This window comes from Rhipicephalus sanguineus, chromosome 4, assembly GCF_013339695.2.
Source record: "Rhipicephalus sanguineus isolate Rsan-2018 chromosome 4, BIME_Rsan_1.4, whole genome shotgun sequence".
In the NCBI taxonomy this organism is placed as follows: domain Eukaryota; kingdom Metazoa; phylum Arthropoda; class Arachnida; order Ixodida; family Ixodidae; genus Rhipicephalus; species Rhipicephalus sanguineus.
The window spans coordinates 72,613,101-72,685,189 of NC_051179.1; the positions used below are offsets into that span (position 1 = coordinate 72,613,101).

The window sequence follows — 72,089 nt, forward strand, 5'->3', positions numbered from 1 at the left end:
AATGCAGGACATATTATTACCGAAGGCCGAGGGCCAAATTCAAGTAATGCTCAGCAATAAAAAAACCTTTGCAAGTTCGAACCAGTACGTGAGCTCTGAAACCGAGTCGATAGATGTGCAGAACGCACGTTCGATTACTCCAAACGTGATCGGATTAATACGTGCACGGCAGATAGCCGAAATGATTCAGTATTAATAGGGACACGGCAGATTGCTCCCAGCAGAGTTTGCTATACGTGAAGTTAATGTATTTGTATCTTGTGCATTTTCTTCTCTTCTTTGCTCGAATCTCTTCGATAAGTTTGGACCCATTTATGATTTAATACCGAAAGAGTAGCATGTGCCGCCTACCCGCACCAATATCTTTGGCTCAAGCGAAGAAATAAGAACGAAGTACTCAATGAAGATTGTCTGACTATAGACGTGAATAGAGCTACACGCCTGCGAATCGGATGAAAAAATAATCGCAAAGACGGTTTTCGAGAGAGATCAAAGGCTGGATGATGTGAAAACCACGAAGCTTCACCTCACCGAAGCACCCATTTATGGTGTACCAAAATGTATACACACCACACACGGAAAACGAGAAAAAAAATTTAAATAGAAAAAAAAACTCGAGAAAAAGAAAGCTCGAGCTGCGTAAGAGAAAAGTTTCTTTGCAACGTGTATAGCGGAGAGCGAACGACGTGACACCACGAAGGGATCCAGTCGAGATAATTGGAGGCAAGACGAGGGCCAACGTGGTTTCCTTCCGGCATTTCCTTCCCCGCGATCTTTGTATATATGTACGCTCCGTCACACTGTAAAAGCATGCAATGACTCGCTGTTTCAGAAACACAAGTTTCAAAAAGCTATACGCTGGCTAGTGTGCAACAGTTATGTGCTCTTCGCGACTGGCGACTGTCGCGACTCTTAATGCCGCCTGTCAGCGCTCTGTACATCCGTGAAAAAAAAAGTCATGTTATCGAGTTGCCAGGCAAGAACTTCGAGGATTCGATGATATGCCTGTCTGGCCTGACGTTATGCGTGTAGCTGTAGAGTCAAACACTGCACCGTTTTTCGTCGAGATCGAGCGCACAGAGCCACTCGGCGATCACGTCGTCTTCCGGCGTAGAAAGAAGCGTGCTCAGCCAGATTAGGGTGCGTTATATATATATATATATATATATATATATATATATATATATATATATATATATATATAACAACCACACACACAGCGTCCCGTTACATCTCCCTCACTTTCGTGGGACATGTCCCGGTCCAAGAAATAAGGGGTGGTTCTTCGATGTCCACTGTACCACGATCGTAGTAGGTTGGTCCAGCCGGGGCAGGGTTACAACCCCGCGCTCAACGGAAGCGACGCCCCGTCGTGCGAGTGGATGTTTGGGCGTATAAGGTTCCCTGTATCGGGCAGAGTGCGCCGCGCAGTTGCCCGATAAGTCGAGTGCCCCCACGTACTCCGTACGAACAGATGTCCACCCTTTCGTGTTCCGCGTGTAAGGAGGAAGGCCGCTATTAAGTGTTCGATTACGGCCTGTCGAGCGTCCGGAGTTGTCGTGTCTCTGAAAATTCTTGGTTGTTTCTCCCTCACTCTATCGCACGGACGGATCGGTGTTGCGGCAATGGCTTGATGGCGAAGTATAGAGGGCGTCGTTATAGCCGTGTAGCTGCAATGCCCTGTATGTATGCAGACTCGATAACTGTTAAACGGGAGTTTTCACTGATAACTATTTTTGCGTGAAGGAAGCGCGAGAATCGCATTGTTTTTGCACACGCTTATCAACAATCTTATAGGGACCTGCAAGACCTCCCCGCGTTAACTGAAGAACGCTTTGATGTTAATAGTTGTTAACATTGTGCGAAGGCAGGGGCTCGGTTGTCAACTATCGTATTATTAACCCCACTCCCGATCTTCTCATTCGGCTCCGCTGTTGCAGAAATTATTTTTAATTAATTCTGTTGCCTTACTATAAACTTTTGTTGCCTTCGCTTGAGATGCGGTATAATGTAATGTATAATTTTTTTTTTAGCGTTTGCACCTCATTCGAGTGCATTTAGAGGAACGTAGTGAAAAAGCCTTAAAGATACTTCTAAAGATATTCGCTCCTCGATCACAATGGTTTATTTTTTTATTGTGTTTCTCGATGTGATGGCTTATTTATACACGTACATGCCAAATTTACAGAATTTGCGTACCGGCCTACTGCCGAATTTGCTGAGCAAATAAAAAACACTAACTAACTAACTAACTAACTAACTAACTAACTAACTAACTAACTAACTAACTAACTAACTAACTAACTAACTGACTGACTGACTGACTGACTGACTGACTGACTGACTGACTGACTGACTGACTGACTGACTGACTGACTGACTGACTGACTGACTGACTGACTGACTGACTGACTGACTGACTGACTGACTGACTGACTGACTGACTGACTGACTGACTGACTGACTGACTGACTGACTGACTGAACTAACTAACTAACTAACTAACTACTAACTAACTAACTAACTAACTACTAACTAACTAACTAACTAACTAACTAACTAACTAACTAACTAACTAACTAACTAACTAACTAACTAACTAACTAACTAACTAACTAACTAACTAACTAACTAACTAACTAACTAACTAACTAACTAACTAACTAACTAACTAACTAACTAACTAACTAAACTCAACCAACCAACTAACTCAACCAGCTCAACCAACCAACTAACTCAACCAGCTCAACCAACCAACTAACTCAACCAGCTCAACCAACCAACTAACTCAACCAGCTCAACCAACCAACTCAACCAGCTCAACCAACCAACTAACTCAACCAGCTCAACCAACCAACTAACTCAACCAGCTCAACCAACCAACTAACTCAACCAGCTCAACCAACCAACTAACTCAACCAGCTCAACCAACCAACCAACCAACCAACCGACTACCGACCGACCCTGCATCTGTAAAAATCGGCACTCGCCGGCGCTCAAGCCGTGTTTCGTGCAATGCACAAAATAGCGGTGAAACATTTGCACGCAGAAAGCGAAATGACTGGGTGTCTACTAGGCGCGACAAATGTGGCAGATCAGGTTGTACCTGATGTAATCGAAGGCTGCTTTCTATGATGCTTAGGAATAAATAGTAGCGAGCAAGCACATCATTGGCAACGACCGAAATAAGCAGTGAAATGCTATGTCATGTAGGCAGCCAGTGAAGCCTCAGTGGCGAAACGGCTTGTCGCACCACTTGTCCTTAGATGCGACTAGCTCGCGTCCCCTGCGCGGGACTGTATTAACGCGATAGAGTTAAACAGCTCGTTTCGCAGAAATTCCGGCGTCGGTGTCGGCGTCGTTGGTTGCGAGCGCAACATCAGCATTGTACGAGCGAAAATTCTAAATAGATGCACATAAATAAATAATAAAAATCTTCCGTTCGAGGGGGAATCAAACCCCTGACTTCTCTGGTAACAATATAAAACAGCGCTTTTTTAAACACAAGACGAAGGAAAGAAGAGAGACACATGGCGCTGAACGAAGTTCAGCGCCGTGTGTCTCTCATTAATATTCTAATTAATATTGTGTCTAACAAAGAAAACGAGCCCTTGGGAGTCATCTTCTTTCCTTCATTCATAGCAAGGGTCTCGTTCTGGCAGACTTGATGCCTTCAGGTAGTATGCGAGGGATTATTGGACAGCTGCCAGCTCGTAAAAAGATCACGTGCTACGTGACGCCAGAAAGGCAGAAAAAAGAGTGTTCCACACTCGCCGCCATGGCTGCGATTGGCGCTGAGTAACACTCCAAGGTTTAAACGCACATATATACCCCATAAAGTGGACGGGAGGATGACCGCCGCCGTAGCTCAGTGGTAGAGCATCGGACGCGTTATTTGAAGGTCGCAGGTTCGGTCCCTGCCGGCGGCAAGTTATCTTTTCGTCCACTTTACTTTCTTCACATTTATGTTCTAAATAATACAGATAACAACCCCTATACTTTCTTTGGCGTTATTGTCTGTTAGTTCTCCTTAATATTGTGTCTAACAAAGAAAACGAGCCCTTGGGAGTCATCTTCTTCTCTAACTGGGTGACACATATGCTTTCGCCTATCTCTCGCTCGGATGTAGCGTTCAGTTAGCCTTCCCAAATGAACCCCCGTATTCAGAAATGTGCCTTAACTTTAGGCCACGAGTAGACTTGGGCCTGCTCAAGTAACGCCCGAGGTGAATATGCCAATGTCCTTCAGTGAGTTTTCTTAGGAGCGTTCACATCAGGCGTTGCGATGACTTTAGGAGATTCTTTCATTTTATCCGCGAATTCACCGCGGGGCCATCACCTGACGCCGCTGATGCATGACGTTGGTCTCTCACAGCGCAAATGGATCAGTCGACGCTCTATCAATTGGCCTTCACGTCCCTCCAGGTTATATAAAAACATTGCGTACGCCACTTAAGCACGTCAGCCCGATTTTCGCGTGTGCAGTTTCAACGTACGCTGGGCTTTGTTAGACCACAGGGAGGCGTAGCACTTTCTTCTACTTTTTTTTAGTTTACAAATCTGATTATGCGTTCTTTTACATGTCTTTCCGACAACCTCAGTGCAAAAATTTCATAGCTTAACGAAAGATTCGTGGCGTAAACAAAGAAAAAACAAGAGAAGACAGGATTGGGTGCCCTATCCCGTCTTCTTTCCTTTTTTTCCTTGTTCTCTACATGCCACAAGTCTTTCGTTAAGCTATGCACAAACTCGCTCATCCTTATACCCAGCCACAGCAAACATATGAGCTATATTCCCTAAAGCCACCCGCGTTCGTTCTCGCTAGAAACATGGCATCCCCTATGGACTCCAAAGAAAAGAAGCATACCACTTCCGGATGGTTTTGCTGGACGGTAAGCTTTCTAGCTCGAACACAAAGAAAAATCGCAGGTCGGATTCCCAAAGCTTGTTATTTCGCAAGTATTTTATACTTGAAGACAGACGCCTTCGCTAGTGTTATGTCCAGTACAAGGACTGGGTCAATTCTTTTTACAGCGAATTCTATTGCAAACGCTTTGGGTGAGTACGGTCCGAAATAATATTACCGTCAGATACGTCCTATGTTTTCCTCTGTTTTCAGAATAGACAGCGTTTCCGTATGTTCTCCACTTGCTTTTTTTGTTCAGTCAACATCATTACGGCTTCTGAAATTCCCTACAGAATATTTGTTTTTTTCCCCTATAGTTTTGGTACAACTTTGATGATGCCGAATAGCGTTTGTTTAGTTGGTACGCAAACACAATTTGCTACTCCCAGCCTACCCACGTCACTGTTCCTGCCGATCATGTATCTTTTATACAGAGGGCCATACTGAGATGAGGATGTCCTAGAGATCAGAAACTCTTGTTTTGAAAAGCGCGCGCGTGCGTGTTTGCGCATCGTTGGAGACTGCCCGAGGAGGAGAAAGGGTGAACGGTGCTCATTTAGGTTGGCTGTTTACTGATGAATTTGCCTTATGCCCTTGTTACCCTTACCGCTGCCGTTTCACTGTGGAAAACAAATCTTGGCAGTCGAGAAGCTATGGCAGTTTGGCGTTCAGCCAAGCTTTTAGGTTTGTCTCCCGTAATCATGGGTGACACGGCTTTTTGAAGACGCACTAGAGTCCTATTGTTCACTTGCTGGCAGTGGCGATTCGGAATACACTGGGAAGCTATATTTATGAGATTAACCTGAAGAGTCCAAAAATATAATCAAATATCTTAGAGACCCCTGTTTGTTGGGAGAAAAAAAAAACGCAGCTCGTTGTATGTTGATACATTTACTTAGCAAAAGGCAGTGAGATTGTGTCCCAGACATGGTGTCTGTGACGTGCTTGTAGCTTCAAAATCGACTCCGGTGTATGATGCTAGAGAAAGCATAGCCTTCGAGATCGGTCTTTTGCTATATACAGAAAGCTTCTCTATATAGGCATCTACACACGTTTGCGTTATGTCATCAAGAGTGACCACTAGCGCCTTCTATACAAAAGATATGACGAGAGAGCGAGCTGGTGTCGAAGTTGTAGTTAAATTTTGTTTTGACGGAATCGCAAATTTAATACGTACTTTTGGGGGTAAGTGGAGTCTTTTTAATACACCTTCGCTGGACCTGGCTCTGCCTAGTGATCTTGCTTGCTTACGTCTTACGTGATCTTGCTTACCTCACCGTCTTCATTCGCTACCGATCACGAATTTTTACGTAAGAACTTGAAGAAGAATTTAAGTAGTGCCATTAGGACACACATTTTTAAAGTAATGCTGACGTTTATTTGTTATCATGGGTTATGTGTACTTTCCTAGAGTGTACCTCTCCATTGATGCCCCTTAGTGAGAACCCTTGACGTACATCAAAAAAGAAGAAACAAATGCAGCCGCGAGGTTTTCACAATAAGTGCATTTGGTTAATGCATGATACTTGTAAAATTTTCACGTATGCCTTCATATGGTTACGAGTAAAGCTCACGGCATGAAAGAAATGGCCTCAATGAACGTGATATACCAAGGAAAGTGTAGCTTCCTAATTTTAAAATATTACTTCCTAACTAGATTCATTGCCGGATTCTGGCAGCGCACGGGTCAGGCAGTGTCTGTTACGCAGATATTGCTGCGTGTCTGTGACTGCTGTCTTGTTTAGATGGACATGTTACTCTACAGAAGAGAAAATTACGACCGAGAAGCAAATGTCTGCGGAATTCTGTTACATGCCACTGGTATGCATGCAGAAAATGGCGAATGAAGAATTGCCTCTATTTTCACTTGTATTTACTGTGATCCTTTATTGTGTTGTAGAGCTTGGTATTTAAATAAGGAGGCGCCTGGTTGGCTTTACATAGATTAATTTTGAAACCGCTTGAAAGAATAAAAATTTAAATTAAAGCATTGTAAAAAAATCTGAAAGAGAAAAAGCAAAAGAAAGAAAAGTATTTCCGTTTCGTAAAAGAAAGATTCGAGTTCTTCAAGACGTGACCTGTGTGCAATCAAACATGAACATCACTGCAATCTGCGTAAAATCCTGGCAGGTGTTTCAAGCGAATTGTAAAAGCACCGTTTATGCTCTCACAAATGTGAGCGTGTTTAGCATTCTGTTCAGAGTCATTGCCGAACGATATAGTTGACTGTATAGAATTAAAGCTTGCAGTTGTCATCTCATTTTTGGCGACGAGGCGTTCTTTTTCTAATTCTGAACACGCTGAATTTCATATCTCAGTCCAGAGTGAGCACTTGCAACAGCGAAACAAAATAAAATAGTTAAAGAAAGATGTCAGGTTGTTCCTGCATTTTAATGTCACTTGATTAGAAGTTTCCAAATTTTAATGTCACTTCATTAGCGACGTCATCACCAGCTCTTCGTGTAGAATGTCCCAGTAGTTCTTAATATAATGCAGCAATCATTTTCATGTCTTTATTTGACGACATACGAGCCAGAGTAATTTTTTAGAATATAAATTTATGTCAAGAAAAAAATAGAGAGTGATCAGCATCGTACAAAATTACTTGAATTTTATAAGAACTGAAGGAATGAGTGCAAACGAGATTTGTGTTAAAGCAGCTACATATTAATGCTGGATGTCTTGCCATAATATAGCGACTACGTTACAGTATGTTGATGTTGTGGTGTGTGCGCGTGAATGATGACATTTATTGTACTAAAGGGACATACTGGAATGAATGAAGATGTCTTTGTTTGGTGGTAGTAGTGGTAGTAGTAATAGTAGTAGTGATGGTAATAGAAGTGGTGGTGGTTAGTAGTAGTGATGGTAATAGAAGTGGTGGTGGTGGTGGTGGTGGTAGTAGTAGTAGTAGTAGTAGTAGTAGTAGTAGTAGTAGTAGTAGTAGTAGTAGTAGTAGTAGTAGTAGTAGTAGAAGTAGTAGTGATAGTAGTAGTAGTAGTAGTAGTAGGAAGAGGAGGAGGAGGAGTAGTGGTGGTGGTGGTTGTAATAGTAATAGTAGAAGTGATGGTAATTGTAGTGGTGGCGGTGGTAGTAGTAGTAGTAAAATGAGAAACAGGTAACACAACCTTTATCTTTTAAAAGGTTCTACACCTCTCGCAAATACAAGATCAACTGCAGCTGCAAATCACGGAGGCCTTGGCAAATGTCGTGTTAACCTCCAGGATCGGTCATCGTTCCAACCAACGGTAAATCTTTTTCGAGGACTTTTACTGAACAGAGGCGTCAGGATAGGCCCGGCAAGTCACCGTGCACCTGTGATTAGCAGGCCTTCGTGGTCGACAATGTTTTCATCACATCGACCCGAATTATTAATAATCTAGTTCGCGTCTCACCGACTAATCCTGCCGCCTTTGACCGACTAATCCGAATTTAATCAGTGAGGGGCCACATGCAAACACAGCAGAAGATCAAAGAAAGATTTGCTTTTTATCCAAGAAAGATTTGCTTTAGAACTTGCTACTTGTGGCAGCGCGGCTGAAAGACCCCTGACGAGTGGAGCCACAGAAAGTCGTACAGTGTTGCTTTGCTTTCTGCGACAGCGACAGAATGAAACGTACGGTGCAATTTACGAGGATCTACGAGCAAATAAGGGCTGCCCGAGAGCCACGACCGTCGCTTACCGCGTGCACCGCACTCGCGTCCCAATGCGGCACACGTAAAGGACAGTCCATTAAATTCGTTCCCTTACGGCTTCCGGGACATTTTTCACGCCGTCCCGCCCAGGCCGTGTCGGTGCGGCGCCATCCAAACGAGAATGAATGGGCCATTGGCGGGCGTTAGCGGCTGACCGCGAGCGCATACAAAATCGAGAACGCTCGAGTGTTGCGCCATCGGTTCGTTTCGCCGGCCCTTTTTCGGCCAGTGTAATGCTTCGTGGACGCTGTGCGGGCGTCCATCGAATTGCACGAAGCGTGCGGTGGCGCGTCGCGCAGTGACTTCGACGGGGTTCCCGAACGGAAGCTTTGCTCAGTGCTGCTAACCGCAGGGGCGTGTTCCAAAGCATACAGTTTCGTACACGAAAGGCGGACAAGGAGGCGTCCGCCTGGGTATATAGTACAGTGGTGACGGTGCTCGGCTGCTGACCCGAAAGTTGCCGTTTCGGTCGCATTTCTGTGGAGCCGCGGTGGTTGCATTTCTGTGGAGGCGAAATGCTAGAGGCCCGTGTATTGTGCGGTGTCAGTGCCCGCTAAAGAATACAAGATCGTCCAAACTTCAGGAGCACTCCACCGCGGAATGCCTCATAATCGTATCATGGTCTTGGCGCGTGAAAGCCCAGATATTATTAACACTAAAATAAAAAGAAATGCACCGACGATTACGATACTCCCTAATGCGAATTCTGAGTGCAGCTTCGTGTTGGCAACGCCAACTGTGTTTGAAGTTTTAGGGGCGAAGCTCCTTAAGGCGGCACCCGTTCGTCCCTCGTAATCGTAGTCGTAGTCCGTAACCAGTCTTACGCTTTGACCTCCAAGGTGGTGCCGGTGGGAGATTTTTCCTGTGCGTTGTTGAACAATAAAAAATTCGCAGCGGTAGCTAAAAGCCGACTTCTTCTGTCTCTCATTCCCATTAGCAGCCATTCTTTACCTCCAAGGTAGTGCCTGGTGAGATTTCTCCTGTGCGTGATTAAACAATAAAAATTTTGTTCAAAACGCCGTTGACTGATGAAATAAACCAACAAAAGACGCCAGATGTTTTGTAAAAGCAAAACGGAAAAACGCCAGATGTTTCTAAAGCAAAAGGAAAAGACGCCAGCTGCTTAACGAAAGACGCCAGATGTTTTCTAAAGCAATGGTTTTCTAAACAATGAAAATTCACAGCGCACATGTAAAATTAAAGTGAGCTGCAAGTCGTCATAACTCATCGAACCTTAAGTATAAACGCGCCCGATATCACGTCGGTGATGATGTACTGGGCAGAATTCACGGAAGATTCACGGTTTACCGATGAACCTCCGCAGCTTCGCCCACTCATCATCATTCACTCTGTGGATATGCTGTGATTTTTTGGCAATTCGTTGTAGTAGAAGTATAACGGTCGTTACATATTGCCACAGAAACTGCGAGCGCTCGAGTGCTACACACACCACTCTGTGCATTGCAGGCGTCGCGAATCAAGCGGAACGCCGACAGCGCTCGAGTGCTACGCACACCACTCTGCGCATTGCAGGCGTCGCGAACCAAGCGAAACGCCGACAGCGCTCGAGTGCTAGGCACACCGCTCTGCGCATCGCAGGCGTCGCGAGCCAAGCGAAACGCCGACAGCGCTCGAGTGCTACGCACACCGCTCTGTGCATTGCAGGCGTCGCGAACCAAGCGAAACGCCGACAGCGCTCGAGTGCTACGCACACCACTCGGTGTATTGCAGGCGTCGCGAACCAAGTGAAACGCCGACAACGCTCGAGTGCTACGCACACCACTCTGTGCATTGCAGGCGTCGCGAGCCAAGCGAAACGCCGACAGCGCTCGAGTGCTAGGCACACCACTCTGTGCATTGCAGGTGTCGCGAGCCAAGCGAAACGCCGACAGCGCTCGAGTGCTACGCACACCGCTCTGTGCATTGCAGGCGTCGCGAACCAAGCGAAACGCCGACAGCGCTCGAGTGCTACGCACACCGCTCTGTGCATTGCAGGCGTCGCGAACCAAGCGAAACGCCGACAGCGCTCGAGTGCTACGCACACCGCTCTGTGCATTGCAGGCGTCGCGAACCAAGCGAAACGCCGACAACGCTCGAGTGCTACGCACACCACTCTGTGCATTGCAGGTGTCGCGAGCCAAGCGAAACGCCGACAACGCTCGAGTGCTAGGCACACCACTCTGTGCATTGCAGGCGTCGCGAACCAAGCGAAACGCCGACAGCGCTCGAGTGCTACGCACACCGCTCTGTGCATTGCAGGCGTCGCGAACCAAGCGAAACGCCGACAGCGCTCGAGTGCTACGCATACCACTCTGTGCATTGCAGGCGTCGCGAACCAAGCGAAACGCCGACAATGCTCGAGTGCTACGCACACCACTCTGTGCATTGCAGGTGTCGCGAGCCAAGCGAAACGCCGACAGCGCTCGAGTGCTACGCACACCGCTCTGTGCATTGCAGGCGTCACGAACCAAGCGAAACGCCGACAACGCTCGAGTGCTACGCACACCACTCTGTGCATTGCAGGCGTCGCGAACCAAGCGAAACGCCGACAGCGCTCGAGTGCTACGCACACCGCTCTGTGCATTGCAGGCGTCGCGAACCAGGCGAAACGCCGACAGCGCTCGAGTGCTACGCACACCGCTCTGTGCATTGCAGGCGTCGCGAACCAAGCGAAACGCCGACAACGCTTGAGTGCTACGCACACCACTCTGTGCATTGCAGGTGTCGCGAGCCAAGCGAAACGCCGACAGCGCTCAAGTGCTACGCACACCGCTCTGTGCATTGCAGGCGTCGCGAACCAAGCGAAACGCCGACAGCGCTCGAGTGCTACGCACACCACTCGGTGTATTGCAGGCGTCGCGAACCAAGTGAAACGCCGAGAACGCTCGAGTGCTACGCACACCGCTGTGCGCATTGCAGGCGTCGCGAGCCAAGCGAAACGCCGACAGCGCTCGAGTGCTACGCACACCGCTCTGTGCATTGCAGGCGTCACGAACCAAGCGAAACGCCGACAGCGCTCGAGTGCTACGCACACCACTCTGTGCATTGCAGGCGTCGCGAACCAAGCGAAACGCCGACAGCGCTCGAGTGCTACGCACACCACTCGGTGTATTGCAGGCGTCGCGAACCAAGTGAAACGCCGACAACGCTCGAGTGCTACGCACACCGCTCTGCGCATTGCAGGCGTCGCGAGCCAAGCGAAACGCCGACAGCGCTCGAGTGCTACGCACACCGCTCTGTGCATTGCAGGCGTCGCGAACCAAGCGAAACGCCGACAGCGCTCGAGTGCTACGCACACCGCTCTGTGCATTGCAGGCGTCGCGAACCAAGCGAAACGCCGACAGCGCTCGAGTGCTACGCACACCGCTCTGTGCATTGCAGGCGTCGCGAACCAAGTGAAACGCCGACAACGCTCGAGTGCTACGCACACCACTCTGTGCATTGCAGGCGTCGCGAGCCAAGCGAAACGCCGACAGCGCTCGAGTGCTACGCACACCGCTCTGTGCATTGCAGGCGTCGCGAACCAAGCGAAACGCCGACAGCGCTCGAGTGCTACGCACACCACTCGGTGTATTGCAGGCGTCGCGAACCAAGCGAAACGCCGACAGCGCTCGAGTGCTACGCACACCGCTCTGTGCATTGCAGGCGTCGCGAACCAAGTGAAACGCCGACAACGCTCGAGTGCTACGCACACCACTCTGTGCATTGCAGGCGTCGCGAGCCAAGCGAAACGCCGACAGCGCTCGAGTGCTACGCACACCGCTCTGTGCATTGCAGGCGTCGCGAACCAAGCGAAACGCCGACAGCGCTCGAGTGCTACGCACACCACTCGGTGTATTGCAGGCGTCGCGAACCAAGTGAAACGCCGACAACGTTTGAGTGCTACGCACACCACTCTGTGCATTGCAGGCGTCGCGAGCCAAGCGAAACGCCGACAGCGCTCGAGTGCTACGCACACCGCTCTGTGCATTGCAGGCGTCGCGAACCAAGCGAAACGCCGACAGCGCTCGAGTGCTACGCACACCACTCGGTGTATTGCAGGCGTCGCGAGCCAAGTGAAACGCCGACAACGCTCGAGTGCTACGCACACCGCTCTGCGCATTGAAGGCGTCGCGAGCCAAGCGAAACGCCGACAGCGCTCGAGTGCTACGCACACCGCTCTGTGCATTGCAGGCGTCGCGAACCAAGCGAAACGCCGACAGCGCTCGAGTGCTACGCACACCACTCGGTGTATTGCAGGCGTCGCGAACCAAGTGAAACGCCGACAACGCTCGAGTGCTACGCACACCACTCTGCATTGTGGGCATCTCGAACCAAGCGAAAAGCCGGAAGCCTCGTAACGACAAGCGAAGCCAGCCGCAGTGCACGTGCCAGCCCTGTATGGCACGTGCACGAGCTCCGACCAAGGGGCCAGTGCGAGTGACGGAGGAAGAAAGCGAGGTTTGAGCTCAACGGCTCGTGATATCGCCAGACTCCGCGTTCGCTCTCTTTCGTCCTCGTTAGCCCTTTTTCGCTCTCGTTCGCTCTCTGTCGTACTCGTTCGCTCTATCGGTTACGCCGACAATGCCAACGCCAACGGCGACGCCGCTCAACGCAAGAACGGGCGCCTAAGAGCTGCGCTCGAAAAAGAAAGAGTCCGCTCATACGGCGTACTCCACGGGCACGGTGTAAGATATATACTCTTTAGGTGAGGACACTCGCGAGACGCGATCGACCAGATAAAGTAACAACGCCGAGAGCCCGTCGGACCGCTGACGGCAGCGGATACCTACCGGCGGGTTGATGCAACTTCAACACAAAAACGCGTTCCCGTAGCAACTGGCCCTTCGCGGGAAATCTGAATTTCCTAGTCAGCAAACGCGGCTACGGCACGCCAGCAACTCAAGTTAGAAACGCATACCGCGTTTTTCACGAGCGAAAAACAAGACATGCAGCGGACGCCGGCGTTGCCGCCGACTGCGTCGGTTGCTATAGCAACGGTGCAGAAAGCATTTTCTCTCTTTAGGTTGCGTCTTCCCGCCGCTAGATACCCGCTGCGGTCACCGGACCAACAGACGCGCAACGTTGTTACTTTATCTGGTCGAACGCGCTCTGCATGCGAGCCGTGAAGTGTCCACACCTAAACAGTATATATCTTACACCGTGTCCACGGGTGCGGGTGCTCTCTCCACGCGTAATTCGCCACAAGAATGACGCACTTTCTAAGATTTGTATCAGTCGACAGATTAGCTGTCCTTTTGCTCCCCTTCGCGAAGCAAATCTAGCCGTCACGCTCACACGCACACGTTGACATCACATTTAAAGCCGTTTGGTGTACACCAACGGCTCGTCAAAAGACCATTTCATTTGGTCACTCACCAAAAATCCCAGATTAATGCTGCCCCAGCGGCTTAACCCCCCCCCCCGCCCCCTCCGCAGACAGACAACCCCTTCATGCTCCTTCGCCCAGAGGAGCCGGCCGACGCGTTTCATCTCTGCTTGAGCCACCGAATACACGACGCGCGGGTGAAATTATCGATTTGGACTTTATACCAAACAAGACGGTGACGGCAATGTGCTAGAGAGACTTTCAAAGCTAGCCAGACTTTCATTCAGCTGTTTATTGATTGGGAACACATTCACCCAGCTTAAATTAATTAACTAGGATGTATTCTATAAACTGTGCTTTGCAATGCGTGCACAGTTTAGCGTTCGAGAGAGAGATGACGAGTTTAAGCGGTGTGGTGACACTTGCCCATACCAGGCGGATGAGAACCTTCCGAATAATTTTATTCATTCTGAATAATTGATGTTTCTTTGTTGGCGGAGTTTGTAATTACAATTTTTTTCATGCGTATTTGACCATAAAGTCCTTGTGGAAGGCTTCGAGGCGATCGAACAGTTCCATCAATCTGTCATCTGGCGCCAGTATTGTGATCCTGTTGAAGAGAGAGAGTGCCATTGTAGCTCTTAGAAATGAAAGGACATTTATTTATTTATTTATTTATTTATTTATTTATTTATTTATTTATTTATACGGTGATCTTTCACATAAAAGATCATCGCAGGATGGGAACAGTATGCTAGAAAGGGTACATGCGCAAAAAATCAAGGTACGATCATTCAACGAATGCAAATAAATGCACTGCACATGAGGAACATTTATGTGTAAACCAATATATGTCTCAATTTGTTGAGTGCTGCAGTCAAGCGCGTATGAGCAATTAATCGAATAGACTGTATGAATTACTGGCACGTTGTCGTTGCCACAGAAGCGCCGGTATAGAAAGAAGACTTTTTTTTTGCTTTTTTTATTGCACGTTCATAAGGCAAATAGATGCATAGAAAGGAAGGGAGGGAGATGGCGAGCGCGCAACGCATTATTATATTTTATTTATTTAGTTATCTTATTTGTGAAAAAAATTCAAGATTGTCGTCGTGCTTGCGGCAAAAGGTGACGTTAAAAAACGATACCTGACTAGGCCTCTAGCACCTTTTACGCATGCAACACGACAATCATATACGTCATATATGCATCTAACTAGAACAATCTCCATGTAAGCTTCTTTCTTTGTTTAGAAACTAGTAATAGTTGGGATGCATTCGATATGATCAATTGGTTGCCTTTCCTACTTGTAATACAGACGGGTACACTCTTAAAGGGAACACTTGCGTGAAGGGCATATCCGGATTTCGCTCTCTTGCAAAAAAATAGTGGCTTACATTTGCGCACGACTACTGCTGGTTGCCAGTTCTGACTCCTCTTCACAGACTAGTACTGTGCACGGACAATGTTTCCTCATTGACCTGAAGTTACGGGGCCACCAACATGAAATATGCTCATTAGGGTGTTCCCTTTAACAGTGGACCGCACTGTACATTCGATTCTATAGTATTTGTATTTCATCAAGCCTGGCATTTCCCTTAATTCGTATATTGTGATGCATCCAACTAACCGCTTCAAGCATGCAATTTATTATACCTATCTGCTGAATAAAAATAGAGATGTGGGCGAATTGATTTACGTCCATGCACGGTGAAGATGAGCAGCGCGAAGCACTGAAGTGCAGAATTACGGGCAAAGAAGGACTGAGGAAGGACTGCTAATGCCGTCGTATACAGACTGCTACGGAACTTCATTACGCCGCATTAGGTACTTGCTTAGTTATTGAACTGGCCGTGCCTGTTGACATCGCAATGTGCGTATTCACAGAAACAATCAATGTTATGGCAGGTAAATAACATATAATGTGAAGACGACGAAACGCAAACCTGAAGCGGTTGGGGTTCGTAGACCATGGAAACAACACAGAAGAAGCGTGACTGCAGATTGTACAGCGCAGCTAATCGACGGGACACAAGAAAGATGCACACACAACGGATCACTAACTTTCAACAATGAAGCATGGCGCCAGTTGACCTCAGTAAAAAAGAAATAGATTTCGTCGCGTCATAATTAGAAAACATGTGCATCGTTGTTCGTCCTTTTTCTTCACCAAGTGATTGCGTCTAGGCGGCTTGGCATTGGTGGAAGATCACTTTGTATAATCTTGTTTATTATTTCCTGTTTATCTACTGTCGCTCGCTCTCCCCCCGTTCATTTTTTAGTATTTATTCCGTCGGAAAGGAACAGCTATTCATTGTTGAAAGTTGTCGCTCTGCTGTGTGTGTATATCTTTTTTTTTTGTCCCGTCGATTAGTTTCGCTACACAATCTACAGTCATTCTGTACCAACACACCCAGTCTTCAACCTTAGTGCAGAAGCGTATATAGAAAATTTTCATTTTGAGATCACATTTTCATTATGAATTGCTGTAAGGCCCTGAAAGAAGACTGAAAAATTTATGTTGAATATTTTAGCACGTCGTACCTACACGAGCATCAACACCGCAACGAAGCCACCTTAAAACTGGGAAGACTGACAGCCGTCATTATATACCCAGTATATAAGCGTCAGAACGTTTACTTGTACCACCTGTGATAAGTATGAAACTTCTTACCTTATATGATACCTTCCCGGAAGTCTTCCAAATGCGGAACTTGGTGTCACGCTTATGCCTTTTGCTTTCAGCAGTTCCTCGGCGTAAAATACGTCAGCTTGTTTGTTCCGGCGCTGCAAGAAATTACCAGCAGACGCAGGATGTCGTTAATCCATTTAGGAGGGCAGTGCCAGAACTCTGTCGCTAAGTGCCTCATTATCGCCATGCTGTAGACAGATAGACACATTTTCAATGGTACCTCGGGAGATGTCATCCTGCTTTTTCGCATGGCTTGCTACTGCAGTTATCGCGTGATGACTATGGTATATACAATGATCACATATACACACCAATAATACGTACACACACGCACAGGCACATACATACATACATACATACATACATACATACATACATACATACATACATACATACATACATACATACATACATACATACATACATACATACATATACAAAAGATGCATTTATAATGTTTGGTTAAGGTGTGTGCTCCTTAAAAAACACCAACAGCTCTTTCGTGTTGCGTGTCGCACAGGCACTGCTTTGCACTGAGGAGCCACCGCAGCTCCAAGCTCAAGTCGCATTGAAAATGTAGTGCTTACCTTCAGAATCTCTCACTCTGCGTCGTAAAAGATTTAACAGTCGGGCTGTCTTATGTGCACCACGTGTAACACCCAAGGTAATTTAGAACACGTCCCCTGCTGTGATAGCCTATGGAAGTCTCCGTATTATGAATTCCACACAAGATGGCATTATATATACTTTCCCTAAGCTTCGACTGTAATATTTGTATCGTTATGCTCGTGGAATACGTAAAGTGTCAAGCACCTCCTAAACTCCATATTGATCAACGTGTTGCTTATGCTAAGGCAATTTTTAATCTAACAAATAGCAATGAGGCACGATAAATTTAACACTCGGCTTACAATCGTTTTTTCATACTCTCTAATGAGTATATCGCTGTGGGTTGTTTTAAAATCTAATGAATATGTAATGTACGCGCTAATTATGTTTTGACTGAAATAAGATTAATTCTACTTGGAAATTTATTCTCCATTGCAAAAAAAAAGCCTAAATGTTGCTATTTTTTGTATACTTATCTTTGGTTCAGACTACTCCGGAGTGCCGCACTAAGTCCTGCCTAATAATCGTACACGGCATCGTCGCGTGAAGGACAAGAATTTATTGCAACTTAACTTTTCCCGTTGAGACGAGTATTTCAGCAGGCATGACCGACATTAAGAAAACAAGACACCCGTAAGTTGCACGCATACTTTTTGTGGTATTCGCAAAGTGCTGGAGAACAAAGCGGAAACTCATTGAGCTATAGGCCTTTTTTTTAGTTGAAGTATAAATGGGGGTGCTTGGTGCCTTTATGGCGGCACCGGTTACTGCTTCTGGCTTCGCAACCGAAATATGTGACATCAAAAAAATTAAAAAAAAGCACAGATATGTCATACAGTATAACACAAGATGTGTCAGCACAGCGCAAGCCAACAGAACATGAATCATGTCATGTGCTGTTGGATTAAATTGTTTTATAGGGAACGTCATATTCCCAATAAAGAGCTCTAATTATTCTGGCTTCTTTTAACAGATACAGGAAAAAAAGGCAGTCATAAGCGTCAACGCTGTGAGCCAATAAGGAAAAGTCAAGAAAGACCACTGCGCAACTTGACAGGCACGGTAAGAAAAAAAAGTAACATGTATTTACACACACACTGTAATAAACGCCCTTAGAAGTCTATGAAAGTAAACTAGAAAGAGAAATCCAGCCCTAATGTCGTTCTTCTGTAGCGATTGCTGTAGTTCTAAATCCTGCTTTAAATGCAGCGGTTCGCGATCGTCGAGTTCGTACTGCCCCGTTTACCAAACCGTGGATGACGTCAATGTTTGAGGTAAGCATGTAATGTTTCCCCGGCACGAGTAGAATCTTGTTAGGGAGATTCGCAAACTCGGTGTTCGACATGCGCGCTACTTTTACAGCGAAAGCTGTTATGAGATCACAACAAGGGCCATTCTTGGCGCCGTAGTCCACCACCACCGCCGCCGCCGGTGTCCGTAACCACTATCGCTCGAAATAAGAAAAAAATTCCAGGATGGAACGAAGTTCGAACCTGAGCCCTCTGCGTGGGAGCCCAATATTCTACCTCAGAGCCATGCCGGTGCTTGAAACTCCTTTGCAAAAAGACCATATACAGGCTTCATGTCGGGAAAGAACCACGTTTACATATGTAATGTAGCGTGGTAGAAGAGTAAAATAACAACCAAGCGTCACACAACACGAATTCTGTAACCAGGCGTCACACAAGGCGAATTGCCCATTTAAGTGGTTTGTTGAATGCTTCCAACACATTACAGAGGGCTCTGCCATAATTCTTCATCGTCATCAGCCACAACATCAACAAAGTGCACATAATGCCTTACAGGTGTTTAGCAGATACCACGGTTCTCCGCAGAATGACGAAATATTGCAGAGTGGCTGCTTCCTTGCTTCAGCAAAAATTGTGATGATTTATAGCGTAGTGGGTTCCTCGCAAGTGCACTTCTATTGGTTGCCAAGGAAGCCCATAAGGCTCCCATGATCTATTTCCTCAGGGTCTCGAAGTTAATTCCCTCTCTCTATCTCTTTCTCACGTTGGCGTATGTTATAAAGCGTGGTGGGAGAGTGAAATAACGACCTGGCGTCACACAATGCGAATTACGTAACTAGTAGGTTGTTTAAAGCTTCCAACCCATTACAAAGGGCTCAGCCATAACTCTTCATCGTCATCAGCCGTCGCATCAAGCAACTGCACATATTGCATATTGCTTTTTTAGCGCAAGAAACGACACCACAAGAAAGAAGACGGTACACAGCGTGGTGTCGTTTCTTGCGCTAAAAAGCAATATGGATTCTCACCAACTAGCCCGCCAACGCATTCTGTTGCACATATTGCCTTAAAGATGGTACCTAGCTTCTCCGCAGAATGACGAGTAATGTCGTGGTGGGTGCTTTCCAACTTCACAAAAAATATGATTCGTGGCGTAGTGGGTACGTTGCTAGTGTACTTGTATTAGTAGCCACAAGAGAGTTTATAATGGGCTCTAGAAATGCCGCTCTTCAAGCTTTCACTGTGACTGTACTGCGCTTTCCGCACAGGCCTGGCGTTTTTTACTGTGGTTTATCGACTTCCTGCTAGTTACGGCAGTTGAGATACGTGTCGTATGCACTGAGTGCCGTCAGGTTGTTTTCCCCTACAGATGTAGCCGACGAATTAAGGCGCTGAAGAAACGCCGGTGCGAGGAGCAATCGCGCGCTTGACGAAGCGGTGGCGCCCTTTCTCTTGCGGTGCGAGTGTTAGCCGCACGTTTTCGAATTGTTTTCATCAAATTTAAGTTAATTATTGCGTTTAGTTTTTGGTTATTTCTGCTAATTATATTATTGTAGACCCTGTTCGTTTATTTTAACGCGGTTTTGAGCATTGCTAGCCTTGTTTTAGGCCTGTATTGACCACTTGATTGTGAGCGTGGTCACGACGCGTGAGATTTACGGATGGACTCAAGCTGGTCCCCTAAAGTACTACGCGCTTGAAATGCTTCCATTCTCTAACCTTTGCTTCCTCGATGGCTTTGGCCGGAATAGTGATGCGAGCGTAAGCCGCCATTGATCCTTGGACGGGTCCGCAGTGAAATCCCGGGATGGCATTCAGCCTCTTTTCCGCCATCTTGGCTCGTCTTGCTAGAGAGTCCAAAGTGGAGGTCTTCTCCTGCAATGAAATTGTTGCCGCGATGACATCAGGTATGTTCTCACTAGTTCTCACGGGCAAAAAGGCGTAAGCACCTTGCTTTGCTATGTTACTAGCTAGTTCCGCCTTTTCTACAACGCCACCATAGCATGTGACGTTTTAATGAGTCCTTGATCACAGCGTTTCCTGCCTCCTATGTGCTTGTCAGTGGGCTATAAAAAAATCCTTCCGCCATACCAAGTGAAGAAAGAATGATGCCTACGGCCCCTATTCCTATATAAACAGACAAAAAGAAAGCCTGTAAACTAAGTCGGTATTGTGGATTGATGTTCCTAAGAAAACTTTAAAATAGTATAAAGAAGTTGCGGCTACATGCCGGAATGGCCGGAGAGTTTTTCAGGGCGAACACTATCGCGTGCTTATGGCGTCTTTCTTTCGCGATCGCCATGACACCTTAAAGCGGACGAAGAGAAAACGTGCTTGTGATAACCGCATTAGTTAGCTGATAATTCGATTTACCACTGACCTAAAAATTCATTTACGTAAGTTTAGGTCAGTGATATCTTTGCTAAATAAATTAATCCGTGTTTTCGGAAGGTCACAGTGTCAAGACACTGAGGTCACATGACGGTACTTTTTCAGCAAGACTTGTGCTGCATGTCAGCTGATTATATTGATCTGTTTTGGCAGCGTTATTAACAGAAACAGTGAATTTTAAAATATGAATGCAAAACTGCTGCGGTGACCGTCAAGCAAAATAATACGACATGCTGATCAAACAAACACGAAATTTGTGTAATTGGTGTACAGTAACAATTTTTTTGCCTGATTTGATTGCTTTCTTATGACCGACTATTTATGGGTGAGTGATTCTGATTATAGAACTTGCAGGACGCCTTAAGCCACAGATGAAGAGCGAAGATTGATTACATTAGAATAGAATTGTTACATTACACGAATGCCTTATATGTCACATTATGGTACATCTTCGCTGAATTTCAACAAGAAAGTCATAAACTTACCTTAGTGTACAATTCGTAGGAAGGATCTCCTAATCCCGGAGGCCTCACGATGCAATCCAGTGCTGCCTGTGACATAAATTGTTGATCGCCTGATTGATTGATTGAATGATACATTCAACGAGTTTAACATACCACTACACTAGAGAAGAGAGAAGGAGGAGCACTAAAAGAAAAAAAAGAAAACCTAAGGACAGGGAGGTTAACCCGTTCTCAGACCGGCTGGCTACCCTGAGCTGGGGAAGAACATAGCAAAGGCAGTTAGGTTAACTAGCCTACGTCCAGTTTGCTACCCTACACTTAGGGAGGGGAGTAAGGGAATAAGAGAGAGAGAGAGAGATACACATTTCACAACTACACTAAATAGCTATACAGGAAAAGACATCGTAGAAGAATGCTTCATATTAAATTTGATCGCATGGGGTTCATTTACCTGCCATCTATGTTTATGTGCGCAAACGTTTCCGCACTTCACCGCCATCGAAGTAAGTACGCCACGAGAAGGAGTCAACCTGGTGCGCAACCGCAGCAGGCCGTGATTAACGAAGAATACCAACGCAAGATGCTGACGACACAACGTCCTCACGTACTTGTGCGTATACACGTTGGACGTTGCAACTTTTTCCATTGTTTCGTGTATGCGCGCACGCGCACAAACACACGCACACAATATTTTGTCGAGCTATCTGTGAAGACCAAATATCAAGTGCTCTCGACTTCTACGGCAAACGTACTTTAAGCCGCACCTGAGAGAGCATCGACGGTCGGTCTGCCTCCATAGCCTCTTCCAGATATGCCTGGTCAACAGAGTCGAGGTTGATGGCTTCGAAATAGCCGGACCGTAAGCCGGCCCTGCTCAAAAAATGGAGAGAGTGAAAAAAGGAAGTTCATGCTAGACTCTGCGTTGATGAAGCCGCAAAGGGGACGTGTTACTCAAAAACATATGTTTAACAATGCACCATGCTTCTGTATTATTTTCATATTCGGTAAGGAGGGGATAATGGCAAGCTTCTGGACATTTGGTAAAGCTGCAAAAGCTGAAATAAAATAGGCTAATGAATTAGATGCTTTGCATGTCTGCAGCTGACAGGTTAGTGCCGCAGCTTGTGGAAAGGGAAAAAATTAATCCTGTTGCACGGTTTTACCTAGCACACAGTCTCAGGTAGCTGTCAACAAATCTACAAAGTTGGCCTTTGATTTTCAACATCGCTGCAGACGTAGCGAATAAAAGGTATTGTTAGCTACCAACATAGATGGTATCGAGCAAGTGATAGCTTATGTACACCTGTATAGTTATTGATTAAAATTTGCTTGATTGTTCAGTAACGTGTGGTCCGTGGTATATATAAAATAAAATTAAAGGAAAAGTGCAGTGTTGAGTCATATGTGGGTGAACAGGGTGCTCTTCTAGGGTGTGTGCTTGAAAAGAGAGAGGGAAAGGTTGGAGGTACACCCAGGCCACCATTTATTGATGCGCAAGTTCGACGACCGTTTTTTTTTTTTGAAATATACACTTGCCAGTTTTTTATGCTATAGCATTATCTCTTAATGTGATTTCTCGTAGTCATGCACCTTCTGTAAGTTAATTACTAGTTTGAGGTAAATTAATGTAAAATGACTTGCTGCTTTAGGTGTTTAGGTCACTTTGTCACTGTGTGTGTGTGTTTGTGTGCCACTTGAGGTGACACAAGCACGCACGCACGCACGCACGCACGCACTCACTCACTCACTCACTCACTCACTCACTCACTCACTCACTCACTCACTCACTCACTCACTCACTCACTCACTCACTCACTCACTCACTCACTCACTCACTCACTCACTCACTCACTCACTCACTCACTCACTCACTCACTCACTCACTCACTCACTCACTCACTCACTCACTCACTCACTCACTCACTCACTCACTCACTCACTCACTCACTCACTCACTCACTCACTCACTCACTCACTCACTCACTCACTCACTCACTCACTCACTCACTCACTCACTCACTCACTCACTCACTGCTGCTGGTTGCAAGTTCCGTTCTCTGAAACAAAAACCAAGGCGGCCGTGCTCTTCTTACTCAACAGTGAATCCCTTTGCTAGCGAATTGAAAGAAATCAGCGCCGTCCGTGAATATGGGGCGCTCATGGTGTTCATAACTTTCCTGACGCTGTGGAAAGGATGATTTATGTCGTAGATATTGTATTCGAAGACCTGAAATGAAAGCAAGAAGGATAAATTACCAGTCGAAATAACTACAAAAGTTACAAACTAACTTATGTTATTAGTAAATAAAAAGTCGTCTTTGTTGAACTTTCTCCGTACATAGGTCAGGAAAAAATAAAAATAGTTAAGTTGACTAACTCAAAAATACATTTATGATCAAAGATGACTCGAACTCTGACTTTCCGGAGTTATAAAAAGCCGTGTTCCATTCAGATTCACCTCAATTCTACTAATCTGGGTCACTCGGACTCAGACTCATGGGTTGCTTGGTTGGTATGAGCACGAATAAGTTCACGCATGAGCAAGTTTACCGACTAATGTCCCTAATTTTTGGGATATTGTTTGTAAATTTTGACGCCGAGGCAACAAGTGTAATTTTTAAAGTAAATTTTCGTTTTCCTAATAAAAACGGTAATAAGTGGGCTAGATAAGCACACGAAAGCAAAATCCCGTAGCTTAGTGGATGCAAGTGTAACATTAAGTCAACAGCTTACATTGTACTCGTATGATATCACCCATATGCCTTGCCGTAATCGTCAACAGATGGGTCGGTGCTGCTAAACAAATGGCCACAGGCCAACTTCGTGTAAAAATGTTTCATAAATTGTTTAACCATTTTACATTAAGTTAGCCTGTGGTGGTCTTTTTAGCAGTTATCGCATTTATTTAGTCTTTATAGGCAACTAATTGAGGCATTGTATAAGGGTTTACAAGGATAATAACACATGTGTTGGCACATAAAGTAGGATACATATATACACAGAAATACATTGTAAAACAGTAGGGATATGACATCGTAATACGTTGATAATACAAAGTCAACAAGTATAGAAACAATGCTGCCAATTATAAAAAAATAGTTGATTATATGCACAACAGCGGTAAAGGCGGAATAATATTTAAAGAAAAAAGGCAAAGAGAAATTGTACATGAAGATAACTAGCACAAAAAAGCAAGAAAAAAGGCAGTACGAATAAGTGAGTTAGGTGAGCGATAATACTGCAGTTACTAAGTTATCTACATAGGCGTGAAGTGCGATTACAGACGGTCGCGAAATGCCTCGCGATTAGCACGTAAAAAAAAAAAAGATTCTTAGCGAACCTTTTGCTGGCATTATCTCCATTATTCATCATCATCATCATCATCATCATCATCATCATCATCATCATCATCAGCCTATTCTGTGTCCATAGCACGACAAATGCCTCTCCGAATGATTTCCAATTTAACTTGCCCTGCGCAAGACCATTACATTTATTTTTTGCTTTTGCCTACAGATTCCTATTTCATCATAATAATTTCATAACCCCCACCTAAACTTATGTGGTCCTTGGTTGAGTTTCCCATGTCTTGATATCCATTCCGTCGCACTTACAGATAATCAGTTATCTCTCCTGCGAATTACGCTACTCGCCTAGGAGGTCAATCTTTCTTCCTAATCTCAACTAGGATATGCGCTGCTTCAGTTCGTTCTCTGATGCGTAGCCAGTGTAAGCTTACCTCGTCGGCTAGTATTATCAGGTGATTCTTATGCGCGAACATGATGATATCCTGCAGCTGCTTCATGGAGAGCACCGTACCTGCGAACGCCGATAGTCTATTGTGGAATCCATGGAAATGACCAAGGGAATGCATGCAGCAACCTGATCTGTCAACGATGTCACCAAGTGCGTTGCCACCTCGCATTCTAAATATTGCAGCATTAGATTAATCTACGATTCATCACCCTACTTTCATCTCTATGTTGTGACCCTACGGTGTCTGTTGCATGCGAAAATGGCTGCGCATAAGCACGCTGCCTTATCTGCGCAGTAAACGACTCTTTGAAGGTTTGAATGTTAGCTCAAAAAAGAGATCCGCCTTTTTTTAACATTTGCGTATGTGTGAACAAAAAGTAAAAGCCTTCGACGTATCAAGTATGTTCCGAGAATTGCGCAGTCATTTTTGTACTCACCATGTCTGACGTTTTAATTGCTGCTATGAGCTTAAGGTAATCGAATACCAGAGGTTTCCTGCTGAATGTGGGGATGTCGCTTCAAGTGTAAGAGAGCAGATTTTTACCTAACAAAAAAGACGGGTGGCTGCTACAACACACGTTGCGTCGGACTCACTGGGCGGATTAGCAGGGTTAACCAGGAGCAAGCACCTTGGGACGCATACGCTCTTGGATGCGTCCAACGCTTTCTGCATCTCATCAGTGTTGTGAGCCCAACCATGATCCTCATCCAAGTAATAGCACACCTGCGTAAGAGCGAGCGCAATAGCAAGGTGAAGAATTACCGCAGGCACTTAATACGTTCTCAAAAAACGTAGACAAAAAACCGATATGACCACGAAAAAGCACACATTGTCGAAACCTAATGGTTTGATTCGAATTCGGACACCCCCATCCCTTTAATAAGATGCCCACTTTTTGATGCTTTTTGAGGACGACGGGCTTGTGCGAACGCCTCTGACTTGTGGTGCAGTCCCGCACGCAGCAGTGTATTCACTGCCTCTCCCTTTTTTAAAATGCAAAGCATTTCTTAGCGAACCAAAGGCTCTTTGAGCATTTCTATCTATCTATCTATCTATCTATCTATCTATCTATCTATCTATCTATCTATCTATCTATCTATCTATCTATCTATCTATCTATCTATCTATCTATCTATCTATCTATCTATCTATCTATCTATCTATCTATCTATCTATCTATCTATCTATCTATCTATCTATCTATCTATCTATCTATCTATCTATCTATCTATCTATCTATCTATCTATCTATCTATCTATCTATCTATCTATCTATCTATCTATCTATCTATCTATCTATCTATCTATCTATCTATCTATCTATCTATCTATCTATCTATCTATCTATCTATCTATCTATCTATCTATCTATCTATCTATCTATCTATCTATCTATCTATCTATCTATCTATCTATCTATCTATCTATCTATCTATCTATCTATCTATCTATCCGCCTACGTCTGGGTGGTCTCGTGATGGCCTCCTTAACTAGGTGTAGACCGAAACTGGTGTGGGAGGGTAACAGGGTTTGACAAATATGACTGTGTGGTTATGACATGAATAACGTAAAAACCCTGTCGTGTACGTCGTCAAACCCATTCCTCCAGACACGTGTGGCACATACCCATATGCCAAGGGCCGCGGTATGCGGGTATGCGCCACAGGTGATTGACAGTTTATATCCACCCAGCAACGGCGGTAACAGAAATTGGCAATTTAAATGCGCGAGCGTAGTGAAAAACCGACATCGGCAGCATTGATCCCACGAATGCAAAGAATAAAAATCCGGATCCCAACAAGAATCGAGCCCAAGCATTCTGCGTGGCAGTCAGGGCAACGCCAAGTGTTGAAACAGCTTTGGAAAGAGACCCTATGTAGGCGTAATGTCGGTGCAACGACAACTGTGGTTGCATTGCTTGCTATCTAAATTTATATTGAAGGTATTAAACATCGCATATGTATTCCTATGACACAGGCGTCATGTCGGGTAAAGTCAATTGGGGTCTCAGTGTTGGTTGCGCTTTTATAGCAGTCTAGTAAACATTACATTTGTAGTCCTATATTTCAGCATGCTTTATTGAAGCGTTGCTCGACCTTGGAGGAATACGCTAACGAAATTTGCGTATGATATTCTCACCATCTCACCGTAAATTGCACTTCGTTTCGATAATACTGACGTACGTGCTCTAACGTGAGTGCTGACGTTACGTCAGACCAAAAGTTATCCTTTAAACGCCAGTGCAGTCGACGTTCCTGGTAAGCCGGCGATGTTCACCCAACCACAACACGTACAAAAACACGTCGATCCACCTCGCAACGCTTGGCTTCCCAAAAGGCGTGGGATCTGCCGAATTTTAGGGGCGAAGCTCCTTAAGGCGGCACCCGTTCGTCCCTCGTAGTCGTAGTCGTAGTCCGTAACCAGTCTTACGCTTTGACCTCCAAGGTGGTGCCGGTGGGAGATTTTTCCTGTGCGTTGTTGAACAATAAAAAAATTCGCAGCGGTAGCTAAAAGCCGACTTCTTCTGTCTCTCATTCCCATTAGCAGCCATTCTTTACCTCCAAGGTAGTGCCTGATGAGATTTCTCCTGTGCGTGATTAAACAATAAAAATTTTGTTCAAAACGCCGTTTATTGATGAAATAAACCAACGAAAGACGCCAGATGTTTTGTAAAAGCAAAACGGAAGAACGCCAGATGTTTCTAAAGCAAAAGGAAAAGACGCCAGCTGCTTAACGAAAGACGCCAGATGTTTTCTAAAGCAATGGTTTTCTAAACAATGAAAATTCGCAGCGTACATGTAAAATTAAAGTGAGCTGCAAGTCGTCATAACTCATCGAACCTTTAGTATAAACGCGCCCTATCTCACGTCGGTGATGATGTACTGGGCAGAATTCACGGAAGATTCACGGTTTACCGATGAACCTCCGCAGCTTCGCCCACTCATCATCATTCACTCTGTGGATATGCTGTGATTTTTTTTCTTCTTCTCTTCCTCCCCCCTCTCTCTCTTCCTCATATTTCTACTCCCCTTCCCCAATCCCCCAATGTAGGGTTGCAACCTGAAGTTTTTCTGTTTAGTTTTTTGTGTAGCGTTTATAGGTCTGATCCGGGCTATGCTGTACATCGCCAGTTTCAAAGGGCAAGGACACAGACATCATTATTATCAACCTTCCTGCCTTCTCCCTTTACTTTTTCCTTCCTCCTCCAGTGCAGGGTAGTGAACCGGTCGTGCGTCAGGTTAACCTCCCTGCCTTCCTTGCTTTCTATCTACCTGGACATAGGACTTCGTGATTGGATAATGTAAGAAATGGAGTGTTCAGAGGTATTCCCAGTTTTTCGAAGCTTCAAAATAGCTTTGTATACAATAAGTGAACTTGCCTCATGATAGCCATATTGTCGCAGCAATGTGAAATAGCCCATGTATGTCGGCACGCAGGTAAGAAAACCAGGCGTTGTCCCGTTGTGTCGGCGCTTGAGTACTTCAAGTATGGTCTGGAATACATCGAAGGCACTGTACAATATGTAATACGACGAAGAAACTTCTGGTGACGCTGAAACGGGGCTTATGTCAAACTATACTCGCTGGCGCATCACAAGAAACATTTAGTAGACGTTAGGGCCTAACGGGAGAGAGATGCGTTACCATTACCATTATTTACTCTTAATCACCTTTAATTACCTTCCTAACCAAAATTAGGCGACACGAGCCAACGCTAGTCAACATTGTTGGTATTAAGAGAGAAAATATGGTGAGCGAATCACAGGCAAATGGTCGGCTTTACATAAGCTCAAACAACTTCTTTTTTTACATTGCCCTTCGTATAGTGCAAACGCATTAGAATAGTGACCACAGCGACGGAAGACTTCTGTGCCTACGTATGACTGCATTGTTAGCCTTGAGAAATACTTAATTGCCGGCGTTTCCTGTGTCAGAGCCCCGTATTGCGTTTTCATTGTTCGCCATTGATAAAGGCATCAGAAGGTTTATCCCTATAATCCCACACTATACAATGCGTGAAGATGTTGCATCATTTGATAAGGAAAGACGATTACTTTTAAGGCCTCGTTTCTTAGTTAGACACAATATTAATGAGAACTGTATTGTCTTTTAGTTCTCATTAATAATCATTTGATAAGGTATTTCTCTTTGCAAGTGCACGCATGGTATTGTCTTTTTCTGGTAGAACAGCACGTCGTCCCTATCTTTAAATTTCTGAAATAGATGCCATTATCCGAATGCACTTGAAACCCTGCGGAGACCCCCCAAAGCTGAAATCATTTGAGGACGGTTAGAAATGGCATAATAAAGTGCACGCAAAAGGCTGTATACTGGAGTAAAGTTGCAAGGCGGACTTGTTGGTACGGCATTTTCGAATAACTATGGTACCACAATACTGTTCACTGGATGAGCGTGCCAGGACGAGCACTGCAGCAAGCTTCGAAGAATGGCAGCACTAAGATACTCACGGTGACCCCGTGAGTTACTCCATCTGTAGCCCAAATATCCTCAGGCCTGGCTTCGACAGAATCTCTCTGGCTGATGTGTTCAGCAATGTGTCGCTGGATTAAGGGATGGTCTTGGTTTTGGATGGCACCTGAAACGAAGCATCTTGAATTGTACAGACGTGACAGGCGACAACAAAAGGGCCATATCAAAAGAGCTTTTCCGTTAGCAACCGTTCTGCATCATTGGTCAACAGGCTTCGCTCTTGATATGTCTAGCGTCGGGATAGGCTTGAGTACCGTCTTACGGATAATACTGGAGTTATACAGGGTGTTTTTTTTATACAATACAGATTTTTGATAAAAAATGTTATGACCTCCGGGCCCTTGTCGTCTTCGCAAACAAACTCTACTGCGAAGCAGAAAAACTTTGCCGCTTCTAAAGTTACATTCAAATGAGTATTGAACCACTGTTTATATGGAAGAGTTGTAGGACGTGACAATTTCGGACATGCCAATTTTTTAAAAATCGCGAAAAACGCACATAATTTGAGATAATGATCACCGATATTCAAGGCACCGATCTAGGCGAAACCGAAACTGAGCGCACGGGGCGCGGGCAATCCGTCATCCCTGTCACACCTGACCGACCGGAAGCTCACGTGACAATTTTTGAAAAATGGCGCGTCGCAGCAGAATAAGGTCAGGAAACACGGCAAGTCGTCCCAAACATAGAGTTTCCTACAATATTTACTAGAGGGAACTCTGGCACTAGTGTCTACGGGAGCTGCAACGCAGGGCGCTTCAGCCAGCATCGGAATGATGGGTAGTGCACGGATTTGTCTCAACATCTTTCTTTCGGCTCCGTTTGGCTCCGCGTAGCCTACATCCGCTTTTGTCGCAAAACAAAGTTCAGCAAAAGTCAGCAGTTCCACTTCACCACTTTAACCTCTTTAGGCTCATCAATTCAAATCTGGTCACGAAGTTCACAACGGTCTATTCTTTCATCGGAAACGAACGGCAAAACACAGCAATAAAGAAAGCCACAAGTGCGTTCGAAGCCACAAGCACGAAGATTATACAAATCCGTGTACTATCCATCATTCCTATGGTGGCTGAGCGATCGCAGCGCCAGAGTTCCCTCTAGATAACTGTAGGATACTCTATGGTCCCAAATACCCAAATGGAGCTGCTGTTCTTTGCGTTTGATGTGTAGTGCTTATGTGTTTCTTTCGTGCTGTACCCAGGAAAACCAAGTTCTTTGCGCTTATTTCGAGTTTAACGAAGAAACAGATAAGCACTACACACCAAGCGCAAAGAATAAGCGGTCCAATTATGTATTTGAAACGGCCTGCCGTTTTTCCGGACCATGTTCTGCTGTGACGCGCCTTTTTTCAAAAATTTTCACGTGAGCTTCCGGTCACATGACAATGAATGAATGTTTGTTAATTACTCATTTGAATGTTAATTTAGGTGCGGCAAAGTTCTTCCGACGTGGAGATCGTTTGTGAAGACGGCAGAGGTCCGGCTGTCATAGCATTTTTATAAAAAAAAATGTATTGTCTAAAAAAAAAACCGTGTAGGTTTCTCTTCAATATTGGCGCTACGTCAGCCCACCCTATTAAATAAAAAATAAAGAAAGAGCGATGTAAATACCTCTGGACTGCGTTCAGTCATGACCCTGTTGTCTTGAAGTAGTCTTATCCGTCTATCCTAGCCTTCCGTTTTACCACAGCTAATAAAAAAAAGTTGACTTGCATCTATCCCAAGCTGTTTAGTGTGGAAGTGTCGGTGTGTTGGTAATTGATTCTAAAATAAACAGAGCGCAATATAATGGGGGTAAATAAAGACTGATTTACAACAGTTTATTGGTGGTGATAAAAAGAAGCAAATTGATACAATACCGACATGCGCAACACGCGAATGGTCATAAAAAACAAGAAGAAGAAACATCATGTGGAGCAATATGTATAGCTTCGTAAGGGTTAATATCCACATGTTGACACTGCCCAAGAAATATTTGCCATTCATACGTGATTTAGACTAGAGCTGTGCACGGGCCGTATATCCGAGCCCGAGCCCGGCCCGGGCCCGCTGACTTTGTCGAAGGCCCGCCCGAGCCCGACGGCAAAGGGCTGCGAGCCCGCCCGGCCCGGCCCGACGTACGAAAACATAATCCCGAGCCCGGCCCGGCCCGGCCCGGCCCGGCCCGGCTTTTTTGAAGGTTGGCTGCGAAAACAAAACATCGTTTTCCGGTAATATGCAATTTTATTGAGCATATCAAGTATGATCAAACGACACACGACGAACAGTCTCTATTAGACAGATTACAAATTACAAGCAGACGGCCTCATGACAGCGACAATGGAGTTCGCTCGCCAAAGCCGTCACGTGTATGGGGTATGCCCATGCAAGCGTCAGCTTGCACGAAGGCGATTTACGTCGGGTCGCTGTCGCGTGCATTTTCACTCATATGGGATTTGGCTTTAAATCTAACGCGAATAGTCGCGTGGCGCCGTCACTAGCTCAGGTAATGTTACTTCTCTGTTTGTCGGAGTGCAACAGAGGCACTGCTTTACCTGCTCTCTTTTTGTTTAAAGTAGCGAATGGAAAGGAAAAGCGGTAAAGGGCGGTCGCGGAAAAGGCGCTGTATGCGTGCTGGAAAACAATTCCCGCTCATTCTCTATATTTCGGGCTTGAGTCGGGCTTTGCGCCGGGTTCGAGCCCGGCCCGATAAAACTCCAAGTAGCCCGAGCCCGGCCCGGGCCCGAGGTGAAAATACATCGGGCCGCCCGAGCCCGGCCCGCGGGCCGGGTCGGGCTCGGGCTTTCGGGCTACCCGGAGCCCGTGCATACCTCTAATTTAGACATGCTATTGCTCGAGCCGAAATTGAACTCCATGAAGAACTGACGCATGAGGTATTAAAATTCCGTTTGAAATCTACCTCCATGATCTCACTCTCTAGATGTCAACTGTGCTTAGCTAGTACTCCAGCGCGCCTGATTGTAACGCGCAGGTAATTTTACATTAGGAAAATCGAAAAAAAAAATTAACTTGATGCCTGTTTCGCTTTTCAGCCCGATTGCAACGCGCACATAAATTTGAGGTCTATATATTAACGGAAAAAAGAAAGGATGCACGTTATAATCGTGCAAATACGGTACCTCGCTTTTGTGAAAGTAGGGCACGCAGCCGCACTGACGGCAATGAATACTTTGAATCGTTTTATACAGATGTTTACGGTGCTCCCTTAAGCGGTCGTGCACGCATCTGCCGGTTTGTCCCAGATATTTCTGCCCAAAAGGAAAAGGAATCAAATACACCATGGCAGTGGTGCGCAGCACAAAGCGCCTTCTGTGCGTTACAGCTCAACGGCCAGGGTTAGCATGTGAAGCAAACTTGCAAAGCCTCGGTTATTTTACCGAAGCGGAAAAAAAAACACCGTGACGCTAGCACAATGCCGTATGTTTTTTCAGCCAATACCGGGACGCCAGCACGTTGCCGTATTTTATTTAGCTTGAAGGACACACTGTGTAGGTGTGGAAGCACTGAATGCATTTTTTCATTTTGAACGGGCGGACGTTGTGGCTGGTCTTTTTCACCACACTTTATTTGCTTTGAAAGCATTTCCACGAAAGCTTATAATAAAGCCTTTGGACCATTCGGCGAATCTATTCCTTCCAGCGCCAGTATAAAACAATGCATTCATCGAATTTCGGCGTGCATTTGTACTCTCGACTATGTAAAGATGGACTAGATGGTTAGCCGGCAAATACGAGCCGTCAACTTGTGCATAAAAACTTCTTTGCATAGAATGCGGACATGATCTCCTGAGAGCATTGACGAGGCGCACGTTAACTGCTTCTTCCTCTCCAATCAGCACATTCAAAACTAGTTAGAACAGAACAACAATAGAAAAATTAGCCAGAATAGAACAAAGAGAATTTTTGTCCCCATTTATTGTCCGCATTTATTTCGCGCAGTGTTTGTTTTGTATTTTAATCTGCTCTCCCACTTTTCTGTTTCATAGCTTTTCAATTCAGCCGCTTGATATCTTGAAGGCGAGTCGTTTTATTTGTCATTAGCGACCTCTACGTGTCCGGAGTAACATAGGGCGTAGCCAGGTTAATGTGTGACGTATAGTGAAGCTTATCAGTGAAGTATGTGTGTCTCACCACCTGAAAATTTATTTAATGTCATGCCTGAATGATCGCATTTGCGCATGACGTCGCGGAGAGCACTTGAATGGGCGCAGTGATGACAACGGGGTCATAGAATTCTAGAGTGAAGATCAGTTCTTACCAATGGCCCCTCCAGGGCAATGCTTTATTATGTCTCTCGCCCTCTGAACAACGTCAGATGGCACGTGACTAGCGATTTCGGGTAGCGCACACAGGCCCACCACCTGTACGAAACAATCACGGTATGAGAGAATGTTTAATTACACATTTCGCTAAGTATTCTACTTTTTAAATATAATTCATGGCCCGAAAGTACCCGCTCCTTCCTTTAAAGGTTTTGGCTTTCAAGGATGCTTTCAAGGATTTGGCTCAAGTCCTTCTCATAAATTGGCGGTGTAATGCAACGGAATTCCCACTGCATCAGTCTTTTTCGCTTCAGCTATATGCGATTATGTGTATTTGACCGAGTGACGCCATCGCTTTTTTTTATTCATGAGTAAGTAGCGAGGTAATTCGGCTTAGTGATAATGAAAGACACATTCACAACGCTTGTTCACGTTTTTTAAAGAAAATGTAATAACATCACATATTTGCGTCTCAGCTGTGAAATCTCACCTGCCTTAGAAAGGTGATGGGTGTGAGACCCATCCGCTGGCCGTCGGAGATATCTCCACGAATCAAGTATGGGAACCCCAGGCTTTTTCCCTGGTTATGAAGAGAAAAGCGGTGAAGTATTAGGCCTACTACTAAGATGATAATAGGGCTGGTAACGGCAACTGCCGCAAGAGCTCTGGGATTACGTTTACGCGCGAAATGACAAACAGGGCCTTACTTATGCGCCGCCACTTAGCAATGTTCCTGATCAGGCTACATTGATTTATTGAGGTGATGTTGCGAATGACTGTGACTTGTGTCGCTGGCTCCACATCAAGTTGCCAACTTCTTGGCACTAAGTGGCAGTTGTACTTCACCAAAACCGTTTTAAGGACGTTCGCTGAGCGTTTCAGTTTCGTTTTTCTCGTACTTGGCCAAATTTTCCGGAGCCCTCCACTACGGCGTCCCTCATAATCGTATCTTGGTTTTGGGACGTAACACACGAACAATTACTATAATTTTTCTCGCGTTCTTTCAGTAGGTCTCACACACTAAACACTAGTAGGCCCATCCCTTTAATATGCATCTATAGTTTGGAACTCATTTCTCAAAAATGATATTAACAAGATTGAGTCCGTACAAAGGAAAGCCGTTCTTTTTGTCTACTGCCACTACGATAGGAATTTTTCCACTTCTAATCTGTCTATTCTAAACTTAACCAGTGTGGCAAGACGTCATCTCAACGAAAGATTAAAATTCATGCGCACCTTAACTTTTGAGGCTGTACCCACTCAGATAAATGCCTTAAGTTTGTTGAGCCTTTCTGAACTTGTAGCTCGCACAACCTTAGTGTTTTTCCAATATTGCATTTAATTGCTAAAATATAGCTATTTTCCCTCAACAATATAACGTTGAAAGAATTACCCGAAATTGTTCGCTCTTCGCTCAAGACCGATTTTCTGTCTATTGACATGTACCATTGTCGGCACTCCTACGATAGCCTATGATTGACTGCAGTACAAATAAGTAAATAACATAACTGAAGAAGTAAATATGCGCACAGCCAAAAAACAAAAAAAAACACACCTTTCACTGGTGAGCGAACAACCCATGTATTATAAAAAGCACGAGAAGCAAGTTGTTCAGTCTCGGCAATGATACGGAGGAAAAGAATGCAATTTGGCGATCAAATAATTTTGAAAAGGCTCACGTAAAAAGTTGCAGAAGCTTTAATATTGACTAATCGGTCAATCAATCGATCAATCAAACATCCAAGTAAACAGTTAGGACAACAGTGCAATTATTTCTAGAGTTTTATGCCTCAAAGCGATGATATGACCATAAGGCACGTCATAGTGGGCTCCATGGTATCGCAAGGAATGAAGAGCGGCCGCTATTGTGAAAGAAGCGAAGCACCTTTAAGACTACTATCAGTCAAATCACGAATTAGACACTGTATCTCAAGAGACGTAATTCGCTTCCACTTTTAAGTGCTTAAAACCCCGCAACGTGAGCGACGTGCATAGTGAAGGGCCAATCGATCGGAAGCCGCTGTAAGTTAAAGAACATCAATATGATCCGTCCTAAACACTACCGTAAATCTTCAAAAACTGACGAGGCATCCCTCCGTTATGCACAGAACGTCATAAATTGGCGACGTGGTGCTGCTGACGCCTAATTGTCAAAAATAGAACTCTGCTTGAGAAGCTACAAAATTGGGGATATTCAAACGCAGACAGTGAATAGCCGACAATATTTCCCGAAACAACGAGGATTGTTTGTAAGAACGAATTACGTCTACTCTAATATCTACGTGACATGATGGAAATATTAGAAAGTGCAAACCATTGTAAACTGTAACGACTGAAAGAAGATGCAAAACATTGAAAACGCTCACGCCTTTGAGTAGGCACTCACCTCTTTGAGCTTATCTTCGATTTCACGTATCATAGATAGCATGACCCGGTACGGTGCGAAACCAAGGCGCGTAACTGGAACGTCGTTGCCTCTCATTGAAACCGCCTTGTCGTTCATGGTTGAACTTGGCAATGCTCTGGGAGGTATTCCTTTTCGAATGCCTGTATGCCGCAAAATGCTGGCTGATGCGGTAGATCTTATAGTGTCGTAGTTGGTTGCTTGTTTTCTCTCTCTCTTTTTTACGGTACACAGATGCTCAAGTTGAACTCCTGTGGCAGCCACACGTAAATGGCACAGCTTGGTCGCGCTCCCGACAGCGAGCCTATTGTTCGTTCAAGGCTACCCGGAGCTGTGCTGTCATGCAGGTTACACAAGACCGCGCCGCCAGCTGTGCATTCCATATTTCTTAGCTGGCGGTGCCGCTATTTACAGCTTACGGGGAAAAAATGTCCTAATTAGTGTGCAACGGGTGAGGGAAACGTCACGCGCACGCACGGTGTACACTTTCAACTTTTTGCAGCAAACGTCATCTGGTGTTGTTTACGTTGAAATATGCTGTGAGAATCGTATTAAATGCAGACGCTCTACGCTGCAATGTCAACAGAAACAAACAAAATTCCAGAGAGAGAAGGGCGCAACAAACCCTTGCCTAACAGCAGCGAGAGAGAGAGACAGAGAGAAAGAGAGAGAGAGAGAGAGAGAAATGAAGTGGAAAGGCAGGTAGATTAACCAAGCACGCGTTCGGTTGCCTACCCTTCGCCTGGGGAATGGGAAAGGGGGAATAACAGATAAGATAGAAAGAAAAGAAAATTAGAAAAATACCAAATGGAAAGTTGGTGTGAACGCACCGTATACGAACACGCGCTAGGAGCTCACAAACGTTCTTGAAGAGCTGTCGTCTTTGGTAAGCACAATAGGGCTTTTGTGACCTTGTGCACGTACGAAAGCGTAGGCGAAGGTGCCAGAGTATTGTTTTCTCCTAAAGTGGTCTTGCATCGAGGCGGCGGAGTTTAGCTTCCGGAGCACGTCGTTGACTTTGGTAGGATGGGCAGTGGCACATAATGTGTTCAGCTGCCTCCACACAGCCGCGAAAGCTGCATGACCCACTGTTGGCCATTCCAATGCGAAAACAATATGCATAAGTAAATGTCGCGCACAAGCACATGCGACACCGCAAAGCAGGCTGCTGCGAACGACGGTTGTCTCCACGTGTGGGATGTAGTTCTGTTGTTTTTTTTAAGTCGCAGCAGCCTCTATCAAACGTTCAGTTCGAAGTCAGCTTTGGCAGTTCGACTGCGAAAAGTGAGACCTCAGCGAGAAAAAAAAAATCGGCAGATTCCACGCCTTGTGGGAATCGGTTTCATGCGAAGCATGGAGTCGCCGAGTAATTCTCTATACTGCATTTTATGGCTTTGAACCAAGCGTCACGAGGTGGATCGACCTGTTTTTGAAAGTGTAGTAGTTCTGTGCACATCGCGGGCTTACGAGGAACGTCGACTACCCTGGCGTTTAAAGAGTGACTTATGCTCTGACGTAACGTCAGCATTCACGTTAGGCCATAAGGAATCAGTATTATCGAAACGAAGTGCACTTTCCGGTGCGATGATGTGAATATCATACGTAACTTTCGTTAGCTTGTTCCTCCGGGGTCGAGCAACACTTGAATATAGCTTGCTGAATGATAGGAATACAAATGTAATGTTTATTAGACTGCTATAAAAGCGGAACCAACACTGGAAGCAGAACCCGACATGATGCCTGTGTCATAGAAGCACATATGTAATGTTTATTGTTTTGTTTTAAAATTGGACAGCCAGCACTGCAACCACAGTTGACGTTGCACCGACATTACGCCTACATAGCGTCTCTTTCCAAAGCAGTTACAAGACCTGGCGTGGCTCTGCGGTAGAATACCTGACTGCCACGCAGAACACTTGGGTTCGATTCCTGCTTGGATACTGATTTTTATTCTTTGTATTCGTCGGGTCAACGCTACCGATGTCGGTTCTTCTTAACGCTCTCGCATCTAAATTAACAATGTCGGTTCTCCTTGTTCCTCGGTAGATACAAACTGTCAGTCATCTGTGGTGGCGCATACCCGCATACCGCGGCCCGTGGTAAGCGAGTATGTGCCACATGTGTCCAGAGGAAAGGGTTTGACGACGTACGCGACAGGGTTTTCACGTTATTCATGTCATGACCAGACAGCCATGTTCGTCAAACCCTGTTACCTTCCCATGCCAATTTAGATCTACACCATGTTAAAGAGGTGATCATGAGAACACCCAGACGTAGGCGGCTAGATAGATAGATAGATAGATAGATAGATAGATAGAAACGCTCGAAGGGCCTTAGGTTCGTTTAGAAATGCTTCGCATTTAAAACTTGTTTTATGATGTGCCGATGCGCAGTGGATTGAAACATAATGATGGGTTTGGAACACAATGATTGTTTCAAACCCATCTATCGTGCAGGTTGCAGGAGAAAAAGTAACTGATTACAATTACTTTTTTATATGTTATTTATTACAGGCACGAGCTCCTGCCCCGGTGAAGTAATTGTGCAATTACCGAAAAATAATAGCTCTGATGTTGCTTTCCCTCCACAAATGTTATTAACATTGTACGCCTGCAGCAAATAGTATACGCTGACCTGACTATATACCTAACTGCATCATCCACAGGCGAAAGATTTTGTTCACTTTTAGTAACAATTGTCCCCGAGTATGTTCGCTGGTCATCATTCCATGTTTTGAAGACATCAGCAGCGACACTGACAACTCGCTCAATGTGCTCGCTGAAGTGAATGAAGGTTTCGTAACATGTACAAGCGCTTCGCGCGCAAGATACTGGTTACATTTTCGCAGTACCAGTTGTTAATACTCGGACTCCCTCATTGGAGGTTCCTCCGATGTGACTAATGGAAAGACGAAGTGGATAGCACTAGTGACCCGTATTAAGCTGGTTTGATTATTCGGCCAATGTGTGGTGCATTGTGATGTTCAGGAAACAAATACAGAGCAACCGAGTTTGCCTCTGCAAACACGCACGACCGTGAGGCTGCCCATTGCACATACGAGGGCGTCCCTGCAGCTCCTATCTCATTCAAGCGACCAAGATTAAGTTGCCTCTGATATGTTGTGGGCAATAATGATGTAACTCCTTAAATCTGATCCATTAATAAAGGCACATAAGTAACTTGCAGGGGCGTCACCGAGTAATAAACGTAATCGGTTAATTACAATATTGCCAAATATTATTATTAATTACACGTAAATTAATTACAACGCGCCATTCCTCATTTAAATTTGTTTTCAAGCGGGCGCTTTAGCCGTCCTTAATCAGTGTCTGTCGAAATTCATGAGAGCTTTTTTTTATTGCAATGGATGTTGTTTATGGACATTCCGACACACACACACACACACACACACACACACACACACACACACACACACACACACACACACACACACACACACACACACACACACACACACGCACACGCACACGCACACGCACACACACACGACGCACACGCAGGTACACGCGCACGCACGCACACACACACACATACACACACATACACACACACACACACACCCCCACACGCGCGCGCGCGCGCGCACGCGCACACGCACACACACACACGTACGCACACGCGGGCACACGCGCACGCACGCACACGCACGCACACGCGCACGCACGCACACGCACGCACGCGCGCGCGCCGTGCAGAAACGTTTTACCATTGCCGCGAACTCAGAAAAAAAAAACAGACAACACACATTTCATTCGCAGCGCGCGCAAGCCTTTGCTATCTTAGGGCATGCAATAATAGGGTTGTCGGGCTCAATGTAACGTAGTCGCGGATCCTCTCGCAGAAATTAATCAAATAATCAAAAATAACTGTCGGGAATAATGCTGTTTTTTCTCAATTCAAGGACGTAGTGTGAATGATCGCGTTGCATTCCGGGAGGACTCTGCAAGTAGCAGTGTTTGACGGAGACTTACGGTAGTGTTGTGACCTTCGTAACAAACTCTGACCTGCAGCAGGTGGTAGTTGTGACCTGGTCAAGGGTAGCAAATGGAACATGACCGTGCCGATGATAAGGAACTCTATCCATATATACGTGTGTTTTTAGAAACACACGTGTTAGGACATTGTGAACGTTCGATAAATTGAAGAGGAAGTTTGCTCCAGCTTTTTTTACATTGAGGTTATCAATTTCTATAAGTAAAAGGACACCAGTCTGCAGAAGTCAAAGTAGTCTTTATGAAACACATATATTGTATATGGTCTTGTGTGCAGATACGCTAGCTTCCGCAGAAATGTCTAGAAGAGTTCTTAGATGAAAAGTATGGCCTCTTATCGTGCCATTGATCTTTTGAATGTTGAGTTGCTTTAGTGGGACTTTGTGTCCTGTACCCCACTGTACTCAGTAAATCGGACATACTGGCAGAAACGACCTTCAGATTATGCGCGCGGGCCGTTTCCTATGTGGTCCCAGCTTGCGGTGTACGTGCGAAGCAGAGGATGAGAAACGCCGTGGAACATGGCTGCATTGCCTCTGTTTTATTTTTGTTTATTTAAATTTTACTGTCTGTTTCTTGGCTAACTCCCAGGGTGGTTGTGAGCCAACGGCCTCAAGATCTACATCTACATCTGCCTCAGTGAACTCATTTGCGCGCAAACCGCTCCAAGATGAAAAAGAGCTGTGGGACTCGTTCGAAAAAGACTATGTTCTCTTACAGCTAGCGAGATTTTTACATATCTTCTTGTTTGGCAGGAATGAGTACGCCCAGCATAAGCTAATTAATCGAAATGTACCCTTTTAATTGTGTTTTACAGTATATGCATAATCTAGCGAGTGAGAGGTGGCACTCTCGCTCGGAGCGGTGACACTGACCCGTGACGCACGGATGAAACACCATTTGAAGAAATTAATTTATTCTGTGCAACAGAAGCTTTCCGTGGTCGAATTATATTCCATTCACTTCACGCATATTTGACCATCAAGTCCTTGTGAAAAGTCTCTAGACGATCAAACAATTCCATCAATTTGTCTTCTGGCGATAGTATAGCGATCCTGTTGAAGAAAGAGAAGGCCTTTGTAGACGACGAAAATGAAAGTAAGGGTGGTTCACTCGCAGTGCGTATGAAGAGTGTTTATGTGTGAAGCAATGCATCTCTATATTTGTTTTTTACTTTAGTTAAAGACTTATGCTGTACCGAAATACACTGTCTGAATTACTCGTATATTTAGTTTCAGTTGGACGGTCAATGTAGCTCTAAGTGCCCCCCCCCCATTCCTTCTCCATTTTTTTTCTTTACTGTGCTCGTACTTAAGCCGGAAGTGAGAGAGAGAGAGAGAGAGCATGGAATGCGTTGTTTTATTGAAACAATCTCTATGTAAGCTCTTCATACACTTTGTTTAGGAACTATACTCGGTTACAACCAAGGAGATTTAAAAATAATTGCTTATAACCTATTAATAAATAGAAGCTCCGCCTACGGCCATCATTCGCCCACCCAGAGAGAATTTACACAGACGTTCGATCCAATCACGTTTGCTCATCTCCATGACGTCAAGCACCTTTCGGGTGCTTCAGATAGTTGGTGTTCCCATACAGAGACGTACTCGTGTCGCCGGTGTTGAGTCCGAAAAACTTGAATATGCCGGCAAATTTCATCAGGCGTGCTTACATCAGTGCTCAGCCAAACGTCATATTTTAGGTAGGAATAACGAACCTTTAGGTTTCTATATGCGTGGTATTTACATTAGCACAGAAAACGCACTTACGGTTCGAAATGAAACCAGCTCGCACGGCTCTCGTACATTGGTGATTGACAAGCGCGGCGGTTCTGTTGGCGGAGCTTGTACTTATGATTAGGTTGTAACCGGCTATAGAAATATTTTGCGCTGCATTCGATATAATGCAGTGGCTTCCCTCTCATACTTCTAGTTGATTCGATGCTAAAGTATTCCCACTCGAAACAGCCTGGCGCTTTCCTTACGCACTTTTCGTATCTTGTGAATAGTCTGACTAACCGTTTTAAGCATGAGATGTATAATACACATTTGCTAAAGCTGTTTTCCACATACCGCCATCGAATTTATTTACACCGCTTTAGTTTATTGTTCAGTCATTACACCCACAACGCCTGTTGACATCACAACGAGTGTGTTCGCAGAAATAGTCAGTATTATGGCAGGTGACGAACATTACATTAAAAGAACGAAATAGAACTTCTAAGTTCACGGATGACGCGAACGGTTGTACTTCACAGTCCATGAAAAGAGCCGTACAAAAGCATATTTAGTAACAAACATTAATTTCACGTCAAATTTTCGTACTGGTACGAGGTCCTCATTGAAAAAAAATAAGAATATTGTAGCACACCGTGCTTCTACGTAAAAAGAACGCTGCAATGAAGTCGACTTAGCCCGGTGGGCGGAAAGTGGTAGGCGCAACATTATGAAATAAGAAGACAACAGAGTGGATCAGAGAACAAACAGGGCTATAGCCGATATTCTAAGTCGCATTAAGAGAAAAAAGTAAGAGAGACTTAAGCGGGCTACGTAACGCGTAATGCAGTTGACCGGTGGACAGTCAGAGCAACGCAATGGATACCAAGGGATAAGAAGCTGATGATGACAAAGGGTTAGGTGCACCGAACCCTTTTCCACCCTCAGTAGGGCTTGAAACTATAAGAAATTTGCAGGCCTAAAAACGAAGGAACGCGTGCAAGACCGGGTAGATCATTGGGAGATAGAGGCCTTAATCCTGCTGTGGACATAAAATGGGCTGATTATGACGCTGGTGTCCTGGTTGTTTATGATGATTACGGGGAAGTGACTGGGGCCGTCGCGAACTAAGAATTCCTGTGGGAGAACGTTCAGTCGTTCGTTTTTTGATAAATGTGCAGCTTGTTACCTTATATGATACCTTCCAGGAAGTCTTCCGAATGCAGAACCAGGTGTCACACTGACGCCTTTAACTTTCAACAGTTCCTCAGCGTAAAACACGTCAGCTTGTTTATTCCGGCGCTGCAAGAAATTAAAGCAACACACACGGGATACGAAAAATTAACAGAGCGGGAACATTTGAGCACTATATACACTTTTATATTGTTATCTGCTGAGGGATATTTGCCTATTATGAGATACGGGAATGGTAGCAATATTTTCTAGCTGAACACGCTGCCAAGTTTTGACGCATTACCAAATGACACGAACCATGAAGACGAAGAGAGTGAATCTTCGTGTCTTAGCTCTTCTAGTATTTGATTTATTTCTTGGTTCAAATGCTGCGCCTCAAGTTTTATATCTGTACTTTCGTATTCATCTATTTTTAATGTTTTAAATTTCTGCTTCATTTTTCACTTCTTTCATAGTTAAATAGACAAAATCTAACTTAATATTTAATAATTTTCTTGAACTGCCCGGTTCTTTGCCAATCCCCCAGCGTGGGTGTGTGCCACAGTTTAAATTATCTATACTCTACTCTACTAGTATTTCGTCAAAACTAGGCAGCACGTTCTGCTATGAAACCACATAAGGTAGCCCCTGTAGCGGCTTTATCAACAATATAGTTTGTTTTCTAAACTTTTAAAACAACGTTTGTATTCTTATATAAATAATATGCCCACAGTGCTCATCACATTAACCCCTGTAATGGTCGATAACTTCGAATTACAATTTCGGCATAGCAATTTCAAGACTTAGCCTATAGTAACGTTTTCCACGCACTCGAGTTAATATTTAGCTGTGAGTCGTCCATAAAACTATTGAATAAGTTAATTGCTGTGTTAATGTAGTAAGATCTGATGTCATTCTTTTTTTACGAATACATTCTACATCGCAAGAATAAAAGCGTAAGCAGTTGTAGTCATGCTTTTTGCAATTTTCCTTATTTGAAACTAAGCCGGTGTCACACATTACGGCATGCTTGATAATCGTATCGTGGTTTTGGCTCGTAAAGTTCGAAAGTATTTTTTAACCTCATTTATTGTACTGACACTGGGGCTGCCTGCGGGCATGATTATGTTTGCAAAAGACATATCCAAAAGCTGCACGCATTTATTTTGCGGTTTTCCACGACAAAATTCAGCGCTGGGGAACAAGTATGCAGCACGTCTTGTCTTAGAACTGCAGTTCCGTGCAGCGAGTACAAAATGTTTAAGAGTCCACTGAGCCGACAGCGTGTCCCTTTCGCTGTCGGCTCACCAGGAATGCGTGCACCTCTTGGACAAGTTCTATGAGGTTTTAGGTGACTTGGTTAAACCGCTGCAGGCTATTAACAGTCCTTTTCTAATAAAGTGCTTTAATTGTTTTAACTAGTCACCCAACGTTGCTGCCCGGCATTTTTCAATATAAAGAAAAGTCTAATCAGAAGCGACCACTTCGTGGGCCAGTAAGTAAAAAGAAATATGAAAGAAAGGGCGTTGCGCAGGTTGAAAAGGAAGGCAATAAACGCTAACCTGTGCCTCTTCGATAGCCTTGACCGGAATGCTGATGCGAGGGTAGGCGGCCATTGACCCCTGTATCGGTCCACAGTGAAATCCCTGGAGAGAATTCAGCCTCTTTTCCGCCAACTTGGCTCGTTTTGCTAGAATGTTCAGCAAAGAGGTCTTCTCCTGCGATGAAATTGGTTCCGCGTTGAGACAATGGGTGTTATCTTGGCGGAAACCACTAAGCGCCTTGCTTTACTTAGTCATTGACGTGTGCCACCACAGTTACACATGTCATAGAGCATATATGACGCCCTGAACAGCCCTTGATTTAATACGGGCCAGCGTTTCTATCATCCCGTGCTTGTCGGCATGCTAAATGCGTAGACAAATGTAGGATTGCCGATGGGTGACTTGCGAAGCTGGCTAGTACGCAAACAGAACTCGTTGCACAACAGTGAAAACGTAGTAAATGCGTAAACCAGTTAGACCTAATTATTTGTAATGCAGAATAAGTGCTTAAAATTTTGAGTATGCAGTGAGAGTACACGACAAGGAACGAGGGAAACAGAAGAGAGGAAGAAGGCATAGAGGTTAACCATAGCATAACTTCTTCCTCTTCTTCTTCAACTTCAACTTCCCATCATCAACCTTCATCGCTCCTTTTTCCCCCTCTACCTTTTTCCCCTGTGCAGAGTAGCAGGCTAGAGCGGACTAGCTCAGGCTGACCTCTCTTTCTTCCAATAAATTATCTCTATGTCTGAGAGAGAGAGAGAGAGAGAAGCGAGGAAATTTGGCAGGGAGGTTAACCAAATGAATAACCGATATTCTAGCCTACACTGGGGAAAAGAATATGGAAGTCTCAATGTGAAGTATATAAATAGAGAGAGAGAGAGGGGGGGGGGAGAAAGGCAAGAAGTGCATACACAATGTCAAATTAAGTCACATTTGCGCAATATACGACATAACGATTAATCTGCAGTCGCTTGTGGAGTTTTCAGAGGCAATATAATAGATGAGAAATTGCGGATCGAAATCGTAGAGATTCGTGACGTTCTTTTTGCACGAGTCAGTACTGCACATTGAGGTCTCTTTACACCGGAGAATGGATGCGCTTAAAGAAGTGCGAGGGATCCAACCACAGGTGAGGAGTGTCGAGTAGTTTTCACGAGCGGTCAATGATCCCGTGTTTGTGGCGGACATAATTCTACCATGATCATTATAAAGCGAACGAACAGAACCCAGATTTATAGTGTTGCAATTTTCCACTTTTAATTTCTTTATTATCGTCCATTGTTTCCGGTTGGCTGATTTAAATGATAGCATCATCGGATCACCATTAGAGCTGTAGAAGTAAATTAAACACAAATTACGTCCGAATAGAATTGCTAAATGAGATTATTACATTATATGTTCAATCACGTGGTAGATTTTCGCTCAAGTTCCTCTAGAAGATCATAACTTACCTTGGTGTGCAATTCGTACGAGGGATCGTATAATCCTGGAGGCTTCACGATGCAGTCCAAGGCTACCTGCGTTATAAGTTGACAGATGGATAGGTAACGTTTCACGAAACGTTATCCACCGTAACGTTTAATGCAACGATACGCTGTAGATTTATGTAGGAAAAAGACCACAAATATTTTGACGATCTGGAGAGCGCCTCCTTGTAGGACCTCAATAAAGTTTTTTCTCCGTTGCAATCTGGCGTTCTTCTTTTAACTAATACCAATAAATGAGCAGGAACGTTTCTGTATTTCGTCCCTGGCGAAGTAAGTCCTCCATACGCAAGAGCTTATGGCGGACTTACTTATTACCGCGGAGCTGGTAAGCTTTTCGTTATGCCGTGTGGCAACACCCGGAAACTATCATCATCATGAACCTAAACGCACTCTCTTCGTCGTTTTTTTCGTCTTGTGCTCTGCTGCCAGAGCACGTGTGCCAATTTGTCCGGCGTGCGATGCAATAAATCTGATGGGCGAGAGAACGAGCACACAGAGAGATATAGACAGACAGAAAGAAATAGAAAGAAGGAGAGGAAAACACAGAGAAATAAAGGGAAGAAAGAGAGAGAAAAAAAGAGAGAGAACGAGTACAGAGAGAGAGAGAGAGATATAAGGAAATAGAAAGGAAGAGGAATAGAGGGAGATAAAGGGAAGAAAGAGAAAAAAGATAGAGAAACAGAGAAAAGATAGACAGACAGGGAAAGAGATAGAAAGAAATAGACACAAAGAAGAGAGAGCAAGTGTAGCCTGTATAGTATAGTATAGTATAGTATAGTATAGTATAGTATAGTATAGTATAGTATAGTGTAGTATAGTATAGTATAAAGAGAGAGAGAGAATTTATTTACAGAAAGGCAGAGAGGTCGGCCTGAGCTATAGTTTGCTCTGGCCTGCTACTCTACACTGGGGAGGGAGGACAGGGGAGCGAAAGAGTGATGAATGACGATGGTAAGGTAGGCAGATGAGAATATATTTCGTGACGCTGAGGCAAATCAAAAGACATGCGTCCAGTCTAGTGGCTTGTAAGAAGGCTACGACTGCTTTAGTATAGTATAGTATAGCATAGTGTAGTATAGTATAGTATAGTATAGTATAGTATAGTATAGTATAGTATAGTATAGTATAGTATAGTATAGTATAGTATAGTATAGTATAGCATAGTATAGCATAGTATAGCATAGTATAGTATAGTATAGTATAGTATAGTATAGTATAGTATAGTATAGCATAGTATAGTATAGTATAGTATAGTATAGTATAGTATAGTATAGTATAGCAAGGTGTAGAAAAGGAAAGAAGAGAAGGGGGAAAAGGAGGAGGTGAGAGGGTAAATCATAGCATAGTCTTGTATGCAAGAGGTGGTAAAGGCAAGCAAGAGTGAAGAGGAGGGAAAGGAGGAGGGCAACGCCACCAGCTCCGCACAGCTAGTGCGTAGCTGCCCCGATTCTTTAGAGGGGTGGGGAGTGCCTTTCCCTAAAGACTATAAAACAACGTAATCTCGGCTTCTGTGGCAAGTTTTGCATTTGAGGCCGCACCTGAGCGATCATCGACGGTTGAACTCCCGTCATAGTCTCTTCCAGATGTTTTTGGTCAACAGGATCGAGGTTGATGGCTTCCATGTAACCGGACAGTAAGTCAGCCCTTCGTAGGAAAATAGGAAAAAAGAAGACGAGCGCCAGCACGCGCTGAATAAATGGCCAGTAAGACCCGCTACTAAATAATACAGCTCGTAACAATCCAGCATTCGTCTCTATTATTCACATATTCTGAATGTTGAGACGCTTCGTAGCAGCTTCATCGGGAGTACTTCCTAGAATGCTTACGAAAATGCCTGTTTTTGTTGGCCTATGAACAACTGGCTTTAAAAAAAAATGTGCGCTTCTTTCAAACATGAAGCAAAATAAGTTGATGGTATATATTTTTGCATGCTGTGTCTAATACTGTAGCCGCTCGTGTAGTGTCGCAGCGCGCGCAATGCAAAGACGTTACGCTCTTTGTATTATTCTACATCATAGGTCGGCAAAAAGTTGGAGCTCACTCAGACTCACTCAACAAATATATTCTGCTCTGAGGGCTCACTTGGACTCAGACTCACCAAAATTCTCCTCAACCGGGCTCACTCGGACTCAAGCTCACCAACATATTACTCAGCCGGACTCACTCAGACTCACGGCTTGACTTGAGCCTGAGTGAGCCTGAGTGAGTCGACTCATGAGTCCATGAGCGTAAAACTACCTTTTTTTAATCTTGGTATCAATGCTCTTAATGCCAATATTTCAAATAATCGGTGCTCTTCGATATGCCTTTTCATCTTGTACGTTAATTCAAATACGAGTTATCAGTCATTTTTATTAAATACCAGGCTCAAACGAGATATCTTTATCAAGAACTTTCCATGAAAGAGTTGGCGGGGGGGGGGGGGGGGGGGAGGTCATGTCAGCCCCTTCCAATTCACGTCTCTGACCAATGAATATTGAGGTGGCGCATGAACGTGAGTGCGTTCAATTATGCGTGAATAGACTTGAGTATATACGTAAGCCAATATAAGGCTGACAGTAACGGTGAAGATGAGTAGGTAGGACCACAGGTCGGCAATAAAAGGTGGCGCTCACTCAGACTCACTCAAGAAATATATTTTGCGTTTAGGGGCTCACTCGGACTCAGACTCACCAATATTTTCCTCAACCGAACTCCCTCGGACTCACGACTCACTAAAAACCTCCTCAGCCGGTCTTACTCGGACTCAGACTCAGCAAAATATTACTCACCCGGAATCACTCAAACTCAGACTCACGGGCCGATCTGAGTCTGAGTGAGTCGACTCACGAGTGAGTTTGCCGACCTATGCTCTACATAGAAGACAATATTAAGGTTAACGCTAACATTATTATACATACTGCCAGTATTTTTAATGCCGCTGCAGGCGTCTTGAATAAACTATTGCTGACTATACCAACAGAAATCCGAATGAGCAACTGTTGGTTCCTGTACATATATAGTCCTTCACTAAAATTTATTCAGTTGCTATGAGGAACGTGTAGTCAACGGTCGATGCAGAACAGAATGGCCTGTAGTCAATTCTTGTCTGTGTGCTTGAAGGGGGCGGAGAAGGGGTCCCTTTTGGTTTGACAGTTCGTACAGTGTTGTTTCTTTACTTGCCGGAATTGTGCGTTAAGCAGCATTTCTTTGGTGTACTACAGGGCTTGGCGATTGAAACTCGATACATCGGACCGCGTGGCTGCTGGGGGTGAGGGTGACAGCGAGGGTGAGAGCATTCGTAAAACATGCTGACAAGGTGCGATAGACGACCGCTTAATCTGTGGTACTTGGTGGCACCGGCGGAGCGCTGCTTGCCATGGGTTCAAAACACTGCGCTCACGTGCTGCGCCCCGCGAAGCTGCTGGAGCTGGCGGGCGTGCGCTACAAAGCATTGCAGCTCTCTGCCGGTTCTAACGAGAACCACGGACTGTTCGACTATTTACCGGATGCAGTCACTATGCGTCACGAACGTGCTCGCCGTCACCGTCGTGCTCACCTCCAGCAACCACGGGCTTCTAGGGTAGCGTTTCAATCGACCTTCACGTAATTAGTGCGCCTTCCGCATGGTAATTGTTTAATTGAGAGAACTAATAGAAATCACTACGTTATACCTTTGAAGTAAGATTCACTATCTTCGTCGCGCCTTCATTTCCATCTGGCATTCAGTTTAGCACACACACTGCGTATTTTTATATTCTACTCTGTCCCACTTGGTGGCAGTCGCCAGATTACCCTGCGCTGTGACCACTTGACATGTACGAAACTAATGAGTGTCTTTTGGGGGACAGTGATACCGGTTGTCGATACCTATTATCATGTCGCATGTCGCTTTTTTGAAACATAGCACGGCGTCTATTCGGTGCCTAAGAAACCGAAAGTGTTTTAACGTAAGGGACTGTTTACTGCGACTAAAAGCAAAATTTTCGCAATCTTCTTACTCTCCTGCGAATCCCTTTGATATCGAATTGAGCGAAATAAGCTGCGTCCGTGAGTAGGGGGCGCCCATCTCGTTCATGACTTTCCTGACGCTGTGGAAAGGAAGTCTGATGTCGTAGATATTGTGCTCGAAGATCTGAAATCAATGCAAAAACGATTGGTTACCGCTATTCGCACAAGTTATGTGAAATATTTATGATTTTTCGAAGTTGGGGGTTCATTCGCGCATGAGCCAGCGAAATGAACATAATTCAGTCAGACTCGCTCACAAAATATAGACAGGATGTTTCACGTAACTGGAACCAAAAATTTTAAGGAAAGTGGCTGACCGCAACTGAATGAAACCAACGACATATTGTTAGCTGTCATGTGGCGTCGTTAGTGTATTCTTATATTAAGGTTAATTATTTTATTAACTAAGATCAATCACGCAAAATTTTTAATATTCACTGTATGGTCAAGTGCGTTTCGCTACCTTGTAGAAGGCACTCCAAAACAATCGATCCAATTTTTTTCTGGCAACGTAGTACATGTTGCGTGGTGATTTGTTCAAGCGTTTTAAGAAAGCCCTCCAAATATGAAATAAGACCACGCAAATGCTCTCATGCATTGCCGTACTGTAGCGCTCTCAGCCGTGCTTCGAGTGAAACAATCGGCGCGCGGACCGTCAACTTATCCCTTATCAGGGACGACAGCTCTTGCCGTATACGGCCGTCAAAAGTTCTGGCACACTGGCAAGCCGATGCCTAGAGCCACGGTCGGTCCTTTCGCGACGATCCGCGCGAAAATAAGCGAAATAAAACATCAAGGTGGAATCTATGGCTGAGATGCACGTGTGAAGCCTGAGAAAAAATGTGAGCCATTCAATTTGCGAAGTTGGATGATGACCATCGAAGCTGTTAGGCACAGGACACAGGTGAGACATGCCGGAGAACAGTTTCGTATCAAAGATCAGGTTGTGAACGTGTCCGTCAGTATTCGAGCTATTGTGCAGAGTTTACCACGGCATATCGACTACCAGTGGCGCGATTTCGTACGCGTTCTTAAAACGGACGGAGGCGGTCCGTAACATGGTAACATGAAGTCAGTAGCTCACGGTTTAATCATACGATTTCACTTATCTGCCCTGCGGCAATATTAGTCGGAATGCGCTCGTGCTGCGAAGGAATCGCCGCAGGCTAACTCTACAAATTTTTATGATAGCATCGTCACTGTCATATTTTAAACTTACCTCGTCGGTTAGTATTATCAGGCAATTCCTTTGTGCAAATACGATGATATCTTGAAGCTGCTGCCAGGAAAGAACCGTACCTGCGAATACCGAGAGCCGTCTGCAGCATCCACGGAAATTACCAAACACATCAAACAGCCTGATTTACACACCATCACACCATCTGTGTTGCCATCCCGCTTTCTAAACAATTAAGTGGTTGAATTCATCCGAATTATTTATCTTGAATATTAATTTACAGCCTCTTTGTACCTGCAACCAGTCGGGGTGTTCTTGTGGTTATGGTACTTGACTGCTGGCCCGGTGGCGGCCCGCATTTTGAAGGAGGAGAGATGCTAGGGGGAGGACTGTGTGCTTAGATTGAGCAGCACGTTTAAGAACCCCAGGTGGTCGGAATTTCGGAAGCCCTCCACTACGGCGTCTCTCATAATTATATTGGGATACTGGGACGTAATATACCAACAATTATTATATTTATAACTGAACTGAAACAAAGCGACAAAGCAAGGAGGCACATAGAAACAAACATTACACATCAAGCGCTGTCTTTTCTTTGTTCTTTGTTTAGCTGTGCTTGTTTAGTTCAGGTCTAGAGATGAACCAACCCGAAGCACAGCAACCATTATTATTATTATTATTATTATTTTTGCCGGAAGCTTTCCTCGCTAAGGGCATCGTACACTTAGCATGTTACACTCGTTGAGACCTGATGCCCACCTGACTAGTGCCGTTGTATGCTCTTGTGCCCACGTTCGCCAAGCGTTGTTCTCTACGAAGAATAATGCACATTACGTGGGCCATGAGCTCGACCTCCCTGCATCTAACCTTGTGGCTTGGCGGGCAGGTAATCGTGAAGGTTAAGTCTTTTTGTAGGAAATGATCATCTGGTATAAGCCCAATGAATAACATTTCTCAATGTTAAGTACTCCGTGACGATTCTTCGGTAAAGTGTCTGCCTGACTGTTTTGATGATTAGGATGGGCAACCCTCTATCTGTCCTGCCTCTTGGTCTTCATTAAGTAAAAGCTCACAGGGTATCTTATGCGTCCGCCTCAGTCGACTCGAAGGCGAAAGCCATCTTCTTCTTCTTTTCCTTCCAAGTCAGTATATTGAACCTCCCGAGCCTCCCTCCGGAAGCTTTCTGCAACTAACGCGGTTTTGCAACGCCTCCGGGATCAGAGGAATGGTAAGATTTCTGCACCTCACCTTGTCTTGCACTGCCTCCGGGATCAGCCCACCTTTGACCAAGCAATATTGTAATGTGAAGAAGTCACGTCACAGTGACGTCACGATGACATCACGAAATATTTTGGCGATCTGTGACGTAATGGTGACGTCATATGGTGCTGTCGTCACGTGGTGATGTTTTGCATCACTCGTGTTCACACCGGCCAAATTTCGCGTTTGATGAGGCATCCAAGGCTTCCGCCTTAAAACAACGACGCACCTCCCTGTATTTCGCTGTCCTTTAGCTTCCGATATATAACGAGCCTCGACACAGTTGCCTCTGCATTTTGATGAACCCAGTGTCTGTTTGTTATACGCGCAGCAGGTTACGCAGAAGCGATGTACGTTAGGTACTTATAACTAACTGCTACTTTGAAGTTCATGAGAGCTAGCCTAAAATAGGCCCTTCTTTTTAGGGGCGAAGCTCCTTAGGGTGTGGGTCGTTCCCTCCTCTGTAGTAGTAGTACTAGTGCTGCAACTTGCAAGCCACCAGTTGCTGATGCGCAGTCGAACGCTGCGCATGCCTCGTATCTTTCCGTCTTCCTTCTCCCCCACCCCGTTTCCTTTAAGTTAGCGTGCTTCGAATAAACGCACGTCTTTTGCTGGTCGACGCCTGTCCGTTCACTGCGGAGCGGCCTAGCCGCCCGCGTTTGCAACAGTGGCGACGAGAACTTCTCTCACGGATGACCAAGACGACAAAAAGGACCCACGGAGCACCATGAGTCAAGCGCTACCGGAGTTCAACGAAGACAGAGATAAGTGGTCGTCCTACCTTATCAAAGCTGAAGCTTATTACGAAGCGAATGAAATTACTAATGATTCTAAGAAGAGAGCACTGCTGGTAGCCGCACTAGGATCGAAAATAGTCGATATTCTGTGTGGAAGACTTGCGCCAGAGAAGCCGAGCAAGGCAACGTATGAGCAAGTGGTGAACGTGCTGAATGACTATTATGATCCCACTCCGCATGAAATTGCAGAAAGCTTCAGGTTCTTTAACCGATGTCAGCAGGAAGGCGAGTCAGTTCATGCATTCATAGTAGAAATTCGGAAGCTGGCCCAAAACTGCAATTTTGGCACAATGAGGGAAAGGATGTTAAGGGACCGGATAGTGTGCGGAGTGAAATCAAAGAATCTGCAAATGCAGTTGTTGTCGAAAAAAGAATTGACTCTGAAGGAGGCGGAGTTACTGGCGCTGGCAGCAGAAAGCGCAGAACAAGATGCGGAAATTATGGGCACGACGTCAGCAGAGCAAGGAAAGATTCTAAGGTTAAAGCAACAACAGAAGTCGGCAACTCGGAAGTTTGAACGTCACAACAATGAAAAACAGTGCAAATGCTGTGGTAGATCAAGTCACCGCGATACGGCATGCCCGGTTCGCAAGCGCAGGTGCTTCAAATGCGGCCTACAAGGGCATTTGGCACGGATGTGCGAACAGCACAAACCAACGAACCGAACGATGGCCGCGATAGTCCCGGGCACAAGTGGTGAAAGCGATAGTGATGCGTCGCAAATTTGGTCCGTAACCACTGCTAGCACGCTGGTACCACCCATTCAAGAAGTTTTCAAGTGGAATGGCGTGGAAATAAAGATGGACATAGACACTGGCTCTCCAGTCTGTGTGGTACCGAAGAACGTCTACGAAGCCCACCGTCAGCAGTGGCCACAGCTACAGCCATCAAAGATCAAGCTGTCTTGTTATCTTGGGAAGCTTCCAATTCTCGGAGTGCTGCCTCTGCAAGTTTCCTACAAGGCGGCAACCGTTCCGTGCAGTTTAGTGGTGTTAGGCTGCCATGGTCCTAATCTCTGTGGTCGTGACTTGTTACAGAAGCTGAATGCCGAAGGACACTCCCTCTGTCATGTTGCTGCACTCACCCTTCCGAAGAGCACGGACACTACCATCAAAGAAGAGTTCGCAGACCTCTTCACAGAAGGCCTTGGGCTCGTCAAGGGACCACCAGCGCGTCTTCTTCTCCGGGATGGAACATCGCCTAAATTTTGCAAGGCAAGGAAAGTTCCATTTGCATTGCGCGAAAAAGTTTCGAACGAGTTAGACAGGTTGGTGGCCGAAGGAATCTTATCACCCGTATCGCACTCTGAATGGGCCACGCCGATAGTCCCGGTGCTAAAAAAGAATGGGGCAGTAAGAATTTGTGGCGATTTTAAAGTCACGTTAAACCCCGCGTGTGATGTAGAACACTATCCGCTGCCCGTGATAGATGACATGTTTGCTAATTTGCGTGGTGGCGAGCAGTTCAGCATCTTAGACTTGAGAGATGCATACAACCAAATACCTTTGGACGAAGATTCCCGTAAATTGGCAGTTATCAACACTCACAAAGGACTTTTTCGATACAACCGGCTGCCTTTTGGTATTTCTTCCGCTCCCGCAATTTTCCAGAAAACCATAGAAACCATCTTGCAAGGCCTAACGGGAGTGCAGGCATACCTAGACGACGTTCTCGTGTCCGAGAAGAATGGAGAGCACAGAAACTTAAGATCGGTGTTACAGCGCTTCCGCGAACATGGCATTAAGCTGCGTTTAGACAAGTGCAGTTTCCATGAGCCATCCGTAGTTTATCTTGGCCATCGTATCGATGTGAAGGGTTTACACCCAATCGAGAAAAACGTCGAGGCTATCAGATTAGCTCCGGAGCCGCGGAACGTCAGTGAACTTCGTTCATTCCTAGGCTTGATAACGTTTTACAACAAGTTCATGCCTAACTTGTCTACGATGCTAGCACCATTGTACAAGCTTCTGGAAAAAGCCGCCAAATGGGTGTGGGGTGCGAAGGAACAAACTGCGTTCAAGAGTGCTAAAGACTCGCTTTGTTCAGCGCCTGTGCTTGCCCATTTCGATCCTGACCGGGAGCTTCTGTTAGAATGCGACGCGTCGCCGTACGGCATTGGTGCCGTTCTCTTCCATCGCATTGACGGTGAGCAGCGGCCTATCGGATTCAGATCCCGAACGTTGACAGCTGCCAAAAAAAACTACTCTCAAATTGAGCGAGAGGCACTCGCACTTGTATTTGGTGTCACAAGGTTTCGAGATTACCTGCTCGGACGAGAATTTGTTCTTGTTACTGATCACCAGCCGCTGCTCGGCTTACTAAGGCCAGATCGTCAAACACCCGCAATGGCCGCGGCAAGAATTCAAAGGTGGGCGCTCCTCCTAGGCGCTTACAAGTATCGCCTGCAATACAAGCCCGGTAAACAGCTCGTAAATGCTGATGCACTGAGTCGGTTGCCTCAACCTTTGCAGCACGAAGTCGGTGCCGAGGAAGACTCGACTGAGTGCGTGCTCCTGCTACACCAGTGGGACGAACCGGCTATTCCAGTGAAGGAACTACAAGCCTCGACGGCAGCGGACGTCACGCTTGCTGCGGTTTACAGGTATGTCGTCGATGGCTGGCCAAGAGGTACAAGTAGCTACGAGCGAGACCTTTCAGAATACCACAAAAAGCGGCACGAGCTCTCGGTTCATCGGGGGCTGCTGTACCGAGGCCACCGGGTTGTAGTGCCCTCAGTTGTCCGAACGAGGCTTTTGAAATTGCTACATGCTGCCCATCAGGGGGTTTCTACCATGAAAGCAGTTGCGAGGTCAAAGTTCTGGTGGCCCAGGCTAGACGACGACATTCAGAGAGTTGCCTCGAGTTGTAGAAGCTGCGTTCAGGCGTTACCAATGCCACCTGCACAGAAGCCAGTAAGCTGGCCTGAAACGCTTGAGAGATGGTCTAGGCTACACGTCGACTTCGCAGGACCTGTTCAGGGCAAGATGCTGTTGATAGTCGTTGACTCTCACAGTAAATGGTTAGAGGCCATTCCTTTGGGGCAGGCAACATCCCGGAGCACTGTCGATGCGCTGCGCACCCTGTTCAGCCGTTTCGGGCTACCACGCACAGTTGTCTCTGATAACGGTCCGCAATTCGTCGGCCAGGAATTTGTTGAATTTATGCACCGAAATGGCATCATTCACATTCGCACCCCTCCCTACCACCCACAGAGCAACGGTATGGCCGAGCGCGCGGTGCGCACTGTAAAAGACGGGTTGAAGAAGGCGGGTACGACAGACCTTCACAAATCGTTGGCGAGGCTGTTATGTCATTATCGGAACGCGCCGCAAGAATCTGGACTTTCCCCCTCTGAAATGCTTCTGGGTTACAAAGTGCGAACAAGGCTTGATATGTGTTTTCCTCCCAGGGAGCCGCCAGCATCTCGAACGACAGTGGTGGACTGCGAGCAATGGACGATCGCGCCAGGTGATGCCGTGTATGTTCGAAATTACGGTGCCGGTGACAAGTGGACCCCGGGCAAGGTCAAGTCAACGGAGGGCTCAAGAGTGGTGTCTGTAGAGACAGACAATGGTATCGTGCACCGTCACGCAGACCAAGTTCGCAAACGAATGCCAGACAGACCATCCGCTACAATGTCAAACAATGACTCCGAGGGAACTGGTGCACAGCCCAGTGACGGAACTACAACCCTTCAGTCAGCACCGCCGGACGTCGCAGCAGATGTTCAACCCCAGCTACGTCGTTCCACTCGTGAAAGAAAACCCGTGGAGCGTTATGGATTCTAAGAAAAGGGAAATGCTGCAACTTGCAAGCCACCAGTTGCTGATGCGCAGTCGAACGCTGCGCATGCCTCGTATCTTTCCGTCTTCCTTCTCCCCCACCCCGTTTCCTTTAAGTTAGCGTGCTTCGAATAAACGCACGTCTTTTGCTGGTCGACGCCTGTCCGTTCACTGCGGAGCGGCCTAGCCGCCCGCGTTTGCAACACTAGTAGTATGTAGCCACCTCTAGTTTATGAATTGCTCAATAGATGGCGCTGTGAGTATACTAGTTTATGAATGTTACAATAGATGACGCTGTGAGTATACGAGTAATATTGCATATAACAACACTGATGGCGGTATGGTTTTCTTGTACTTGGATGTAAATCAAAGGACGGTGGGCCGCCTCGCGTTGGGCGCTCACGGGAAGACGATAAATGAGGCTGTAAAGGGTGATATGGGATGGACAGGCTTTGAAGTGAGGGAAGCTCAGAGCAAAATGAGATTCGAAGAGAGGCTGAGGAAAATGAAGAAGAGTAGATGGGCAGAGAAGGTTTTCAGGTATTTGTATAGAAAAAGCGTTGACACGCAGTGGAGAAAAAGAACTAGGAGGCTCACCAGTAAATATACGGCTAGCAGTGCGGGCGATATGGCAACAATGACCATTAAGCGGAAGGTCAGGGAGGCGGAGAGGACTTATTGGATGACAGCGATGGAAAAGAAGCCGGCTCTGAGTAACTACCGAAAGGGAAAAAACGAAATAAGGAGGGAAAGGTTTTATGATAATTCAAGGGGAAGCGCTTTACTGTTTGAAGCAAGGTCGGGCTGCCTTAGAACGCGTAGTTATAAAGCGAGATTCAGTAACGAAGAAGAACAATGCACATGCTGCGGGGGAACTAAGAAAACGATGGAACATGTACTGATTGAATGTGGCGATATTCACCCAGGTATACGTGTGGGCACGAGTCTACATGAAGCCTTGGGTTTTAGGGACAACAATGGAAAGCTGAACACGTCCGCGATAGAAATAAGTAAGAGACGGTTAGAGTATTGGTGGCAGAAAAGTAGAGATAAAGTACAAAAATAAATAATGGGGGGAAAAAATAAGGTCATTCTGCCTTAAGAGGCAGAGAGATAGACCGTGAATTTATAATTTTTTTGGTATAATAACATAGATTTAATCAATGTAGATAAGGTATTTGGCCAGCATGAAACAAGGAAGTTTTTTTCTTTTTTCTTCGAGCATGGTGGCAGACATGTCACCGCCCCGTTATAAAGGGGACGCTCATAGCATCCATCCATCCATCCAGTTGATGATGAAAGATGCGAGATGGCGCTGTCAGAAGTGCGTCGTGAAGCTGCGTGACGCCGCCACCAAGATCCTGCCGTACGAGAGCGGGAGGCCGAAGCGGCACGGCAGCGGTGCGAGGATGCTGCCGTACGAGAGCGGGAGGCCGAGGCGGCACGAGAACGGCGGCAAGAGGAATATGTACACGCTTTATGTGCAGTAAACGCCGTGCATTGTTCGCGAAGCCGGAGCACTTGCACGATCGCGTTCCGTTGGCTTTCGTTGGGCATGCTGCCGACCTCACGTCGTGGACCGCGAAGAGGAACGCTACGCGCGTCGTGTCTTCCCTCTAGCCTTGCCGTTAATTCTCACAGGGCGAGCGGGGAACGCGCTCGCTCTTGGCGCGCTTTCTCTTTCGCTCGGGAGCGGACACTCTCTTTGCATTTCACCGATCACAATGCGGTGATAATGAAGGTACCACGTAAACCAACAATACAATAAAAGTTTGATGTTTAATATATACACGGTGTTTCACACTCCTTATATAAGGTACTGGGCGAATTTCACGGAAGAGTTTCCCCGTTTACCGATGATTTCCTCTGGAGCTTCGCCCCACTCATCATCATTCACCCCGTGGATATGCTGTGTTTTTTTTTTTGTTTTTACGTGAAGAGCTAGCGAATGTCCCCGGCATCAAAGCGGTGTTCAACGGAGCTAATTGGTTCGTAGCTAACATTGGTTCGAGCAGCGGAACTGAAAACGAGTAACAAACAGAAAACAGACGAGGACTTCGCTGTCTCTGCTGTGCCTGCTCTCTTTTTTCCTCGTTTTCAGTTCCGCTAGTCTAACCAGTGTCCGCGTCATATTAAGTACAGAACGATAACATCCGCAAGAATCTGTAACGTTTTCGTGAATAGAAAGAGCCTAAATGAATCAGACACCAGAGGATGCCAGCTGAACGTGCAGGTGCTGCTCGGTGTGCAAAGGAGCACATTTTACCTAACGAACAAGACGGATCGCTGTAACAACGCAAGTTGCGTGGGACTCACCGGTTGGATTAGAAGGGTTAACCAGCAGCATACACCTCGTGACGCACACGTTCTTGGACGCGTCCAACGCTTTCTGCATCTCATCAGTGTTGTGGACCCAACCACGATCTTCGTCTAGGTAATAGCATACCTGCGTAATGGCGAGTAGGAGAGCAGGACAGATAAACGAAAATTGACCTCATGCACGCAATACGTTCTCCAAAGAGGGAGGAAAAGAGGAAGAGATAATTCGTATTAAGTAAGCGAGATAGCGTCAGTAACAAAAGAAACGAGCCAAATCTCGTGGTAATAATAATTGCTGGGGTACAACGCCCCGAACTCCCGATATGATTATGAGGGACGCCGTAGTGGAGGGCTCCGGAAATTTCGATCGCCTGGGGTTCTTTAAGGTGCACCTAAGTCTAAGTATACACGGGCCTCAAGCTTTTTCGCCTCCACCGAAAGTGCGGCCACCGCGGCCGCGATGCGTTTCCGCGACGTTCGGGTCAGCAGTCGAGCACCATAACCGCTAGACCACCGTGGCGGGTTAAGCTCGTCGTCAGTACAGCGGTTCTTATAGTGCATCATCAGAACCTACGCTATATATGTGATACTTATCAGGGGAAGAGTGATAATAAGAGTTGCATGCAAGGAGAAGTTTGACACATATTTACACACATTTAAAGCTTTATATTCGTTACGTTGTAGTTGAACACCATTTGTCGTGGATTGCTCAACAATGGCACACTCCCAGCCCCAAGGTTCTCAGAGCTAATAACCAGCCATCCTAAGTGCCTGCCAGAGAGCAGTCAGTGGCAAGTGGCCTTGTGTATGTGTTTGTAAGCAACAATGTGCACATAATGTGACACTAAGGATTAACTTCTGCAGCCGATGATATGTGCATAACGTCTTGTGAATGCCACACCAAGACGAATCAGGTGAATCATACTTGCGTTGTGTCGTTTTAATTTACGAGGCATGCAGAACCTCATTTCCGGGTACCGTTTGTGCAATCGCCGGTGTCGTCGCTGCGGTTTGGTCCAGTCCTCAAGTGTGAGGTTACGCATTACGTACCGAAGCAGAGCGTTCGTGTCTGGCCGTGAAAACGCAATGCGCACTTCAGGACCACTGGTCAAGGCTCTTTTAGCTTCGGCGTCTACCTCTTCGTTTCCCATTATTCAGCAGGGGGCAGGAATCCACTGGAAGGTGACGAGGTGGCCATTTGCTGAAGCAACGTGAAGAAGCTCCGTAGTTTCTAGGGCTAAAATATAATATGGACCTTGTCTCGTGACGCAATTAATGGTTTGCAAAGCGGGTTTGGCATCGCAGAATATTGTCCATGTACGAGGTTGATCTCCAGAAATGCATCTTATTGCCTCCCGGATAGCAACAAGCTCTGCGGCAGTTGATGGGGCCTCTGTGTGAAAAGACGGCGCCTCAAAGAATGGCAACTTCGCGCTCCACTACTAAACTCTTCTTGCCACGCACGACTGGATGATATGGCTTAGCTGTGCATAGCTCTGTCTGCTTTCCGTAAGATGTGTTTCTTCCACCGAGCCCAAGGGGTGGTTCATGACCCGTTTAAGCTGCTTCCCATTTGCTCTGTATACGGTCAGTAAACTTGCCTCATGGTAGCCATGTTTTCGCAGTGATGCAAAATAGCACATGTACTGCGGCACGCAGGTAAGGATACCAGGAAGTCTTCCGTTGATTCGACGCTTGAGTGCTTCAAGTATTATCTGGAACACATAGAATTCGGGAGCTTTTATCTCGCTGTATAAACTGGAATACACCGAAAACACAGTATTGATGGCATTGTCTCCGGTTTTATATGAGACGCTACATGCTGACGCGTGATAAAAAAAAACCAAGTGATGATCAGCCCTGAATGTGAAAGAAATACTTGAGTGTTGGCACAGTTGACATTTATAATCGCCTTTAATTATCTTGAGCCAGAACCAGTATTAGGACAAGAGTACTAGGGAAATCGTAGACGCCTAAAACACCGCAAGAACGAAGAAGCACAGGGATGTTTTAGGCGTCTAGGATTTCCCTCATTATGATGAACCAACTAGCCCAGCAACAAGCACTACTAACAGTACTAGCGTTATGCGAGTAAACGTACTGTAGTCCTGCCGCACGAAAACGGTCGGTTTCACACACCTTTATATAAAGTACTCCACTTTGTCTCTCCGGTGATGCATGAAACGTTTCTCCAGATGCTAACGCATTCAGGTAGACCTATGTCATAACCTTTCCACCACCTTGCAGGATTACGGAGAGCAGATTTGCAAGGCTTAAAAAGTAAACTGATGCTCAAGTACTCACGGAAAAAGCATGAAGTACTCCGCCTGTGAACCAAACATTCTCAGGCTTGGCTTGGACACAATCTCTTTGGCTAATGTATTCAGTAATATGCTGCAGGATCAAGGGATGGTTTTGGATACGGACGGAGCCTGAAATGAAATATCTTGAATCATTTACACACGAGTGACGAAAAGGTGGTTAGTGTCATCGTGTTAACGAGGGGGTTTGCACGTTAACTTGTAATAAAGAAAAAAAAGACAATGGAAACACCTTTCAACTATATCTTGTTGGGGGGGGGGGGGGGCTATCACCCCTTGTAAAGCCGTTTCCACCTAATGGCGCACGCGGGTCGGCGTAGTTAGCGTTTTTGCCGCCGTGCAAGGGATGGCTGTGCTCTCGTCGAGGCGACGCCATGTCGGCAAGACTAAGCGGGTGCACGAGGAACAGCAATGAGCCTCTTTTGGGGTTGGCGCGGCCGTGGACGGTCGGCTCTCGAGGGAGGTTTGTAGGGGCGATACCGCGGCTCGTTCCCGCGGACTCCTGTGGGGAGTCGAACGTCGGCGACGCCGCATTCGCGGTACGTTGTATGTGTTGTGTTGTTTACGTGTGTTATGTTCTCTGTGTGTTTTATTGGCAATATATTGGATTATTTGGCATGCTACTTAATTTATTTCTAAGATACGGCTCGCGAGCTCGCCGTTGTAAAAGCTGTTAATAAATGTCCACGTGTTCGTCGTGCAATCGTGTGTACTGCGTCCGTTTGTCCCGAGAGTGACTCTTCTTAGACCCCGAAACCTGTTGTGACGTCCTTGCCACCTTTATATCCAAGTGCTACTCCTGTGTATCCTAGCATCCTATTACTCTGCTGTTACATTAAAAAAAGTCTCTCGTCTATATCAAACTGCTCTTCCATATTTCTTTGGGACCTTAAAGACGAATTGTACTAAGCGACAATCGTCGTACATGCCTGTCATTGTAGCAAAACTGATCAGGTTAACATGTCTAGCTTATCAGCCATGTCCATATCTCTCATTTCCTGGCATGGCGTTGAAGCGCGGCGTCTTAGAAAACGGGTTGAACTGGCGTTACGTAGGCGATGGTGGAGGGACTATATGGTGCTGGACTGACTCTGTGGTTTCGGGCTAAATATCAGTTCATTCGCTAGTTACGTCGGCTTTTTATGTCGCAAAAGCAGCTCAGGCTATGCTGTCCAAGGCACAAGGTGATGGGCTTAAATATCAGTTCTTACCAAGGGACCCTCCGGGGCACTGCTTTAGTATGTCTTTGACTCTCTGAGCAACGTCAGATGGCATATGACTAGCGAGTTCGGGCAACACACAAAGGCTCACCACCTAAAAAATAAAAAAAAAGTAAAATAAAAACAGCTTTAGTGACTCCTTGCGCACACGTCTTGTTGAGTTGTCTGCTTTCGTAAGAAACCTTAGCCCGGAATACCCCATATATTGATTCAAACGAACTCAAAGAATGATGGAATCGTAAAACGATAAACACGGCTTGCGTAAAGAACTTAGTTCCACAGAACGTATAAGAAAATTCCCTTGTAGGCTCCCCGCTAAAGGGACATTGCTTGTTCGGCCCAGGTTTACTGTCATGTGCTAATTTATGACAACTGCGGCATGTAAAAACAAAGGCAGTCTCATTTCATTGCAGAAAAAAACATGGCTGATCCCTCTGTCATAGAAATCGGTATAACACGAAAGTGAAACGTGTCTTCGCAGGCGTAGTTCAGCGTTTGTTGCGCATTCTTTCGCCCCAAGAGCGAAGGAATGAATGCTACAGCAACAAACTGCAATGTCACGCGAAGAACGGCAAGCAGCTCGAAACTTGCAACGCGCTGCTCAAGCAAAAAGGACGCACGGAACGAACATACACAGGATGAGAGCGAGCTGTCACATTTGTAACTTATTTCTGCGTGAGCACCGCGCTCCTTTCGCAAAAGCGGCCGCTGCAGTGAGCCAAGTGACCTTCGTGCTCTCAACGCGAGACGTACAAACCACTGCGATCACGAGACAAGCGCACGCACAAGCGACCACGCCCTGTAGACGCGGGCGGTCGTCGCAACAGCGACGACCTTTCAAGCGCACTCTTCGAGCCCTTCGCACCATCTCGCTAGTGATAACAAAAACACGCTGTAACACAGATCTCCGAGTACAGCCACCGGCAAACGGTGTATATAAATAGCTCGCCGTTAGCATAGCGAAGAACGCGCCGTCCGTTGCCGAATCGTTTCGCGCTGCGCGCTGCGGAGCGCGGGGTCGTAATTTCGATTCCCGGTTACGGAACTTTTTCTTCTGGTTTTTTTTTTCTTTGCTCACTGTTAGTCTTTATATTTTACAACGTCACATCCGTGACGGAAATATGTCAGTGGAGGCGTGGTGGACCCCGGCATAAAACACTTTCGTGTTAATAAAAACGCGACAACAAATGAAAATGTCTCGCTGAAATCAACCCCAGATGAAATTGTCCCTTGTATTAAAACATTAGGTGTTATTTTCTAGGAGACCACGTCGCGGAATTCACCTATAAACTACTTAACAAAAACATCATGGGAAGTAGTTGGATTCGTACACCGAAGGGGAAGTTTACTGCTACGCAGTGTAATGACGTTGCTTTATAAAGACTTATTTTGCTCGAGACTAAACGATTGCTACTTAGTTTGAGCCTCTACTACACAAAAGAATACCCGCAGCCTTCATGTTCTACAAGAAATGTCTAGGTGCTACGCCCCATGTACTATCCGTCTGAACCTTTATTTCTCACATATAATGTATCACCTACGACAAAATTTATGATTATCATCTGTGCAAACAATATAAGGAAGAGATATACTTGCTCCTTGTGCCAATTAGGAAATCTAAAAGAATGCTCTACCCCATATAATACGCGACATATGGAGATATGAGAAGTTGACACATGTAGGAAAACATATGGTTTAGAAATGTTAAAAAATGTGTTAACGATACTTTTAAATACGTTGCACTAGGAAAACATTGAACCCGAACATTACTTTTAAGGAACTCCGTGATATTTTGATTGTTCAAGGCATAAAATTATTTTCGCTAACTTTTTCATTTGCTTATTTTAATTAGAATGCTCTTTCTGTGTATGCTTTCTGTTTCGAGTTAAGTCTTTATGTGAATTTATTATAGTTAATGCGATATACCTCCCGCTTTACCGTTGTGACTTTAAACTTTGTAAAGTTTTTTGACATTTGAATGTATGCAGCTTACGCTTCTAGATATCGCAACGCGATTGCCTAAAATTTTAATGTTTTTTTTGGGTGAATTTCCACATTAATTTTTTTATGATTTGCCGACCACTGTGTGTGCCAATCTGGGGGCCTGCGGCATTGTCAAGCTGTCACAATGACAGCTTTTTCTGCAACCTTCGTCATCATGCATTTGCGCGATGTAAATAAAGGTATAGTTAATATTATTATGCAGCTCTTTCCGCTTCTTATTCTGTGGAACAAAAAAGAAGATGGCGATCGCCGGCGGTGGGCCGGGTTCATATCCGGCGGCTTCTAGGGCTTATTTTGAACTGTAAATGGAGTGTAAATATTATCTTACAGTCGAATCTGCATAGGTGTATCGGCCCTGAGACCCTCTACGTCTGTTTTTCGCTTAAAACCGCGAATTTTTGGGTGACTGTTTGAGCTCTTTTTAGATAAAACTACGAATTAAAAAAGAAGCCACTGACTGTGCGGAAGACACAGCAAAGTCACAGCCTAAGCTGGACGAGCAGCATTCTGAGAGTCGGCTGTAATCTTTTTCAAGCAGCCTAATGCAAGTACTTAACATAGAAAGTGGTCGTTTGATGTCCACAAATTGACAGAAATACCATAAGTTACGCTTTGTGACCAGAAAAAAGTACGCGGACATTTATGCACAGGGCATTCAGTTTGACATTACGGACGCTTTGTTGTTTATAAACACTGCGTCCACTCGCCACGGCGGTCTAGTGGTTATGGTGCTCGACCGCTGACCCGAAGGCCGCGGGATCGAATCCCGTCCGCGGCGGCCGCATTTTCGATGGAGGCGAAAATGCTCGAGGCCCGTGTACTTAGATTTAGGTGCACGTTAAAGAACCCCAGGTAGCCGAAATTTTCGGAGCCCTCCACTACGGCGTCTCTCATAATGATATCTTTGTTTGGAACGCTTAAACCCAGATATTATTATTATTATTATTATTATTATTATTATTATTATTATTATTATTATTATTATTATTATTATTATTATTATTATTATTATTATTAAACACTATGTCCGCGTAAGGTCATGGCATGATCGTGGCAGAGAAGGGTAATGACAGCCAGTTCACTGCTATCGAGGCTATGAAAGTGCGCGCTCTAGCCGGGCAATAAGGAAAGCTATGGTCAGGCTGTCGCTGATGATCACTTGGTACTAGGTTCCACGCAATGTGAATTGCGTGAAGCCTAGTCCAACACCACGCGTCTGTCACGTAACGTTCGCACAGCTGCACACGTGGCTCCTGTCCCAGTAAGACGCCTCAAGAGTACTCGCAATGCACACGAGCCATAGGTGGCACGCGTAGCGATCCAAGATGGTGGACATAGAGAGTATCGACTTTTCGACGGACATAGCGTGTCCTAGCAAGCCGGCCTTTTCTTGTCCCTGTCAGAGTTGATTCTCATCGGCTGTAAAATGCCGCTGCCTTTTACAAAACAGCTATCACTACCGAATATCATGGGACACCTCGAGACCTCCGAAAAAAGAATTCGGTGTCTCGCTTGTCGTGGGTGAAGAGGTTCTGAACGCCGCCCACCTGATTTGTTGTGGCGCCAAAGCGTGCAGCGTTCGCGCTGTTACCGTTCAAGCACTGTGCCTGCAAACGTGCCATGTTCAAAAGAAGCCTTATGAGCTGGAGTTTGTTTTCGACGTAAGCAGTCGCATCAAGGTACGTACTACATGAGCTTTTTGTTGCGTGTTGCAGCCGCAGTGGCCGCACATATGTCCACACCATGCCGTCACACACCCCGTGTAGATATAGGTGACTAACGTGCTCAACGAATAGTGCATACGTGGTCCACATCGTGCCGTCACACACCGTGTAAATATAGGTGATTAGCGTACTCAACAAGAAGTGCGTACGTGTTTTTTATTATCTTACCGCAAATTACGTGCTCAACCTTACTGAACGACATCTAAAACAAACGATATGGCTTGGGTGTGTTTTCGGGGTAGGCCAAAAAAAGTACGCCAATCTCGTTTTAAAATTGGATTATAATCGAAGAGGGTCAGTGCACGCAAATATTCCAGAGAGCTAGCGACCGCGCGCAGCTGCGGACCCAAAAACGTTCCGATGCATATGACCCTGGCGAGGTAGAGGACGCGCTACAGCGCGCCGCCCAAAAAGTTAGTTTTAGGGGCGAAGCTCCTTAAAGCGGCACCCGTTCGTCCCCGTCGTAGTGCGTAACCAGTCTTAACGCTAGTACCAGATCTTGACCTCCAAGGTGGTGCCGGTGGGAGATTTCTCCTGTGCGTTGTTGAATAATAAAAAATTCGCAGCGTGCGCGTTAACTAAAAGCCGAATTCTTCTGTCTCTCATTCCCCATTAGCAGCCATTGGCATGTTCCAGTAGGAAACGTTAGTAGAAGTAGAACTGTAAGTGTTAGCTAAAAGCCGACTTCTTCTGTCTCTCATTCCCATTAGCAGCCATTGTTTACCTCCAAGGTAGTGCCTGGTGAGATTTCTCTTGTGCGTGATTAAACAATAAAAATTTTGTTCAAAACGCCGTTGATTGATGAAATAAACCAACGAAAGACGCCAGATGTTTTCTAAAAGCAAAACGAAAAGACGCCAGATGTTTCTAAAGCAAAACGAAAAGACGCCAGCTGCTTAACGAAAGACGCCAGATGTTTTCTAAAGCAATGGTTTTCTAAACAATGAAAATTCACAGCGTACATGTAAAATTAAAGTGAGCTGCAAGTCGCCATAACTCTCATCGAACCTTTAGTATAAACGCGCCCGATCTCACGTCGGTGATGATGTACTGGGCAGAATTCACGGAAGATTCACGGTTTACCGATGAACCTCCGCAGCTTCGCCCACTCATCATCATTCACTCCGTGGATATGCTGTGATTTTTTTTCCGTTTCACCTGCCACTGCGAAGTAGGATGTTGGGAGTGAGGTTGAAAGCAGTATGATACAACCTACGTGGGTTAGAAATAGCACCGCAAATAGTCGCAACCCAAACCTTAATCATTGTACGTTCACACACCGTTTCACATTTCGGGAAAAACTTGGAGCACACTTCAATGCGCTCCGGGTTTTCCCTTAAGTGTGAAACAACCTGTACCTTGCAATTTTTTGCTGCATTGCGAGTTAGGCCTCTGTAACTACAGAATTTTATTGTATTTGTGCCAAGGTATCAAATGCTCTAAATTCATGCACAGTGCAGCTGAATTTTGTGTATGATGCAAGTGATGCAGCGTGGTTCATAACAAAATTTAAGCCCACAAGAGATACTGCTCTCACGAATAATGAAACGTTCCTCGTTGATCTACAAAATAACTACCCAAAGCTACCAAATTTTCGGTTATAAACAAAACCGCACCAGTTAGGAATACATAAATAAAGTTTGCAAATTTTCTGTTTGCATAACTGACCCAATTGCATCATCTTTAGGTAAACATTGGGTGGCTATGGCGCATGTGTGGATATGGTGGGCCAAGTTTGGCAAATACTAGCTGATGTCTGGCAGCCGCTTCCCTTTCTGAACCTAAGTGACTAATGCAGTAGTGCAATATTTATTGTGGATGAATGTTACCGTTTCCTGAGGGGTGGTTTTTGTGTATTACCCACTTTCTTCCCCAGGGCCACTGCTCCCGCAAGGGCGAAAACTGAGAGCGTTGCAAACATATGATTGCAATGCTGCTGCACGTGAACTGGCAAGGAGCAGTTTTATTAATTTATTCAATCGCATAAAGCACCAACAAATCATACAGATAGCAAAACAAAGCCATACAAACTTCCTTCAACGTTTTCTACAGCAGCTGGCCCTGTCACACTCTGAGGTGTAGCTTACACACCACTCGAAGCCGTGCTATCCAAAACTCTGAAAGAAGTATTAGAGGCGGTTGTAAGTTTGCCTTTCCTACTTATGACATATGGTTTCTAATGCTGCGGCAGCCAATCGTGCACGAACGCTTGTGGTGCCCATCGTATAATTCGATGGGGCTTCTGTCGCATGAAGTGTTGTTGGTTGGCACTGAAAGTTAATGTAACAAGCTGTCAAAAATAAAAAGATGGTTGATCCCTCTGTCATAGGAATCGGTATAACACGAAAGTGAAACGTGTCGTCACAGAAGTAGTTGATTGATTTAGTGTATTGGTATATCAGCGCTTGTATAATGTCTATTGTTGTTTGGCAGATGTAGCACCGCCTGATGTGGACGCACTCACGCTGACGCCTAGTGGCACATCTCCGCACGGATGACTAACGCCCATGATCATGATTTAACTCTTGCGGTAGCTGAAGTTCTTAACATATACGTGGACACCGCATATGGTGAATCCCACGCAAACATGGCATAAACAAGCACATAATAAACACTGATACTCGATATGCACTCATCCAAAGCATCGTGAAACGCGAAGCGAAACGCTACGCGCGTCGTGTCTTCCCTCTAGCCTTTCTCAGAGGGCGATCGAGCGGCGGTACGACAGCCACGCGAGCGTCGGAGAGCTATTTTTCGATATGAATGGACGCTATGAGCGAGGCTCGGGCTGAAGCCACGACCTCGCGGTGTGTTAAATGAAGTTACACTTCTATTGGAAGCACGCCGAATGGGATGGTCGCAGGAACGGCGCGTTTTTAACACGAAAGTGTTTTATGCCGGGGTCCACCAAGTACATCCGTCACGGATATGACGTTGATAAAATGGACGCCAACGGGTGAGAAAGAAAAAAACCAAGAAAAAGATTCCCCGCTGGGAATCGAACCCACGACGTTGCGGCCGCCACGGCAAGCGCCCGACACCCTACCGACTAAGCTAACTCGGGAGATGCTAGATACGGCGCGAACGCGCCTTATATCTTTCACACATTCTCTTTCGCGGCGGGCGGAGCGGGGCGGTGCCGCCGTCTGTGAGGTGTGAAAAGAAGTAATGCTTCACGATCGACACTTACTAGCGCTTCCTCCGAGATTGCAGGCGATATCGGAGGTAATGGTTAAAGCGTCTCGATACCAGCGAGGTAGACTGGCCGCGCTGGCGTCGCCGAGGCACCCTTGACGCAGTTACGTTCTTTGCCTTTGGCTTCGTGTTAGCGTGCGTCGGCTCATCGGAGTAGGGCAGCTTCCACGTGCACCAACGGGATTTCTCCGCGGCCGACTGCTTCAATTGCGAGAGCACCGACTAACAAAACTGCTGCAATATGCGTTGCAGAAAGGACGCGATTTCGACGGGCGAATGTCGTGCCTTGGTGGAGCGAGAGCCGCGCCTGCGAGACAGAGGCCAGCGGGACGCACGCGTTTGCCGCTCAGGCTACGAACCTCTACCTCCCGTGTTGCTGAAGCGCAGTGTGTGTTATGTATGCATGAGCACAGGCGTCGGCTACTCATTACTAGAAAGCGCACACCGTGCCGTTTCTCTCCTTAATTGACGACGCTTTGAAGAAGTGCATACCGGGTACCAGTGTTGATTATGAGCTTGTTGATATCATCTTTACGCGGGATTCACGATTCGCTGTGTCCAAATATATGTTCACACCGTCAGCTACCACAACGGTTTAATAATGATCATGGGCGTTAGTCGTCGCGATAGAGACATGCTGTCAACATGGGTGCATCCACGTCAAACGGTGCTATAGCTGCCAAACACGAATAGACATTGTACAAGCTCTCATATATCACTACACAATAAGCACTACTTCTGTGAAGACACGTTTAACTTTCGTGTTATACCGATTCCTATGACGGAGGGATCAGCCATGTTTTTTTTTTGTTTTGTATTTCGAGCCTGGTGGCACACATGTCACCACTCCGTTATAAAAGGGATGCTCATTCCATCCATCCATCCATCCATCCATCCATCCATCCATCCATCCATTCATCCATCCATCCATCATCCATCATCCATCATCCATTCATCCATCCATCCATCCGTCCGTCCGTCCGTCCATCCATCCATCCATCCATCCATCCATCCATCCATCCATCCATCCATCCATCCATCCATCCATCCATCCATCCATCCATCCATCCATCCATCCATCCATCCATCCATCCGTCCGTCCGTCCGTCCGTCCGTCCGTCCGTCCGTCCGTCCGTCCATCCGTCCATGCAAGAGCACTTTGAGAAAAAAGTGTGAAATATAAAAGCGCGTTCATGCAGCCTCCGTTATGTGTTTGGCGGTAGCTCAGTGTTTGGCGGTAGTTCCGTGACGGAAATACGTCATGAAAATCTTGGTGGACCCCGGCATAAAACACTTTCGTGTTGACATATTTCTGTATGAAATGCGGACCTTTTGCAGCTTTCTTGAAGTTTGCCTCTCCTCGTCAAGGCAGCTGAAGACAGGTCGCACATGAATGTTTTGTATAAATTGCTAAAGTTACAAATTAGTGAAAAAAGTCATTTTATGTTTCAATGTGGTTTCTGTATGCTGTTTGGTTTATGCAAGAATCACTGCTAAAGACGCGTTGATACAGTACAAAACAAAAGCTATGAAAACCAGTAACACTGATGTGCACAATAAAATGTTCTAGGTAACTATGGAACAGCATGGGCATGTCTCAGAAAGTGAGCCATAAGCAACATCACAGGTTGCTTAGCAGTAAACCTTCACATGTGACTTTGCAGAACATGCTCTAGAAGGCGCACTTGATCCCAAGTAATGTGTTTAGCAGCACTGCAAAGGGAGCAAAAGATATCACAAGTGATCTTTGTGGTTTGTTTCATTTTATTGATAGGACTGGCATCCAGAACTTGGACCTGATGACGTCAACTGATGTTAGACAAGCCTGGGGCAAGTTGAAGACTAGTCCACTATATGAGGCTTGTAAACTAAGAGAAATGTGCCATGTACAGTCGCAACCAAGGCCGATTCTGGACACCAAGCGACAAGAGGAAGTACGCCAGCGGCTGATTGCCGCAGCGCAACAGAGTACATTGGCACTATATCAGCGGGGCAGGACGCATCAGAATGAAAGCAATTCAGTTCATGAGTGTGTCACCCTTGAAGAGCGAACTTTGGTCAAGTACACCATGAAGAATGAAATGAAACAATGATGTGGCATTTAGTGATGCAGCAGCGATGAGAATATATGTTTTCATAGGA

At 45.6% G+C, this 72,089-nt stretch overlaps 1 protein-coding gene across 2 annotated transcripts; it reads right to left on the minus strand.

The window, feature by feature from the left end:
- Positions 1 to 14,153: 14,153 nt before the first annotated feature.
- On the minus strand, positions 14,154 to 36,459 carry LOC119390251 (alanine aminotransferase 2). 2 transcript variants are annotated; one of them, XM_037657827.2, is made up of 13 exons: positions 36,206 to 36,459; positions 34,310 to 34,399; positions 33,816 to 33,918; positions 29,538 to 29,665; positions 28,449 to 28,562; positions 25,663 to 25,792; positions 25,052 to 25,131; positions 23,406 to 23,539; positions 22,077 to 22,182; positions 21,334 to 21,399; positions 20,177 to 20,332; positions 16,581 to 16,693; positions 14,154 to 14,519 (listed from the first exon to the last, which is right to left on the minus strand). In XM_037657827.2, exons 1-13 carry the CDS (start codon positions 36,320 to 36,322, stop codon positions 14,429 to 14,431), a joined length of 1,428 nt encoding a protein of 475 aa, XP_037513755.1. In that variant the 5' UTR covers positions 36,323 to 36,459; the 3' UTR covers positions 14,154 to 14,428. The 2 variants fall into 2 exon arrangements, with proteins under 2 accessions (XP_037513755.1, XP_037513756.1); XM_037657828.2 differs by lacking the exon at positions 34,310 to 34,399.
- Positions 36,460 to 72,089: the final 35,630 nt, after the last annotated feature.

What these genes read in the sequence shown, in the direction of transcription:
- LOC119390251 (XM_037657827.2), bottom strand. Translation starts at nt 36,322, where the DNA reads ATGAACGACAAGGCGGTTTCAATGAGAGGCAACGACGTTCCAGTTACG. An exon ending in GACAATATGGCTATCATGAG is followed by an intron (nt 25,793 to 28,448) that starts GCAAGTTCACTT and finishes GCTCTTACGCAG; the next exon opens with GTGTGCTATTACTTGGATGA. An exon ending in CCGGGAAGGTATCATATAAG is followed by an intron (nt 14,520 to 16,580) that starts GTAAGAAGTTTC and finishes TCTCTTCAACAG; the next exon opens with GATCACAATACTGGCGCCAG.